Below are 71,312 nucleotides of genomic sequence, written 5' to 3'. Positions count from 1 at the left end.
TTGACTTGTTAGCCCATTTAACAATTTTATAGAAGTTTATATTTTTTTATTTTAGATACAATATAAGATGTTTTAAATTTTAAACTTAAATACTTAGTTTGTAAAATTTTCATATATCAATTAACTTTTAAAAGTAACACTAATTTATTTTTACACTACTTTTATCTGTTTTTTACTTCTAATAATTTCATTTTATTAGTTTTAAATGTTTATTATCTGGTTATTTCATTCATTTGTTATTATCTTGAACTAAATATGTGAACATAAGTTTATTAATTGAGAATAAGAGGTACATATATAAAAAAAATTACATTTATCACAAATTATTAACAAGTTTTATATGAATAAGAGTAATTAATTGTTTAATTTATTACTAAGTCAATAGATATTACTCATATTCGTATATGAAAGTAATATGGGTTGACTCAAAACACAACCCGAACACGACACAAATTTAAATGGGTCAACACGACCCGACACGAATAAAAATATGGGTTGGGTTAGGGTTGAAGAATCTCAACATGCTTACTCGCTAACCCGACACATTTGACACCCCAAGTTAAAAACTTAAAACATCAAATCAATAAAACACTAGCATTTAGTTAAGACTAATTGTCTATAAAATCATCGCAGCTTTATAACATTCAACACCATTTTGGTTTCTAGACACCCGTTATACTATTAAAGTATTTGAAACACTTTAAAATCAATGTTGTGCAAGGTGTTTAATCAACTAAAACATGAGTCAATTTGACTTAATGATTTATCATTTTTTTCAAACTTAACAGCTAAGCAATTTCACAAATTGGATTATCATGCAAATATTCTTTTAAGATGATGTAATCAACTCTAGTTATTTATTTGAGGTTTAAAGTCAGGTTTCAATTATCACACACTCACACATCATATGTCAATTTTGATCATTTGTGACAAAATAACTACATGGATAAATCCTTTCTTGTTATTAAATTAAGTAGCGACTCCCAAAGTTTAACCTTTTACACAACATGTATGAGTTATTGTCAGCTTAGATCACCATTATGCAACAACGAATATAAGGTGATTCCACCTAAAATTGGGTCTCATGAGGATTTCTCGTTAGAACATATATTCAAAAGGTTGACCATTTAACCCCTTCACTAGGCACATGACTCGTAAATGGGTGAATTTGGGTAATAAGAAAGTTACATTTGGATTCATTTAGATCTATCTACTTCAATTATACAAGAGGCAAATTTTGGTTAACTCAAATTAGATGCCAATTTAACTTGGATCACTCACAAAAATTGCTAGCTTAAAATGGGTTTAAATTGGTAAAACCCATAACAATTGTTTGTTTCTGTCACCTATTGGCCATTTCCCGTGTGACATAGTGGTATTAAGGTTTGCAAGAATTAGAAAATGTGCCCCTCCCAAGTCCCATAGCGAATAATTATATAGATTTAGAAGTAACGAATGTGTTAGTTGTCAAGCAAAAGCCTATCGGCCATCGCCTCAACCACCATTGTCAATGCCGCCCCGTCAAAATTGAAGGCTTTTTCGGACGCCACCGTTGCGATCATCACCATAAAAATAAATATAGCGCCACCACCTTAACACCAATACCCGTCATCACTGGTCAAGATAAAAAATAATTATAGTAAGCAAACTCATTATGAGTGTTTATTCCTAAATTTGCTCATTCCAAACAAACTAATTTCAGAACAAGTCAATTTTTATCCAAATCATTATAAAAATAACCTGTCTTAACCCGAACTTATTTTTTTATTACTTGTATTTCGATACAAGAGAGCACTTTAATAAATTTGAATAATTTTTTTATTTAACGGTTATTTGGATCACTTACGCGATAGGTCTAATTAATTTCCTCTTTCGCTTTTGTTCACTGGATGGGATAAGGAGAGGAGAAGAGCCGTGTTTAAGGAGGATACTAAACCCTAGTCAAGATTCCTTGACACGTCATCCATATAAGCCAACCTCACCGCCACTTGCTTATTCACTTCGTTAAGTAACAAACTCACACACACACACACACACACACATAGCCGGAGTCAACCGGCACACGGCGGAGTCAAAGGAGTTGACGGCAGAGTCGTCTTCTCTTAAGGTAACCTTCATCGATCACGGCCACCGTGTACCTACACTCACACTCGCTAAAAACCTAGGTTTTGACTCGGTCAACCTAGGTTTTCTGTGTGTTCGTGTGTAATTACGTATCCGATCGTCAGTTAATTGAGTAGTGTTATAGAAATTAATGGTGATTTGTGAGTGTTCATACGTGGATTTGATGTTATTGACTGGTTGTATGATTAAATTGCCATTTTAGGGTTTTATTTGTAGGTAATTTGATACGGTTGATTGATATATATGGAAAATTGGATGGATACCGGTACTACCTTTAAAGTACATAATCTAATGGCTTTAAATTATTAAGATTTTGTTGTCTTTCTTTTTTTAAACTTGAATGTGGTGAAAAGACATATTTTTTTTTGAAAATTTGGTGAAAGGACATATGATGTATGTTCTTATTGTTCTTGAATTAGTGATAATTTGGCAAATTGATGATGAATTTTATATTTTATCATTAAGTTGATAGTATAGTTAAACATTTGTGTTAAACTGTAATTAATATCTTTGAGTTTAAATACAAATCATAGCAGTTGAATATTTTTTCATAATTATATCTAGTTTTCTAGGGTTTGGATCAAATACAAATGAAACTAACGTGCTAAACGTGGGAATCAAGTAGAGTCATTATATATACAAGTAGAGTAATTATGTAACAACGTTTAGCACGTTAATTTCATTTGTATATGAACTTTCCCCTAGTTTTGTATATGTGTTTTATGTTTTATATTTCTTTGTTGGTTTGTTGGGCTATAATTTTGGATTTAGTTGTTCAACTTTAATGGTAATGTAAATATATTAAATGATGCAATTAATATGATAGAGATCTTGTCAATGAATCTAACACCTCAATTTCTATGCAGAAATATTCACTTTATTTAACCTTCTCCCAGACAAGTCCAATTAGCCATGTGTCCTCCAGCATCTGATCCTTCTGCGGTTGAACTCGATCAGTACTCAACAGATGAAACCATCTGTAAGTTATTGATGCAGTTACAAAATGGAAAGACCCCGCCTCAAAATGTACTTTCTGATTTAGATCCCTACCAATACCCACCCTCAAATCTCCCTGGTTTGTATTATGTTATATCTTCTAATACATGTACTATATGTATGGCAAAGTGTTTATTTCTTAAGATTGGTAATTGTCTTGCTGCTGACATGTGGTACTTCTTGTCTGGGTCGAAAACGGATGCTACTCACGGGTTCTGGAGGTCAACAGGGGAGGCTTGTGAGATATACTCAACTTCTTTGACTGTTTGTTTGAGAAAAACTCTTCAATTCTATGAAGGTCCAACTGATAATGGGCAAAAGACTAATTGGATGATGCAAGAGTACACGACTACTGAGATTTACACTAGCAAACTGGTACGCATATTATCCTTAAAAGATATTACTCTGATTACATTTGCTTTGTTATTAATATCTTCAATCCGGCCTGCTATTCAATTGAAAGTTTGGTTGGATAACATGCAGGATCATGGAGCATTATGCAGGGTGTTTTTGGTAGATGACAGTAGTAGTGGCGCTAAAAGTGAACTTGTGAAGAATGTTGATGATGTGGCAGGGCCGTCTGACGCGGCTAATAAATCTTTAAATCAGTTTCTTGATGATTGTGTTTCACAGGGTGATTACTTGGCAATGGATGATCTGGATATCCCCTTATCACGTACTACTAATGTTGATGGCGTGGCCAGACTGTCTGATGTGGCTAGTCAATCTTCAAATCAGCTTCGTGATGATTATGTTTTACAGGGTGATTACCTGGCGATGGATGATCTGGATATCCCCTTATCACGTACCACCAGTTCTGGTGATTCAAGTGGTATAACAAGGAGTATGACATCAGAAGAGTTGTTTGATGCAGATGACCTGATGCGTGAACTAGGTGATGACACTGTTGATCAAGAGATTCCAGATTCAAAAATCAAGTTGAATTTTTCTGCACCTGCAAAGCTAACACAAGTGGTCATGAAACCCACCACTTCAGGATCTCTTGACATTGTCAAGGAGTCCAAACCTTGTACAGGACAAACCTCCAAAACAAATCCCACTTCTGAAGTCAAGAGCACTTCAAATGAGGTTAACACGTCAGCAGCATCCCCACCGTCATCATCATCAAACAGTTCAGAAGGTTCCTCAAAAGAGGAAAAGAAGAAGGATAATGCTAATCGAGCCAAGAAGCGCAAGTTGATGAAGTTTCTCTGTTTCTTGGCATTTTAAATCAACAAGTAAGCTGTTTATTACGTTTGCATGCTAATCAGTTGGAGGCCTAGATAAGTTATTGATTTCTGAGATGGAACATAGGATCATGTGTAGAGAGTTGCATATTGTAACGTGTATATTATATTATTATAGACCGAAATATTGGAGACTGATGGTCTTAGATGTCTATCATCATCATATATATATATGTACATAGAAAGTTAAGTTGATGAGGTAGACCTTCATAATTTGTGTGCTACATTAGATTGAATTGGGGGTTTTCTTTTGCTCTTCTGTCAGTCTTTGTGCTACTTTTGTTAGACCATGTGTAGTCGTAAAGCTCCACTACCAGGCATTATGCGCCACGTGGCGCCCTGTCAGAGTTATGATTTTTTACAAAAACAGGCTGTAGTCATAACGCTCCACCCCCAGGCGTTATGCGTCACGTGGCGTTCAGTCACTTTTATTTTTTTTATTTTTATTACTTCACAATCAATATTTTTATAATATTTACAATGGATATTTGATATAAGTATCATATTGGTAAAATGGTAGATAGAATGGATATTTGATATAAATATAATATTGATTTAAGTATGGTTATGTACCCATCTCTATCTTCTTCTTCTTCCTTCTTCTCTGTAACTCACCCACCCAACCACCACCACCACCACCACCATAACTCACCCACCACCACCACCATAACTCACCCACCACCACCACCGATCATAAAAATAGCCGAACTGTAACTCCTTCTCCGATCTATACCTCCAATCCACTCACCAAATCATCCGGTACCTTCAGCGGAGACAGCCAACTATGTAGAAAACGGTCAGATTTGTTAATATGCGTGCCATTCTTGCGTTTTGTAGAAAACGCCGGGGAAAAATAAAATTACATAACGGGGGGGGGGGGGGGGGGGGGGTGCCCCAGCGTTTTCCTTCATAGCGTGGGTGACAAAGCTGCCACTATGGGTGGTCTTAATGGTGAGTGCTTGTTTTGTTTTGCTTATTTGTTTATCACCATACATTTGTTTCCAACACATACAAAGAATAACTTAGTTGACATTTAATTATGACCACATGCTACTTAGTAGTTTAAATTTGTTCTAGATTTAGGTTTTAATCACTCATGTTTCAATAATATATTAATATTTTAATGTTAAAACACCCATAGTGTAGAATGGATGACACAATATACATATCACACCCCCATGTATGCGAACACGTGGAAGATTGTATACAAAGTTATAGAATATAGAGGGTGGTTGCACTAGGGCTGTTCATGAACCGAACCGAACGCAGACATGTTTATACTTGGTTTGGTTTGAAAGCGTCGAACCGATCGGATTGACTTTAAAGAAACGAGCGATATCTTTATGCTTGAACTTGGTTTGGTTTTGAAACCGAGCGGCTTGGTTCGGTTTGGTTTTGCTTGATTTCGTACAAAGTTTCCAGATTTAAATTTCTAAAACTTCAAAATATCATTAACTCAAGACTTTTAACTCTAAATTATCTAAACTTTCACCTTTAAAATGTATAAAACTCAAAGTTAACAACAAAACATATATAAAACGAGCGGCTATGATTTAAAGTTGAACTTTGAATTCAACACAAAATGGGGAAATTTTAAAAACTTTAAAAAAATAGTATACTTATATATATATACATAAAGTTTATATATAAAACTAACAAATAAAAAATAATTCGAGTAAAATGAACCGAACCAAACCGAGCAAGGCTTTGCTCGTGTTTGGATTGTTTTTAAATTGAACTGAGCCGAGCGGCTCACTTCCAAACCGAGCATAAATCGAACGAGCATTTTTAGAGCAATTTTCGAGCGAACGAGCGGCGAGCGACGAGCAGTTTGGACAGCCCTAGGTTGCACTGTATACTGACAGAGTGTAAAGAGTTGTATATAGGTGTATAAAGGGTGGTTACACATCTTTACATACATGTAGCAGGTGATATGCCAATGCAAGCATATAGAAGAGGGGGGGGGGGGGAGAGGTGCACAGAATACCCGGTTCCGGACCAGACCCGGTGTACCCAACCCACGGGTACAACTTGGTTTTCGGAATTAATTACGGATCAGCCTTTGCTCTAGCCTTCACTCAAGCCCGCTTATCTATACTCCTCTTTGTTCCATATCTCTTACGTGAGACAATCGTCGTTTCTTTAACTTTATTCTTCACATGCTCGTGGAAAGATCATATACTTAATTAGATTTTAAGTTCTCTATCAAATTCCACATAAAGGGTATTATGTTGTTAGAATAAAAAGAAGCTAGTAGATCTTAATGTTTATAAATCTTATATACAACACTTAATCACCTTAACTTAATAATACAAGTTGGGACAAATACTATATATATTTTAACTAATCATGTATTATATTAGTTTCAATCATACACATATCTCCGGTCCTACCAGACCATCATCCAATTTTATCTTTGTCAGGATCATTTTAATATTATGACCCTACCCAATTGTCTTTATCCATACACAAATCTTTAATTCTCTATATAATATTATATAACAGTTGACTTCATATATCGGTTGATTGCATGATAGTATTTTACAATTTATAATAAAGCAGTTGATTCGTACAAAATAATTATATGATTAAAGGTAAAGAGAAACCAATTATATATCTTGATATCTTTTTAACAAACTCTCTTTTATATTCTTTACTTTCTTACTAAATTTAGTTTATTTACTTTAATCTTATAGTTACAATTACACATTAGATTTCAATCTAGTTTATAAATTCATTTCCATCATACAGCTTTTATAAGCACTATACATTTCCAAAATTGTATCAATACGAACAAAAAAACCCCTTAATCAAAGTATACTGTTATAAAACCTCATCCAAACATGTTTACACAAAAACTTAAGAATAAGGTTTTGCATGATTTTGTTCAACGAAATATGGGTAACATGTTTTTGTGAATGCATTCCTTCTAAGCTTTTATGAACCACGTTTTTGGACCTATATGATTAATTCATTTTGTTATAACAATTACAAATTGAGAGCATACACTACACTTGGCATCTATAAAGTGTAGATTACATCGATCCATGAATTTGAACCGTATAAATATGTAAACCAAAAGACGGTGGAATGCCTTATAGACAAAATCGTGTTGGCCAATATCGCCCAACTCCAGTTTGCTATGCATACGAATTTGGCTTTAATTCCCATTAAATTCAACAATAAGCTTGTTTTACACGCAACTTCATTAAAACAAAGCTGTATATTAGGGTTCGATATTATTTATACAAACAAGCAATTCGCTATTGTCACATCTTACTTTCACTTTGATAAACTTTTGCTATTTTGTCCCATTTATATAAATTCTTAATCTAGGATGCAACACTCCATAAAATCCACTTATGTTTATTTATCAATAGAAAAATCAGATATTTTCTAATATTACATACTATAAGTTAGCGTTAAACTTATAAAATAACAAATAAAATTGTAATCATTTACTGTCACAAAACCAAAAATCATTTTAAGCTTTTTGTTGAAAAAGACTAAACCTTCAAATGCTGCAATTCATTTAATACTATGATCGTAGTTCATTTACTTTTGTAAAATATTGGTGTTAAACTGCTAATGCATTAAATGTACACTTATACAATAGTATTAATATTAGCTTGGTTTGATTGTGACATATATGATTTAGATTTCCTTTTTTGTATGCATTCCTTTCAAAATTTAAGCACTAGGGGAGTGGAGCTGGGCCTGACGGGGTGGGAGGACATGTCTCATGTAGACTCACGGTGTCGAGTGAGATTACGCTCCACCCATTGCAATGTACCTAATTTAATCCCACCCGAGCTGTGTGCGCCGAGAATATTTTGTGAACTATTGGTAATGTATGATAATCCAATTCAATTACAACCTGAAAAGTTGAAATGTTTGAAGGATGAGAAAGATAAACATTCTATGGTTTGAATGATTAGAGATGGATTAAAAAAATAAACAATGTGCTAGAGAGAATGAATGGGAATGAATGGGGAAGGGATGAGAAAATATGACAAGTACACCTTTATGATCACCGGTGAATCCAGAATAATATTCACATGAATGAAAAGAGGGTGTGTTAATATTTTATAAGTGTCGGTCAAGATTTTAACATGTATATACCTCTAAAAAATATTTCAGATGGTCGCCAACCCCTGTACTTATAGTGAAGGTTTGCCATTGTTTATGATATTCATTTGTTTGTAAAGGAGTCAGGTTTTTACATAGAACAAGTATTTCCACATGCGTGTTGCGACATAACAAATTAAACGCATCACATGTTCAAAAGTAATCGTACGTTGCGGCAGGAAGACATTCGGTATCGATTCGATTCATTCTGGTAAATGTTTTGTCGAAAAAGTTTCATTATCAAAGTTGAGAGGCCAAAAAGTAAAGATATGAGTTGAAAGAGCAAAAGTTTTTATTACCAAAATTGATTGATCAAAAAGTAAATATGTGATACTAAAGTTGAGAGGCCAGAATACATCATAGATCGAACTGCCGAATTGAAAAAATTGGGTGCTATCATATAGCCTAGTATCGGTTAAGTTCACGAGTTGAAAATAAGCATACTCGAACCGCTAAAAGCATATATGTAAAACTTTTATGGCGAAAACCTAATAAATCAAAGTTTGTAATTAAAGTTCAGAGACAAACGGTAAATGCTTAATACTTTTGTGCCAAAACTTTAAAAACAGTAAACTATAATTATATAATTACATGTATAATTCTATTTTCATTAATTTAAAACCCTAATGTGACTTGAAGCCAAAATCTTCAAGTTAAAGGATTATCACTTTATCCGATATAAAATAAAGGTTATTGTTGAATCAAAGACTTTATAACTAATTTTGATATGATATGAAAAGACAACCAAGACTCTAAATAAAGGGGACCAAAACACAATCAACATACACGATTACACGTTGAGGCTAAAAAACACGTTAGCATCATATTATTAGTAAACCATTTTATCCATGAAGCCATTAATGTTTTTTTTTACCATATATGGTACTTTTAAATTCCTAAGAAAAAGACAATTCAATACCATTTGTTTGTTTATGAATTGATATACAATTAGATATTGTATGCTTATGTGAATAATATTGTTATAAAATTATAAAGTATAACGAGAAACCTGTATATTACCTGTCTAGGTTAGAAATTCTTGTGTTACATAGCAATAGCATTTCAGTTGGTACCATAGCACTCAACGGTTTGATATCGGTAATCTTCAGTTCATGATCAAACTTTCTAAAAAGGTAAACCCGGCCCAGCTCCGAGAAAGCAAAATAAATGTTGGGCTGAAGGCGAAATTTTTTTTGAACCTTAATTAGAAATGAGTATTTTGTTGGTTTAAATAATTAAATTTTTATATAGGTTTACTTGGTTATAATTTGGGTTGTATAAATTTTTTTTTTGTATAAAAACAGGATTAAACATGTCTTAAATGAGACTTGAACCCATAACTTTTGGGTTGAGAGTAATACCCCTTTGTCACTAGACCAAGCTAGCGGTCATGTAATTAGATTTAAACATTAAATATACATATTGTTTTTAATAAAAACAAATATAATTTTTTTAAAAAAAATTCGAGTCTAACGAATTGTCGGGCCTGTGGCCGTCGACCACCCTGCCACCCTTAAGGGCCGGCCCTGGGTAAACCATAATAGAAAATCAAATGAACATGAAATACAGCTATCATAAAAAATAATCTGAAAGCCTAAGCTTAATAATGAAAAATTTAATAAGTTAATATGCTACTTTCGATTTCTTCCTAATCCTTTTATATGTTAAAATTATTTTGCTAGACTTATATGGAAATTTGATACAAATAAAAATGAAATATGAACAAAAAGCATGAGGTTAAAAAGGTAATTAAAATAAACTTGAAGGATTTATATGCATTTCATGCAAATGTAAAGTACTGTTACGTCAATAGGGAAACAGTTGCACGCCGACAGGCGGACCCACGTTTGAAATACACTGTGGTGGTTCTGTATTCCCCAATGCCCCTATTTTTATAATTTACTACGAATATGCCATTTTGCTTTTTAAAGGCTAAATAACTATTTTTCATTATCTACAAAAATGGGAAACGCAATCGTATTTACTGGCTTAAATTTCACTTTGGCGATTTCTAGTTGGCGGCAAATATAGGGTGATGGAGGCGATAAGGGACGCGAACACCGTCCTCCTAAGCGACTTTTTGGGCGAAGAGTATTTCTCGCCTGATTGTTTTTTGTGTTTAATATTATTATATTAGTATATATGTGGGTGTTATAGATACATACATACATATACATACACACACACACATATATATATATATATTGGGCTACAACACCATTACACCCTTAAAACAAAAACCATCATTTGCTGACTGGACGCCACATGACGCAAAATGCCTCATTTTGTAGCCCTCCACTACACATAGCCTGAACGTTTTAAATATATATTTTTTTAGTAAGCTACAGCAAGACATTAAATACTTACGTAAGAAAGTTAATAGTTGTAGATTTTTAGTAATATATGAAGTTAGCAGCTTCTATAAATAGCCTGTGAATAATAATCGAAGTTTATTGAGAAGATGTTTGATAATTTTGTGTTGAATCGTTAAAAGTTTAACTGATTAAGGGGTGGTCTTTGAAAGTTTTAGTTTGTCTCTGAAACTTACTTATTAGACTATGTGTTATGAAGGGAGTTTATCGCCCTCTATGTCATAGAAAACGGAGATTTAAAAACTCCGTTGTGGTTTGAAACCCCTACCTATTGTGTGTGTGTGAGAGAGAGAGAGAGAAAGAGAAGCACATAGCCCCATCATCATTCCTTCCGCCCATCTACGAAATAGCCTACCCCCTTCTAAAAAAGAAAGAAGAAGCCCCAGCGTGGTGTACATGGGCTTTAAGGTCCTTAATGGCTCAGCGTTGTTTGGCAATCTAATGTCGCCCCCACCGCCCACAACATGGAGTTTTAAGAGGCTCCATTAGCTATGAATGAGGTATTTGGTAGTCTCTTAATGAAATTAAGAGGTAACATCTGAATCATTTAGATGTAGAGTGTGTTTGGTTACACAATCTTAACGGATTCTGGAGCCTCTTAATAGTTAAGTTCAGAGAAATTCCGAATAATTTAGATGTTACCTCTTTTATTATTCGAATCTCTTATTGATTCAACATTAGATTGCCAAACAACCCCTAATGAATAATTTCAATGAACTTGCATCTGATTCATAACTAGATTCTCACTAGCACATCACTAAAACTAAGTGTGTAATTTCAATGAAACCTGCACACGACTAAAAGCGCAAGGGATGAGTGTTTGTTTGATGACTAACTTATGAAATCCGCTTAGGACCCATGTATAAAAAACAACTCCTCATTCTTATACGAACATGGCACGTTGTAATAGATTAAGTGAAGTGAAAATGACCAACTAAGATCTATAATATCCAAGAACCAAAGAGAATATAAGGATATGCGTTATATTCCACTATTCGCCATTCTGGGCAATTCTCCACATCATCCTTTTTCAACCCCGTCATTTTAATCTATATTGTATTCTATTTATTATTATGATTCACGTACAAAAAGAAATCAATAATAAATGAGAAAAGAAAAGGAAAAATGAAATTATTGGATGTGGTCTCTGCGGCATAGCTCAGGGAGACCATGTTCGGCCCTTGGAGGAGGGCCCAATGTTTTAGTAAGACCATCTATGTCATGTTAGCACTACTACTGGTGTATACTCGATAGCTTAAGCATATGATAATTAGCAAGAGCTAGTTATCATGTCATGTCACTGTTATGTAGACAATGTAATATTAACTTGCTCATCTTTAATTTGTGCGTTGTGGGATAACTTGCTATAACTAATATTTAAAATAAAAGAAAAAATAAAAAGTAAATAAATGGATGTGTATTTGCTTATCATTGGCGAGTATAAAGTAGACCTCATCAAGCAAAAGGGACGGTGACGCCATGGAAATGGCACTGAAGGGTTAAACATCGATGGCGCCTGCAATGTGATGACATGGAGAATGACGCTACTTCAAGAAGCCACAACGAATAGCTCTTCTAAACATTGATGGTTATGGAATCGGTATTAATACATGGCCGATTAATGTTTGTGAAATGAATCATCCAATTGCAATAGAAGCAACGCAAAAGCAAAGGCTAAGTTGTTGAGGGACCTATCAACATGTTAAAAATAAACAATTGTTGGGACCATTCAACGACTAACGGGCACTTACTTCCAACTAGAAGAATAAGAAATGATCTTCCTTAGTATACATGAACCACACACAAGCTTTTTTCATTCTCTATTTTTTTATCTGTAAATTTCATTAAAGACCAACCAAACACCTTCTATCGAGGTGCAGGGGGCGGGAAAACAAACAACAATCCGACTTACAATATCAACCATCTCCATCTAGACCAATCTATATTCACACATTTTTATCTGGTTTTTATTCTAAAAACTTAACACTTTAATGCCTCGCGTGAGGAAAACGATATCAACTCCCATGTGAGACTACCCACCATCCACCTCGCGTGAGGTATAGCGGACAACCTAACTAGTAGTCCATCAAAATTCATGTGACTTAGATAGAGTTAAACCATGACCTTTAGCTTTAGTTTAAAAAAAAATAATTTTATTTATAGGATATTTGTTTTTTGTATTTTTAGTTGGTGCTATATTTTTATTTTAGTTTTTAACTTCAAATTTTAGAATTCAATCCAATCCTACAAAACTTTGATGCATTTTAAGTCTATTTTTATTATTTTAAATAATAAAAATAAAAAAATGTTTTCTTTTAATAAGTTTTAGTTATGAAACATAAATGTAAAAGTTCACGATAAAAACTTTGTGCAAACAAGCTAAGCTGCTTGCAAGCACCAGCTACTCGAGCTCCGATAGATGAACGCTCGAAACGAGACAAACTTTTTCGAGCTTTAGTCGAATCCGAGCCTCAAATAAAGCTTATTTAGTTATCGAGCTTGAGCTCGAGCCTTGTATGTGAAGCTTGTTTAGGCTTGTTGAACTTTTACGAACCTTGTGTATTTTTAGGTTTTACTTCTTTTAGACTACTATGTATTGAGTTAACACTATACAACCAAGCTCAGGCCAAGCTTTGGATGTATATAAAAATAACAATATGTATAAATTAATAAATAAATAATAAACGAGCTGAGTCCGAGCTTGAAAGAACAACTCACGTGTCGAACTCAAACTTTAGAAGAAAGAACTATAAATAAGCTGAGCACGAGCCCTCATAAGTCAAAATTATCCGAGCTATATCATGATTGAGCTCGGCACAACTCGTTTACACCCGAACTATAATGTGATAAATGTGAAGATCACCAACGCTGACAACGATCACGATTATGGTTCGCTTTTTATCAATGAGTGTACTCGGATGACCGGTGTTTGTTTTCGTTTAAAAAAGGTTTTGAAGGACATAAGATTGTAAAGAAAGTTATTAATTTAAAAAAATAAGTGAAAATACAATATTTCATTCAACTCATCACTCACCAATATCTTTTTAGATTTGGGTTGTAGACTCTCTCATTATCTCATGTATATAAACCCTACATACATTTATCACTCTTTTTCCGGAGGAAATAAATCCACCTAATATCTATATACGTTTCTTGTTTTTTGTCTCCTCATTGGAAGCATAATTGGGACTTCTCTTTCTATACCGTAGCCTAGTTGTTATTTTTTGTTTGTTTTTGAATTTATTTCATTCTAGAAAATAACATACTTACGCCACCAAAAAATAATATAAAATAAACAAATGTGTGTAAAATAAAAATGAGTAACGTGTTATTTTCGTCCTTAAGGTTTGGCAAATAATGTAAATTTAGTCCAAAAAATTTATTTTTGACCATCCACTTTCCCAGGTCTTGTCAATACATCAAAATCACTAACCACGTTAAAATTAATCGTTAAGTCAGGGATAAACATGTATTTTCACTCTTTCTTTATTATAATACTTATTTCAGCGAACTGCGGTTTTCGTCCTTGTGGTTTGGTCCAAATCTATTGTTTTAGTTCAGTAGTTTCAAATTTGCAATTTTCTTTTCTATGGTTTGGTCCAAATCTACTGTTTTAGTTCAGTAAACCCAAATTCACTAATCTTGTTAAGTCGGTTGTTAAACTCATCACTGTGCCCTTCATATTAACTCATGAAGGGCTGTTTTTGTTCCTTTTCCCCAAATACACCCAGCCCCTCACGTGAGGGGGCTTGCGAACTAGGATTGTAGTTTATTTGGGAAGAAAAATGACAAAACTGGTCACGTGAGAGGCACGCATATGAGATGTGTTAACGACTAGACATAACGAAGTTAATAATTTCGGGTTTAATTGTAAGTGAAATGAAACTATACGAAGGTAAATTGCAAACTTAAAACTATTGAACTAAAACTGCAGATTTAGATAAACCACAAGGACGACAAACAATTCACTGAAATAAGTATTATAAATAAATAATGAAAATACATGTCTATCTTTGACTTAACGATTAAAATTAAAAAGTTAGTAATTTTGATATAATATAATTGACAAGAAATAAAAAACATAGATGATCCATATAAAAGAAAAAATAAACTTTTTAGAAAAATTAACATTTTACTTATAAAAATCCTTTTCAAACTCTTCTAAAATACTATAAACGAGCATATAAAATTACAAAAATCAATTTCCAAAAAAAGTACATTTATTATTTCTCCAAAAGGGGTAGTATAGTAATTACACAGCAACCCCACTACATTGCCTTTATAGTGTATACCAACAGTAGTCAAAAGAGTCAAAAGCAAATACTACACACAAACCATGAAAACCGGTAACTGGTATTGCATTATTGCTCCACGCCACCGTAAAACCACCCATCTCGCCTCACACGTGTCACCTCCTCATTCGTCCATCCCACCTCGTCGGGATTCAGATGCAGAACAAAAAAGAAAACAAGAATTAATTCAACACACACTTATTTTACACACACTCTCTCTCATGTGTTTTCTCACTCTCTGAAACTCAAACCTCAAATTTTGTCATTATTATTATTATTAATTATTATTATTTCACTACAAATGCCACCAATTTCTGATCGGTAATTACTAATATTATTATTATTAGTATTAATATTAATTCCGATTGTGTGTACGGATAATGCTAATGGAGGGTTATGTTAATAATAATGTTGGTGGTGGGTTTTCTAATTCCGGTCAGTTTCCGAGCTGCGGTGGTGGTGGAGATAGTAGTGAGGAAGAGTTGTCCGTACTGCCACGTCACACTAAGGTTGTTGTGACCGGAAACAACCGTACGAAGTCGGTGCTTGTTGGGTTACAAGGTGTCGTCAAGAAAGCTGTCGGTCTAGGAGGATGGCATTGGCTGGTAATTAATTACTTTATTATTATTATTATTATTATTATTATTTTAATTAAAAATTTGATTTTTTTTATGAAAAAAAATGATTTTGAAAGTGGGTTTCAACTTTCAGCTTTCAAGTCAATGGATCTAAGGATTTTAAGTTTTTAACAAATTTTTAAGATTTGTGTTAATTAAATAATATTATGTTATTGACTTCTATAGTTCTATTGGCATTTTGGGTATCTTGCATGTGATCTGGAATTGGGGTTTTCTGGATTTATATCTATATATATAGTTATTTAATGTTGAAGATTAGGGTTATTTGTTCTTCATGATTATTTTTTTTCCGTACGTTTAATCCTAAAGTGGTTAGACAATTTTTCAATCTAGTGTTTATGAAACCAACATTAGTAATACATTAAAAATTGTTAAGATTATAACAATTGGCTGTAATTGCACAAAAAGTAATTAATATTCATACCTATTGTGCTTCAAGGCATGCATTTTAGTTTTTACACCTTTTGTGCTTTCAGACATACACTTTGGGTGCTATTTTTTTTGCTTTATTCCAGTAAATTTGTTATCTTTTTGGTTGAGTATAAAACTACAAAAGAAAGGTTTGATTTTGTACGCGGGTGTGTATCCGTAACATCCCTGAAATCTTGTAATTTTTGTTGTTTATACTTTATATAATGTTTTTTTTATTTAATTAAATGTTAGGTGCTCACTAATGGCATAGAGGTGAAGTTACAAAGGAACGCGTTAAGTGTACTTGAACCTCCTACTGGTAACGAAGATGATGACGATCTCGAGTTTGAAATTGGTCATGAACACGGTCACTGGTTCGCGCCTGATCTCGGTTAGTGACGTTTCAAAGTCTACTCGTAAAGAAGTTTCTGTTTGTATGATAAATTAGTAATAGTTTAATTGCAAAGTAAAGATATCATAAATTCCCAATGGCAAAAGTGTCTTTTTGTACATCATAAGTTTGATATTGATGAATCTTTGCATAATTTTAACATTGGATACCTTAGCCACATGGTAGTACTTGACCTTTTTTACTACTGCTAGAAACTCTATTATGCATTCCATTAAAGCGGACCCACCGTCTCCAGAAAATAATTGTGTTGTCCATGTTTTCAGCATCTGATGATACCCAAAGGCTGCATCGATCAAGGCACCGTTCCCATAAATCAACAACCGGGTCGTCCCATGACTGTTAGCCGGTCTCTATCGTGTGACTCGCAACCTAAGTCCTCTTTTACCAATTCTCGTGGGTCCGTGGTATGCAAACTTTATTCATTCCAAAAAGAAAAATTGTTATCTTTTTTATGCTTTTTTTTACATGTTTACGCGTAACGTGTTCATAGAAGGTTGATTTGAGCAAACTAGAGATGGCTGCTTTGCGAAGATATTGGCGTCACTTTAATCTTGTGAGTAGTATTATAATATTCAAAGTTATAGCATATATATATATATATTAATGTTTGTGTGATTTGTAGGCGGGTGCGATGCCTAACCCGTCAAAGGAGCAGCTTGTTGACATTGTTCAAAGGCATTTCATGTCACAGGTATAGCGGATATTATTGGGTTCCATTTAATTTCATGTATTAATATTATTGGTTATGTTAAGAAAAGGCTAATGGGATTTGTGTTGTTTGAAGACGATGGACGAGTTGCAGGTGATTGTGGGGTTTGCGCAAGCTGCGAAGAAGCTGAAGATGGTATGCAAATGATGGATGGATGCAGGAATGAAAAGGGATAGATATCTTTTGTTATTGACTTTGACTAGACTTTGACTAACAGATACTTGTTTAAGGTCATCTGTGTCCTTGTAAAAATAATGTTTAATCGTTGCGTCTGTCTGGCTCTTTGTTTCAAGGGTTTGGTTGTAGATATTTGTAGAGCCCATCTTAAAAACCTGCTACAACAACATTGCCATTTTTTGGCTTTTGAATGCAAGGAAGGCATTGCCATTGTTTTTCTGCTCTTCATTTATTATTTTACTCACTTTTAATGTTTACTAAATGACTGTCTGCAAATAGCACATGATCACTCTATTGGCTCAGCCAGTTTGGATGAGTTATTTATCAAACCGCCAACCGGACCGGTTTGGTTTTTTCGAATTTGTCAACTTTTTAAAAAAATTTGGTTTGTATAAAAAACCTAAAGATGGTTAAAATCTTTGACATGATGAACATTGCTGTCTTGCATGCAATTAGATTAAGGTGTGACCTGATGGTTTATCTTTGGCCCGTCAAGTCCTTTGGGCAGCGTTTGCGGCCCGTGAATAGTAGGCCCTTCGTCTCATCAATCCCAACGTGTGACCAACTGAAACCCAAAAATGCTACGGCATGCTCGCTGCTAGTGCCGAGTGCGTAATTGGTTAGCTGTGGCCTAATCATAATTAAAAAAAAAAAAACTCTTTTGAATGGTATGTGTATAAGCATTATGCATTTTCTACTCTCTCCATCAGACCATCTACAAGAATTAGACTACAACCACGCACATCTATAATCGTACATCGTATATTCTTAGGTTTGCTCGTACAACTGACACATAATGTCATGTCAGTTTTTTTAAATAATCTTTGTAGATTTCAACCATGTTTTAAAATCATCTTTCAGGTTATGTGTATGGTGTGTGTGGCCGTGAGGGGTACCCAACCACGTCGGACCCACGGCCATGGTACACTGTATCGGTGGTCCATGGGATGGCCATGAGTGGCGCAGGGTGAGCCACTTATAGTGTGTTTAGGCGTAAAATTGATATTCAATTTGATTATAATATGTTTTACAATTTTCTGGCCACGCAAATACTTCCATCGTTGCGTATGTATTGTTTTTAGTTATTATGCTATTTATTTATAGACTTATTATTTTTCTTAAATACCTCGTAAGTACTCGTTAGTAAAAAAAAGATATGGTTTTGTTTATTCTCTTTTCTCAAACATTTTAATATAAATTTAATGAAAACGAAATTATTTAAGAAAAAGAAAGTATTTATGGTCTCGTAAATGGTTTTCACACGTCATTGGGTTGATATTTCGGATGATATATAATTATGTACAAATACTTAATATTTTTTTTTTGAAAAATAAACTTCATTAAAACACCGAGCAAGACCTCAAATCAAGGACTGCTCCGAAAACAGATTACAATATATACAACGGGTATTTAACCCAATCATTCCACTCTATCCTTTTACAATTCGATCTATACTTCAGCCACAAAAAACGCCATAGACTTAACTGAAGCCACCACCTCAACAACCTTAGGATCAGACTTTTGAAAAATCGACTTATTTCTTTCCAACCAAATGGCCCAGCAAGCGACCATAATAATTCCTCTAAGAATCTTCTTACCCTTAGCTGAAACACTTGCCGAATCTTGCCAAGACAGAAGATCCTCAATCAAATTAAAGCGAGCAGGGACCAAGTTACACCACCTCCAAATATTGCTCCAAACACCATATACAAAACCACAAGAAACGAAAGTGTGGGTAACAGTCTCCTCATCAACACCACATAGAGCACATCTAGTATTAGGCAGATTAACCCTCCTTTTCACCAGTTCAATACAGGTAGGAATCCTTTCTTTTTCAATTCGCCAAACAAGAATGTTAACCTTTATCGGAATCCAATTCACCCACCTCATTCGCTGACCTAGCTGCCCATATGCGTTTTTTCTCAGCGCTTCTTTCACAATGGCAACTGAGAAACCATTGCCCGAGTTATTATCCCAATACCATCGATCCTGGCTACCATTTATCCGGACATTAGACAACATATAAAACAAATCTTGAACCTCCGAAATCCCCTCAACAGTCGATGCTCCCAGGTACCAATTATCGGTAATCAAAGTCTGCCCTCCTACTTGTTTTATACGATCACTAACTGTGCAGTTCTTGTCCCTATCCATAGAAAAAAGCACCGGCCATCTGACACTTAACGGCGTCGATCCAAACCACGTATCTTTCCAGAAGCTTATACATTTACCGTCCCCAAGCTGACAAGAAATCATCTTATCAATGCTCTTCCCATCAAACCGAATAGAACCTATCCCAGAAACTATAGCCTTCCATACACATGGGATCGCTTTTTTAACTGGAAGAAAATCCCATTTATTTCTTCCCCCATGAATACTAAGAATTGTCCTCCTCCACAGTCCGTCAAAATCGGTTTTAAATCTCCATACCCATTTCACAAGTAAGGCCGAGTTGACTTCCGAAAGCTTAGAAATACCCAATCCCCATACCATTTAGGTCTCGTAACGATCTCCCAAGAAACCCAATGGATCCCTTTACCTTCTTTACAACCCATCCAAAGGAATTTTCTCATAATCTCATCAAGATTTTCGATCACCTGACATGGCGCTTTGAACATAGAAAGATAATAAACTGGTAGGCTTGAAAGAACCGATTTGATCAAAGTAAGCCGAACCCCAATGGATAACATCTTGGCTTTCCAAGATTGTAACCTACTCCGGATAGTATCCACAACTGGTTCCAAATGGCTAACCCGGTTCATATTCGCTCCGACTTTGATACCAAGGTATTTAAATGGAAGCTCACCCTTGTTACATCCCAAAACCTCAGCCATAGTGCATACTTCCGAATCATCAATTCCCAAACCAAACAAATGAGACTTGTGGACATTAATCTTCATACCAGAGCATATGTGAAAAATACGAAGCAGCCTCATTAACTTCACAATATTGCTTCTATCCCATTTCCCCATAATTAACACGTCATCTGCGTATAACATATGAGAGATGGTTGGCCCAGCGTTCGGCAATTTAATACCCTCTATATCCCCCAATCGACCGGCTCTAGTAATCATGCAAGCCAAAGCTTCCATAACAATCAGAAACAAAAAAGGCGATAACAGATCTCCTTGCCTGAGCCCTTTCTGACACTCGAACTCATACGTAGGGGAGCCATTAACTAACACCGCGGACCGAGCAGACTGAATAATACCTCTACTCCATAAACACCATCTCAAAGGGAACCCCATCTGTTCCATAATTGAAATTAGGAAATCCCAGTTCACGTTGTCGTATGCCTTCTCGAAATCGATTTTAAACATAAACGCCTTCTCGCCACTCCTCTTAGCCCAACTAATAATCTCATTAAGCACAAGCGGGCCATCCAAAATATACCTGTCTTTAAGAAAAGCCGACTGAGAATTAGAGATCACATCACCCATGACTTCCTTGATTCTAGAAGCAATCTCTTTATTTATGACACCCACTAGATTTATAGGACGAAAGTCCTTTAAACCCATAGGCGTTTTGGTTTTAGCGATAAGGGTGATAAACGACAAGCTGCACTCCTTGCGAATATAACCCGAGCCATGGACTTCTTCAAATAATCTAACAAAACCGTCCTCCAAACAATCCCAAAAGTGCTTGATGAATCGGAAATCAAATCCGTCAGGCCCAGGCGCCTTATCAGAACCACACTCGACCACCGCTTCCTTTATTTCCTCCTTGGTGAAAGGAGCAATCAGGTCTTCCTTTTTATCCAAGGGCACTTGCTTCAAATCGTTACTAATAAAACCCAGTCTTCTGCCATTTTTCTCCTTAAACAAATCTCTGTAAAAACGAAGAATTTCTCTTTTGACTAAAGACGGTTGAGAAACCCACTCCCCATCTATCAAAACCCCCGGAATAAGATTCGCCGCTTTCCTCCCATTGATACACCGATGGAAAAACGCGGAATTCTCATCCCCCATAGTAGCCCAATTCACATGAGACTTTTGTTTCAGATCTTTATTTTTTAGGAGATTCAATCTATCCACTTCCTTTTTTCTTTCCTCCCAAACCCACTCCTCCTCTTCCTCTAAATCCCCTTCCTCGAGTTTTTTCTCAAGCCGCATAATATTATTTTTTAATGAAGCCAATTCCTCCCCTTCTTTCATCGATGTCTGCTTCCACCATTCTTTTAGAGCTGTCTTAGCAGCTCCCAACTTTTTATGCAAGGAAATATCCGGAGGACCATCACACGAAACATTTTCAAACGCTTTCTTAACCACTTCTTCACAACCTTCCTTATGTAACCAAGAATCAAACCATTTAAATGGTTTGGCACCATAATTCAGCTCATGAATAGACAATAAAAGTGGGCAATGATCGAAAAGTTCCCTTGGTAAAGCCCGTAAACAAGCCCCATGCCACCTGGTAAAAAACTCCTGACACACCAACAATCGATCTATCTTGCTCATCTTTGCCGAATTACCTATACCCGTCAGATATCTATACTTATTTCCCTGCATATAAAACTCTTGTAAATTGGCTTCATCTATAAGATTGTTAAAATCCGAGGCTGCCCTATTATTGAACTTCGAGTTTTTTCTCTCTTCAAACCACCTGACCGAATTAAAATCGCCTACAAAGACCCACATCCCCATTTTCCCCTGCATCAAATTCAGTAAACGATTCCAAAGAACTCTTTTTCCCCAACCTTTTGCGGCGCATAAACGTTAACCATGTTCACAACAGACCCATCTTCAACCAAACACCCCGAAATTAACAAAAAATTATTGTCCCTCTCTGAGCTAATCTTTTTGAATTTCCTCGGGTTCCACAAACTAATAAGCCCACCCGATTTTCCCCTAGCCTCAATCGCATCAAACTCATAACCACCGTTACCCCACAACAGCGCAAAATCAAAATTCTCATAATCCACCATCATCGACTTTTTATCTTTTTTGCGCTTATTAGTTTTCACAGGAAGAGATTGTGTCAAGGGATCTTCAGCATTAACTCCTCCTATCCCACCTTCCTTATTTCCAACCGAAAAATCCTCCTCCGTTATACCCCCATTCTTTCTCTTCCTCCTCCACCCATATCTTGAAAGTTTTCCCTCGCCATTTTAGGAACAGAACTTCTCGAATTCTAGCGCCTTGTCCGACAACCACCCCTATGTATTGGAAAGAAGCATCCAACTACAAACTATCCACCGCCGACTTCCGTACCACCATACCAAAAAAGCTGCCAATATTTTCAATCACCTGGTCGTCTAGAATACAAAGAGGGATACCAAGGACTTTTAACCATGCAACACGTTCAAAGTTAATGTCCTGTCCTTCCCAAATAACAGCCGAACTAAACACTTCCAGTCTTCCCAATATTTCGTCTTTAGCCATCAACGCATGTTCCTTAGTATTAAACGTGATCAGAACCGTTAAACCTCCCATACAGTTAATGACTCCCTCCCCAAGACCCATCTCCTTCAATATACCCTTAATCATCCTCAGCACATCCAAGGAGGTCACCCTTACTACAATCGACCTCCCATGCAAGTCTTCAAAAGCGCATACATTGTCATCCATTGTTAGAGTTTTACCTTTTGCAACCCCAGACCGTTGTTTGGATTGCCATTCTCAGTTCCACCCTGTGAGGTCTGAGCCTGCTGATTATTCGGAACATACGTCTTTCGAGCATCAACCTCACCTTCCTCCAAAACAAATCTAGCAACATTGACCTTAAGCTTGTACTCTCCCAATCGAATAGAGGATAGTACTCTCTCCATCTCTCTCCGATCTTTAACGTCAAACAATGAAATAAACCCGAATCGTCCTCCGTCCTTGTCTCTTTTTCTTGCGATATAGATATCAAAAATGGTTCCAAAATTCCTCACTTCCTTCGCTAAATCAGCGTCGCTGCTTCTTTCCGGTAGATTTGCTACGTAAAACTTGGTGATTCTTGACAAAACTCCACCGGAATAGGTTTCCGGTGGGTTCCCATGTTTCAAGAAGATTTTTTTACAAATACTTAATATTAAATTGTTAAAAAAATAATAGTAAAATATATTAAAAAGAAAGAAAGAAAGAAATACCACTAATCTTTCACCTTAAATCACTTGCCGTTATATGACGAGTGTAAAAGGAGACATGCTGTTATATGACGAGTGTTAGAGAGGGCACCCTTGCAGCTTAAGTGACACCTAAATAAAATATTTTCGTTGTCATTATCATAACAACGATTTGGAGGTTATGAAAAGGTAGGAATGATGAAGATTTAAACAAGAAGGTGCCTTCAAGTTACAAGATTATCATGACATCAAAGAGTTATATTTTGATTTAAAAAAATAGATCAAAATCACTTGTTTAGATTCATATAGGTGTAGAAATTTTAATATGTAGCTTTGTTGTTTTGTTTTTTTTTCTGGTTTTCCTAGCACCTTGCTAGGTAATTTCCGTGTCTTTAATAAATCGTTGCGGCAGGAAAAAATATGCCTGTATTACTTTGAACAACGTTTGAAACTACCTCAATGCCCGAGTAAACCTTTCTGAGATGGGATGTCACCTGTCCATATTGATTTTGACGCTCCAGGTCTGACCCCTTTTAGAATCACCATTAACGGTCATCAAGAGAGTAACTAATCGCTATGAGAAAACTATATTGAGTCAGATATCAAACATTAAATTATAAATTTCCTAAACTTTAACAATCACTCTTATACCATTAACTATTGAATTTGAAGACTATTTACACTAAATATTCTAATAAAAACTTTTGATTTTTAGAAACAATAATTTACAACAAAACTAGTTGAAATAAATTAGTAATCACCAATTAATATGCCTTCCATGAACATGGTAGACCTTGAACAGACTGCACAATAATTGTGGTAGATATGTGTGGGGTAGATTTGTTTTTCTAAGATTCATATCACAATTTAGTTTCATTTTAATATTAAAAATCTTATATCATTTATAATACAAATTAGTTGTTCAAAACAAAATTTATTATAACTGACATTGCTTATAATAGAGTTTATGAATAATAATAATAATAATAATAATAATAATAACTATCAATCTCAATTGTTTTTAATAACTTACCAGCACCCATAAACTTTAATATAATCTGTAATGATTTGATAGAAGTTTTTGAAAAATGCATATTTCTATAATAGTTACGAGACTGTAAACTCTGCTTAACACTTAGGTTGTGCCTTGTAGTTTAAATAGAAAAGGGTGAACGTTTTCAGTACTGGTATCGATTTTGTATCGAGTCGGTACCATGTTTTGAGTTTTAGTATCCGTACAGTAATGATGTTTCCCGAATTTTGCACAAATTACCAGTAAGGGTACCAATACCAAATATTTCCGATTTTTGGGATATTCGATACTGATACCATCCCGAGGACATTCTTATGTTAACTTGATCATCCTTAAATAGTGCGTGGTTTAACTTTGTTTAACTAACATTTATATAAAAAGAAAAAAATGTAAATAAATATGTGTTTGTGCGCGCACATTTGTATATAAAAATATTAATAGAGTAATAGTAATGTCACAACAAAATTTTATAACAGAAAGAAAAAGTCGGTACTGGTTGCAACAGTGGTACCATATTTTGGATATATTTCTTGGTGGATTTTGAAAGGCCACCTAAATGTCTTGATTATTTTTCTTTTTCTAATATTAAAGAAAACAAACAAAAAGATTTAATGAAAACTACCACAATGACTTTGTTCGATCAATGAAGACATTTGTACACATCCTCTCACAAACACATTGACACATGTCATATAAATCTTCCCAAGTGTCTTAGTCTTGTAGATCTACCATCCGCTGTTTAATGATATCCACCCAACAAAGAAAAGTGGTGTCTTTATAGTATCCGTTAATAATTTATAAATTTAAAAAACAAACACCGATTTATTAATTTATACATACAATCTTACAGATAATATCCTGTGGAAAGTAATACTATTAGAGTATTAGTACAGTTTGAGTTTGTAGAGGTAGGATGTGAGCAAATTTTAAATATATAGTTAGGGGTGTTTGGGATCCCTTATTTTATCTTCTTATCCTTTATTTAAAGCATAAGGTATAAGTTATAATGTTGTAACTTATGCCTTATACACTCACAAAATCCAACTTTCCCAAACAACTTATAACTCATAACCCATAAGTTATAAACTATAAGGAGCAAAACTAAGGAACGACCCCTTAGACTATACGCTATGGGGCGCCCATGGCTGAGGTGTCGGGCGCCGATGGGCGCCGAACACCGCCGTGGGGCGTGGACGGGGAGGGGCGACGAAGATCCGGTCGTTGCAATGGCCGGCGCGGTTGATTGAGTTTTGATGGGGCCCCTTTCTGCAGCTTTCTCCATCTCTCTCACACACATACATACATATGCATATATATATATATAATAGGGGCGCCAACCATAGCGGAGCATCTTTGGGGTGGGCTTCGAAGCCCTCTGTGCTTACGTGGCGCTGACGTGGCACGGTGGAGGGGCTTCGAAGCCCCCCACCATAGCGACCAGTCTTAGTGGATAGAAATGTCAAATGTTGTTTCTAACAAGACACTTGTCTTGAAAAATCATATAAAAATATATGCATGTATATGTGTGTGGTATAATATAAGAAAAATATAGAGTTCTACACTAGCAAATGGCGAATAAATAGAAAATAAATTATTGTTATTGATGACCAACTAATTTTTTTATAAAAACTTCATTTGTGGCCTAACGGTACGAGGCTTGGATTATTTAGTGAAAACCAAGTTCGATAATCATTTATATCACTTTTGGTGGGTTATGACAATGAAAGATTTGAGCGAGGTCTTGCGAGGTTGCCACTTCGAATCCCGAGCTCACCTGGATTTTCGTCACACCGTGTGTTACGCGAGAGAGTTCTGCTTCTGTGATGACACAATGACTGTCAAGTGGCAACCGGCGTTATCGTTTCTCGGGGAATGCCCAAGCCAAACTCTGAAAGTCAGTGTGAGTCCGTTTAAGACAACATAATCTGATTGAAGTAAGAAGTCGTTGTTTAGAAAAAAAAACTTATTTTTTTTGTTTAAGATTTCTTGGTATAATATATGTCATAAATAAACTTGTGTATGGTCTTCTTCGTTTATACCGTGCTCCATTTCTTTTAGTTATTTTAGTTATCATCACTCTTACCAATATCAAGTTAAAAAGATATGTGCAAAACCATTTTTAGGCTGCATGTTTACTTGTAAACTTTAGGTTGTACTTAACAAAATTCAATTATATATAATATTAATATTAATAAAAATATCTAATTGTAATAATTTGGAACAAAACCTCATCTGGCTTTGAAGATCTAATTAATTGGCGTTATTAGATAATTTGGATAGACGAATAAAAAAATCAAAGGAATTATATAAATATGCAAGTGGAGTTTGTGAATGATTTGCCACCCTTGCATTATCCCCAAAGATTTAAAAATATTCATAAACTTACGGCGTGCATAAAAAAATATGTGTTATGACATTATTTAAACTTTAATAGATATAATAATAAAATATTATTATTAAATAAGTCATAGATTTATTTGTCCTTCATAATATGTATATGCAGATTTAACTCATGTACTTAATAATAATTATCTTACACTTAAAGAAACAAATGTAGATCTTTTATCATTCATTATCTGTATTTCATGTTACAGGACAAATTAAACTTCAATTACAACTAAAGTTTTGAAGTATTAAGTATAATATGAATATCCTAAAAGGCTAAAATCAAGCATGTAATCAAACAAATTAATGAATCAAGTAAATAATTTAATGATTGTATTATTCAACACAATTAATACTTTAACAAATTAATAATCTATTCAATGTTTCATTATTTTTTAAGGAATAAATTTTATTAATGAAATATCTCTTCATACAATAAGGCCAATAAAGTTAATAAATCACTTTAATATCCCTCATGTCTCTGACCATAACTTTACGCTTGCCACCAACAATCTTCCCCGTTTTTTCCCTTTGTGACATTTTTTTCATACGCTATCTCGTCCTGCCGTATATGTGAAGGAAATGAAGAGAGAATGGCACGAACACGCCATATATTAGTTTTGGTTCATATACACACTCGTCCTTCTCTATTATTAAGATTATCCGCTTTTAAGTTCACAACTCACTATTACCATGGCCTCCGATCAACTTAGATATATATCAAATATACAAGATAACTCAGAGCTTATTATACGTAAATAAGAATTAATCTTTTATTATAATTAAACAAAGTGATACTAAATTACTTAAATCCTACACCAATGTCAATGAATCGATCTATAACTACTTTAGATGTGTTGATATTGCTAGACGAGAGACCGTTTCATTTGGTCTAAAATAGTATTATGATTGATGTTAAACATAGAGATATAGATGTAGTTATAAGGTTTTACCATAATTCAAAGATGTTTTATTTTACTGGACATTTGCTTAATCTGACCTCTTCTCAATTATTTTATTATATTGACCATTAAAGATGCAAATTCAATATATTTTATTTCTTCAAAAAGTAAAATTTGTTGAACTAAAAGAACATTGTTGAACTAAAAGAACACCCTATTTTCTTTTGAATTTTGGGAAAAAAAATATTCAAAAGAAAACCTGTTTTTACGACTTTCGTCTTAACTTTTAAACAAAACTTCTTAACATTTTTTTTTCAGACTGTGTTTGTATTAAAATTTAAGATTTCAGTTTGGAGTGTTAAAGTAAAAGAAGTGTATTTAAGGATTTTAGTTTAGAATTTGGATGCTAAACCCAAAGACATGAATTTCATGAAACCTGTAATTTGTAATCGTTTTATTTATTTTAAAATATAGTTAATAACAATTAATAGTTTAATCACAACTTAACAATCACGATTCTTACCTTTCATTTCTTCAAATATATGCACGGATATAGATACTCGTTCATGTAGGAAATTGATTTATTACGCGAATGTATATAACTAGGCGATGGGTATATGCATTCGTTTATTACACACCATGGTAACACAAGATATGTATATATTTATGTAACGTTATAGTCAACAACTCAACAAGTGAATAAATGTGTGACATGTGTATATAATTACGCAAACTTTATATACATACATGCTACACACCTATGCATATACAATTACATGACATTTATGTATAACAAAACAATGTTTTTGAAAGTTATTTTAAGAGAAAAATCTTAATACTATACCCAAATTAAAAGTAATAAATTGATCGATTTTTATAACTTAAAAAAAAGTATGGATATTAGTTTATTTAAAAAAAAAGGTAACGCAACAATATCTTTTGTTTAAAGAGTCTATTTATGGTTCTATCACATAGTCGCTTTAAACATTGAAGAATCTTGATAAAAAAGGAAGGGTTGTGGAAGAAGGTTATATTTGGTTATTCATCATTTGTCATGCTTATGAGTTATGATAGGTTATTCTAGCAAAGATTTATGTCCTGCGCCATTGAAAGCAGAGCATTAATATTTCAGGTGCTCTTGATAAGAAGATGAGTGTTAATTTAAATAACAATTAACTCTATATTTTGGTTAGATTAATGGATTGGAGAAAAGTCCCTAAACACAAGGTTTCCAATTTTGCACAATGACGGAGCGATTGGCAATAGTATCATGAGATATTTGCGGTAAGTAGGGATGGTCTGGATTCTGACAATTGATGTTGAAATATGTTGAGAAGCCTGCTAACTTTGTGCCAATAGGTAAATATGAAATTGGGTGTGGTTTGGAGCGTGTGAAGGTTAGATGTGGTTGGGCGTTCTTGGTTAAGAGTGTCTGATGAGCTGATCAAGATCAAGGTAAATGACGTTAGTCATGATTACATCTTCGCACAGCTGGACATGTTACCAACCTTGGTTTCTTTGCTAAGGAGCAATATCGTTGTGTAATCGGTATCATTTCTCTAGTGATATTGATAAAACTACCGAGCACATGTTTATTGCATGCAGTCTTTCTCAAGCAACTTGCCAGGTAACCTTCTAGGCTCCTAATGGTGTAAGACACCTAAATTCTCTTAAAAGAAGGCAAAGGTATTTCAAACGCTTTGTCATACTACATTTTGATATTTGTGAAAGGCAAGAAATGAAATTGTGTTCATAGACAAACCGACTCCGTTAGCCAACTTGATTAATAACATTAAAGTCCTTGGATTTCTTTGAATAAAACACAAGTAAAAAAATATAAACTTGTCTTGGAAACATTAAAGTTGCTTTAGTGGTGGTGTTTTTATTTTGGTGGATTTAATATTTGGCTTGATGAAGGACAACATCAATACACTTTTATACCAAAAGAAACCATTTCTATATTTTAATTTTACCCAAGTTGAATACATATATCCATCAAAAAAATAAAGTTGTATTTAATACACCCAATAATAAATATAACACATTGAAAAAGAAAACATATACATTAATATTCTTATTATTCTTGTTCATGTTTAGGCTTCTCTTCCCCAATTCACCATTCACCCAGTCTACGAATCACACTCAAAAACAAACATTAATTCTCTGAAAAAACAAAAACACCACCCAATTATTCAATTAATTCTGTATTTATTCTGTCTTTCAAGACGAAGAACAAGTCCACTCTCTACAACAACGGCATTCACCCTTTATTTTGTATTATTATTATTATTATTATTATTATTATCTGATTTCAATTCAATTCAATTACAACTGATTAATATTATTAATAATAACAGCTCACACCCACAAACCCAGTTCTTCAATTTCCTAATTAATGCCCACTAATTTTAATGGCGGTTTCTCCGATCTGGTCGCCGGAGATTTGATTATCCGATGAGTTTTCCGGCGTTTGTTCATGGAGTTCAAGATTTGTTCTTTTTGTTTTGTTATTATTAATTCCAGATGCATTGGTTTCTTTAGAAGGAAACTGTGACTGAGCTACTGATTATTCAGGTCAATTTATATCTTTTTATTTAGTTAATAATTTCATATTATTGGTAAAAATTGAATCTTTTTTGCATAGTCTTGAATTCAATTATTAAATAAGTGTTTGTGGGTTAATTTGGGTTTCTGGGGTTCTGATGTTTCACTTAATTTGACATAATATCAACATCAAACAATAGTAATATGTGTAGAACAAGATTAGGGTTAAAAAAACTTAATTTTGTAAAGTTTTATAAATATTTTAACTAAATGTCACATCATGAATTATAGGTGTCAATTTCACATCTTGATCCAAACATGACTTGTTTTCAGTAATTAGTAGTAATTATGATAATCTTGCTTTACAGGTGCTTTTAGTTAGTGTTGTTCGATACCAGTCACGCGAAATTTGGAGACAGGCCACGAAGAGCGGAAAACGGTGGTGAAGTTATTCAGTCGCATTCGTGCATTCATGATCAAATTATTGAACAAAGACGGAAAAGACCGGGAAACAAAGTGTTTTCGGTTACGCCACAGGTTTATCATAGCTCGGGTGGTCTTCACCGTAGGGGAAGAGAGTTATTACAAACTTCAAAATCAAGTTTTTTGAAGAATGCGAAGTTGCCCATAAGAATTTATTTGAATTATGATGCTGTCGGTCATTCGCCCGATAGAGATTGTAGGAATGTTGGAGATATAGTTAAGGTGAGTTTATAATAATAATAATAATAATAATAATAATAATGATAATAACAGTCTGATTCTTTTTTACTTGAATTGTATTATTGAATATGATTATTATTATTTTTTTTTGCAGCTAGGTGAACCTCTGGGAGGTTATGATTCAGGTGGTCCCACGTGTAACCCGCATAATGATCCTCCGGTATTTGGTGACTGCTGGTATAACTGCACGTTGGATGATATAACCGGTGATGACAAAAGGCATCGGCTTCACAAGGTTTTTATTAAACTTTTGATGATAAATTTTGTATTTTTGATATTTTTTAATATATTGTGGTGAACAGGCTTTAGGACAGACGGCTGAATGGTTTAAACGAGCTCTGGCAGTTGAACGTGTGAGAGGAAACCTAAGGTTAAGTGGTTACTCTGCTTGTGGACAAGATGGCGGTGTTCAGCTTCCACGTGAATACGTTGAAGGTAACTTGTTACTCTATGTATTGACTTTTTTCAGTCGGATCACTGTCTTTTGTTTCTTTGTGTTTCTCTAGAGGGCGTTGCGGATGCGGATTTGGTTCTGTTGGTGACTACGAGGCCCACAACAGGTAATACGTTGGCGTGGGCCGTAGCATGTGAACGTGATCAATGGGGTCGTGCGATTGCTGGTATTTAATTATTTTATTTCTTTTAAGTGTCTCAAAGATGGATGAAAGTATTGGTAAATGGTAATCTGTTACTTCTTTGTTTAAAGGACATGTGAATGTTGCGCCACGTCACTTGACAGCAGAAGCGGAAACATTACTTTCAGCTACCCTTATACATGAAGTGAGCATCTTTGCTATTTATTTAATAATTGACACAAATGTTGAAAGTATTTGAGCATTTTAAAATGTTTTATAGGTTATTCATGTTCTTGGATTTGACCCTCACGCCTTCACACATTTTAGAGATGAGAGAAAACGACGACGTAGTCAGGTTGGTCATCATGTTATTGATGCAACAATGTAAAAAATTAAGAAACTTTATCGCACTATGATGCGTTAAGTTTTAACCATTATTATTATTTTTTGTTTATATAGGTCACTAAAGAAGCCATGGATGAAAAACTTGGGAGGGTGGTGACTCGTGTAGTTCTTCCACGCGTTATCATGCATTCACGCCATCATTACGGGGTACGTATTACATTATTTTATTTAAACAACATTCTTTAAATACGAGTATTTTAAACATACATAAAAATACATAATATTTGAAAACTTCATGTTAGGCATTTTCTGAGAATTTCACGGGTCTAGAATTAGAAGACGGTGGAGGGCGTGGGACATCAGGTTCATTAAACTATCCGTTTCATTAAAAGGAAAATTTTAACAAAAAGAAATTTAGGTTCATTAGATTATTCCATAATTGAATAATATGCATCAGGATCTCACTGGGAGAAGAGACTGTTGATGAATGAAATAATGACGGGTTCGGTTGATACACGATCTGTAATTTCAAAAATGACATTAGCTTTATTAGAAGATAGTGGTTGGTATGAAGCTAATTACAGCATGGCAGACCGTCTTGATTGGGGTCTAAATCAAGGGACCGAATTTGTGACCAACCGTTGCAATTTATGGAAAGGTGCATATCATTGCAATACCACACAGTTTTCAGGGTGTACATATAATCGGGAGGCCGAGGGTTATTGTCCAATTGTAAATTATAGTGGAGACCTTCCTCAGTGGGCCCGTTATTTCCCTCAAGCTAACAAAGGTATAATCGTGTCATGTTATTAAATGACTGATATGGTCTAATCCTAAAAGTTGACTTTCTGATTCTTGGTCAATGCAGGCGGACAGTCGACATTGGCTGATTATTGCACCTATTTTGTAGCTTATTCTGATGGTTCATGTGTTGACACCAACAGTGCACGGATGCCCGATAGAATGTTAGGTGAAGTGCGTGGGAGTAACTCGAGGTAAAAACTGAAATTTAGTTTTCTTAGCAGGTATTATACAAATATACAATGAAGGTTGATATATTCAAACTTAATGGTGGTAACTTTGAATGATAATTATTTCAGGTGTATGGCCTCTTCATTAGTACGTAACGGGTTCGTTAGAGGTTCTATGGCCCAAGGAAACGGTTGTTACCAACATAGGTGCATCAACATGACTCCGCAGGTTGCTGTTGATGGCATTTGGAAAGCTTGCCCGGAAGCTGGTGGGCCTGTTCAATTTCCCGGGTTTAACGGTAATTTGTTGGAAAACGGTATTAAAGTTTTGCAGTTTTCCTTCTTCTGTTCTCAAGCTTTTGCGTTTGTGTAAAGGGTTTGCAACACAGGCGAGCTGATTTGCCCACCGTATCATGAACTTTGTGGTGTGAACCCGGTTCTCATATCCAATCAGTGCGCCAACTCATGCAATTTGAACGGGGCTTGTATTGATGGAAAGTGTGTTTGCTTTCTTGGGTTTGATGGCCATGATTGTAGCAAACGTAAGATCTTTTTGCGGTTTTGTATGCTATATATTCAGTATAATATCATTAAAGTTTCTTGACGGGTTTAATATTTTCAGGGTCATGCCCTAGCAACTGTAATGGACATGGAAAGTGCCTAAGGAACGGTGTTTGTGAATGTAAAAACGGGTTCACTGGGATTGACTGCTCAACTGGTGAGTTAGTGTTTAGACTTTAGCCTTGCAATCTCTTTATTTTCAAAATACCTAATTTAGCAACCACTTTTGGACGGTTTTTGCAGCGGTTTGTGATGAACAATGCAGCCTTCACGGTGGAGTGTGTGATAACGGGGCGTGTGAATTTAGGTGCTCTGACTACGCGTGGTATACTTGTCGAAACAGTTCATTGGTTCTTAATAACCTTTCAATTTGCAAAGATGTGTTAATTAATGACGGTAACGGGCAACATTGTGCACCGAGTGAATCAAGCATCTTGAGGCAGGTGGAGGATGTTGTGGTGATGCCTAATTATCACCGGTTGTATCCAAACGGTGCTAGAAAGATTCTTAATATGTTTATAGGTCGAAACTGTGATAAAGCAGCCAGACGACTAGCATGTTGGGTAAGATTCTATTCTATATTTCCATACCGGTTTCATTATTTTTATGCTTGTAAATCTGCATTTAATTATATAGCCCGTGTGCAATGAAACAGATATCGATACAAAAGTGTGAGAAAGATGGTAATAACAGATTAAGAGTATGTCATTCAGCATGCCAAGCGTATAATATTGCCTGCGGTGCATCACTAGATTGCTCGGATCAAACACTTTTTAGCGACACCGGTCTATGCACAGGTTCAGGTGACATGGAGTCATGGTTTTGAAGCTTCATAACTGTAAATTATAGAACAGCTTTTTGTCCTTGAGTTCAAGTTTTCATGGTGTAATCTTGTTTATTGTAAAGGATAAGCCATGCGATTTGTTGAAGAAAATTATTCAAAAAAAGAAAGAAATTTAGTGGGGTTTAATATTTTTAAACTTGCTTGTTATCTGATTTCTAACTCATCAATTCATCATCAATCTCAGTGATTTTGTAATCAAAATTTGGTAATTAAGTTTTTCAAATCCCAGTTGGACAGAATGTAATCAAGTAATCCGACCCGGAACAAGTGAACGTACTCGATGCATCATCATAAGCATAGCTGTAGGCACTCGGGCACGCTGCTTTAAACATAACCGAGAACTGAGTCGGTGCACACGTGGCTGGCATTGCATGATCCCCGGTGCAGCAGAACTCCGGTGCGTTAAACGCATCACACGCGCTTTTACAAGCCACCACCGCGCCATCGCCATCAACCACCCTCAGCTCCGGCGGACAGTTAATGTTTAGGTCTGCAATGCACCCTGCATACTGGCAGTCACCGTTCCCACCCGTCGGCTTTATGCCAATGCCGACATTGTACCCATCCACAAGGCTAACATCATAAAAGTCCTTATCGCTGTTACTGTTGCTATCGCCGCCAGCGATGGTGAACTCCGCTAGCGAAACCGGCGGGTCACCACCGCCATTGCACTTAAGAGTACTGCCACAATCGCCGGTCATGCACTTACCGTTTCCATATTCGTCAAACGTGCATCCGGTTCGAGCCCAGAACCGACCAGACCAGCCTGGCATGGCAATAAACTGAACAGAGGCACCAGGTGATAATGAGAATCCGCCCTCGCCTAATACAGGACCGGAGTTTCCACTAAGCGTTCCCGGCCAAACTGTATAGCTACAGCTATTTTGTAACGTAAACACAGTTGCTGATACTTCAACTCCTGCAGATCACGAATTATCTAGTAATTACATCACATGTCGGTGGGATTCGGTACAAATAAATTTAAACTACTAAACGTACAAATAAATAGAGTAAACACTAGAAACAAGTCAACAACTACTGCGGTTAAAACTTAAAACTGTATAATGTTAGCATAATTACTCTATTACTTGTACGCTTCTGACGTTAAAAGTTGTTCGTATTTGATCCAAACACTACATACATATCGGTTCAATTTTAAAGTAATAATAACTCTCATGGCAAAATCGATTTCGATTATAATCATAACAGGAAATACAGTAAATGACAGTAGAATCGGTAATCACACACATAATTAACGAATCTATGAATTAAATAACTGCAATGATGTTAAAAGACCTAATTACGACGACGAGAATCAGTTGAAATCATACATAAATTGAAGCGATAGCTATAATAAATATGATAAACGATCAGAATGTGCAAACTAGCAGATATAGGAAGTTGAAGCGATATGTATATAGTTATGATGCTGCAAGCAAACAGATAGACAGTTGCATTATTACATTTTAATGAGCAATAAATTGAAAGTGAGTGATTAATGTCACACCTGAAAAGAAGAAGAAGAAGAAGATAAGAGTGAAAGAGAAACAGGCACGCAGCATTATAATGTCCATCGGAGAAATGAATTCGCCGGCGATGGTGACGTCGATGATGTAGCACGCAAATGTTGTGTGAATGTGTAGACAGAGAAGAGGTTGTGGTTAGGTTCGTGAATGTGTTTTACTCTCAACTTACAAAACCCAAAACAAGTTTCCTCATTACTCATATTTATATCTTATTATTATTATTATTATTATTATTATTATTATTATTAAATAATTAATTTCTTGTTGACCTGTTTTTGTTTCAACCCAACTTTCATCAAAACATTTTTCAAGCTTTCGGGTTAAAAATTCAAAATCGGTTTGGGTTAAAACCGGTTAGGTTTAGTCAATAGAAGTCAAAACCGGTTTAAGATCGGTTTCAGTTCGGGTTAAAACTGGTTTCTGGACCATGTTACAATCACTTTCCGTTTGGGTTTTGATCGGTTTCGGTCGGTTTTGACCTGTTTTTGTCTGGTTTCAGTTCGGGTTTTGACCAATAGTATAATCTTTTAAGCAAGTCGACGCACTCGTGAACTACTCATACGTCTAGCTAGAAGCTAGAATCGAGACGTTTTAAATAAGCTTGAAGAAACACTAAGGGACCTCGATAGATTAAGGATAATCCTAGGGTTAAGTAGATGTTTCCCACGAGGGTTAGGTCTGGCAAAGATGGCTATTCTTCTCAACCTGCAAAACAGACACCGTAAGCTCGTCACTGAGAAGGGGGGGGGGGGTTCCTCCTTGTGACCACCCTCCAGCGTGAGAATCAGACTAGGTTGCTCTAAATATAGGTGTATATAGAGAGAAATAGCTAGAGAGAAGATGATAAAAATACCGTTCCAGTGTGTTGGAGTATTTATAGCCGAAGGTAGGTTTCCAAGCAGGTACGACCAGCTGTATATAATATTCCTTTTCCACCAACTATGGGCTACATTCGTGCCATGATGGGAGTTGGTGGGTAGGCAGCGGCTGATAGTGACATTTTGTACTGGAGCGTGCTCCTCCTCGTACTATTGTCAGTGAGCTGTCACCCTGTGATTGGTTCATGGGTTGCTTTTGTCAGATCTTGTCTATTTGTCCATACCTTGGTAGGTTTAGTACAAAAGATCTTTTAGAAGCGTACGGACTGGCTCTTTTGGGCGGGAATATTCCCGCCCTGCTCATTCCTTCTTCAGGTGACATTACTGAAGTATAAGAGTTAGTGCCTTATACGTGTAGCCTTACTGTTAGTGCGGGTAGCCTTCCTTCTTGGCTTGTACCCACAGCTGCGGGGACAGGCAGGGTACTGTACCAAGGGAGGCTTTCCTGCGGGGACAGCTGGCTTACTGCGTGTATGGTCTTCATCTCTCTGAGCATGGTGGGTCCTGCGGATCCAGTTGGTCTTTGCGTAGACGTACCTCTTCAAGGTGAGTCTTGTGGGTCCAACTGGGCTTTGCGGGAACCTACCTCTTCAAGTCCCCCCAGTCCATAGGTCTTCTCATGAATTGTTAATAAGTGAGGGGAACTTTTGGACTTTAAGCAAGGGGCTTCAAAAAGGAGTTTTCGTTTTTTAAGGTTCTCCGTGGGGATTCTCCCCGCAGTTTTCCTAATGTCACTTGCAGAAAATTCCCGACTTTTTCTGCCTGATCTTTGGGTATGATGCGGGTAGGTGTGTAAGCTCTTCGCAAGTCGGGAGCGTTGAGTTTCACTTGTGTAGATTCTCCACGAGGTTTTTGTAGTTTTAGACATAGTGATCAGTTATGTTAAACAACCAATTCCACCTTGAAGCTTCAAACAATCTAGTTCTCAACGTTCCCGCCATACGGGGGTGTTATTTCTCTTTCCGCAAGCATGGCCCATAAGATTGATCTTCTTGGCTTCAATTCCCTGCAAGTGCTAAGTATGTGAAGGGTTTCGCCTTGACACTGTACCCGCACTTGTCTTATGGTTTCTTTCTTTCCAAGGTAAGGGGGTATATTCCCTCTTATTTTTGAATCTTTTTGAATCTTTTTGAAATTCGGAGGGTTGGTGAAAAGATAAGGACAGTCCGAACGGTTGAAAGGACGTTGGCGTCTTCTGACGGTTTCAGGATGTGCAGGAAGTTATGACGACGTGATAACATGTGGTCAATCTCAACGCTTTTTCAGGTGCGTGGGCGCGAGTTTCATGGCACGCGCCATTCTGACATCTGTTGCCAGCTTGCTTTATCCACGTGTCGCCGTGTCATTGCTCCTACGCTTTCTCTCTCATCCGCATTAAATTCATCGCATTCATTGCGATGAGTATATAAGGTGGAGAGGGTGTATTTCGTCCATTATCTTCACTTCACTCTTCTTTTTCTTTTAAGCGATTTCCGGCGAATTCTCATCTTTTCCGGCGAGCATTCTCCTGAAACCGCTTTCTTTCATCCTTAACATTAAAAAATGTCTTCTTCTTCTCATGACCCAGAGGTTAACATCGAAGAGTCCGATAAGGACGATAAGAGTACTGATGGCGAGTGTCAGTGTGCTCTTTCTCTCGATGTATACAATTACATCGTCAAGAAATTCATGCTGGAGCCCTATGAGCCGGAGTTTCCGGAGGCCAACCAGACGGTATACGACGCCCCTAAGGGCAAGATAGGGGTTTACGCTTCGTTCTTCATATATGGGAATCTAAGATTCCCATTAACGAAGTTCGTATACCGTGTTTTGGAGAAACACGGTGTTCATTTGACAGAGGTGCACCCAATGGCAATTGCTAAAGTTTGCCATTTCGAATGGGTATGCCGTATTTTGGATATCGAGCCTCGAGTCGACCGCCTGATGACCTTCTATACTTGGAGGTGCGTCCAGGGTTGGTATACCCTTGTCACTCGGATCAAGGGTTTGAAGATCTGTACTACTGAGCGTAGTCTTCGCTCTTGGAAGCGTGAATTTTTCTATATTTCCGCTCGTGTTGTTCCCATTGCGATGACGTTCAAGAATGGGAAGGCACTTCCTAATCTTCCGGCTTCCAATTACCAGGAGACGGAGTGGTTCACCAAGATTTCCCAGATTCAGACTCCTGTTTATCGCTTCGCGGAATCTGGGATGGTCATGCTTGGGATGAGTCGCGTGTGGAAGGACGCCGGGTCTGGGACGCCGCAAATACCCATCGTTCTTGAATACGGTTTGAACTATATTCCTTATGGTATGCCCCATCTTTTGTGTTGGTTTAGGGTTGTCCTTCTAACATTGTTATCATTTTTATTTCAGAAGGGAACGACTTACAGTCGCTTTTGCACCCGCGGTAGACTGGTGGTCCGGCGCGGTTGGGTACTCGTGATCTTGATGAGAACGAGTTGCCCGTATTGGAGAAAACTGCGGATAGGTTCGTAGAGGTCTACCCGCCAGGCCATGAGATTTTAAGCGCCACTCGGCCAGGTAATAAGTTCTTTAATCCTCGTCCTCTTCATGCTCACACTTCTGCTGGAATTCCTCTGATCTTGTCATCTTCTGATGAGGGATCCGCAGATAGGCCTTTTGTTGTAAGGAAAAAGAAGGCGGCTAGCGTGAAGGGCAAAACGAAGGTTGCTACCTTCGTTAACTTGGGGGATCAGTCTGATTCCGAGACTGAGAGTGAGGAGGCGGCAAGGAACCTTGGTGGTGGTGACGAGACCATTGTCTCAGAGGTTGAGACAACGACTGTCACTTCCGAGCTGCTAAGCATTGCGAAGGTAACTGGCGTGAAAAGGCCATTTCCATCGGGTCCATCTCCACCTACCAGGACTTTCAAGATCAAGAAAACCAGTAAGTGTACTTTTTGTGTACCTTTTCCGCATCTCCTTCCGCCTTCGTTTTTGATATCTTAAGGTTTTTCTTTATGCAGAAGTAGACTTATCTGTTTTTGTGAGTGGTGCGGGAGGAGTTGGTTCAGGACCCACGACGATAGGTTTGGTCAACCTATCCGAGGCGATGACCCAGGCGGCTGCGTCTGTTTCTGGTACTGGTTCTGTTGCTTTTACTGTTGAAGCAACTGTTCCGGTTATGACGTCGTCTGTCATGGCTGCTGTGCCGAAGATGGCGTCCACTTTCGTTGCTACGTTGAGCAGTTCAACTTCGCCGCCAGCCGTCAGTGCCATATTTACCACGTCATTCACCGGACCGGCGGTGACTTTTTCCATGAGCTCATCTGCGATGAGCTCATCTGCAGCGACTGCAACGGTTATGAGTTCATCTCAAATGAGTTCATCTCCAATGGTCTCTACCTCTGTGACTTCTACGGTGTCACATTCGGCGTCAGCGACTACTTCGTCCTTGGCCCGTTCTTCAGGTATGTTTAGAGTTGGGACCTCTAGACTTACCTCTGTTGATGAGGGGGTCCGATCTTTGCCTCCTTCCCATCTCCTTGACCTCTTGGATGGATATCCTTTAGGTTCGGGTGATGGGTTTAGCGGCTATCGGCCTGTTATCGACCCTACAGGTACGTGGGGTTACTTTGGCCTGTTATCCATCCTTAGTCATTTTTTCCTAACTGTTTTCTGTTTTTACAGTTTCGGATTCCAGTGAGGTTTATGCTCCAAGGTGGAATATCCGCCGAGGAATAACTCTCAGGACGGCTGCAGACTGCGTCGATTGGACGCGCCATGCCGCTCCAAGTGGTGCATTGGGGGAGGCAATGGTTAGCTACCAGGAAGGCAGGTTGTCGACCGAGCTCCGAATTCTACTTGCCCGGATGCAGCCACGTGTCGAATTACTTTGTCGTGAAAACGATAAGTTAAGGACTGCGCGTAGCTTGGAGGGGTCTCAGGTGCGATCACTGAGGGAAGAGAACAAGAAGCTTGCCACCGCCGTTACTGAGAGAGAAAAGGCCTTCAAGGACCTTGAGGCCGAAATGCAAGCTAGGCATGAGGCCCGTTCCAAGGCTTCTCAAGCTATTAACGAACAGATTAGGTTGGCCAAGGAAACTGCGCGTAATGCGGCTGAAAGGGCCACAAAAGCTGAAGCTGTTGCTGAGCCTCTACGCACTGAGAATGAAGAACTGAAAGCTAAACTGGAGAAGCTCCAGCAGGCTCATGAGGCTTTGGCTTTGGAGGACGCCAAGAAACTACAAGAGCTCTTGGATCAGAGGGGTGTACTTGATCGCACTGAGCGCAAGCTTAAAGGCGTTGAGGAAGCTACTGCCAAGGAGGTGTTGCTTGCCAACCTTAATAAGAATGAGGCCGAACGCGCACGTGATCAAGCTCAAGCTACCCTTCAAGAGTCCTTATCCAATAATGATTGGCTTCTGCGAGAAGCGTTGCCGCATGTACGCATAGCTCAATTATTCTTTGCCTTTTGCTTTTTATACATAGAAAAGTTTTTTTTTTTTTGTAGGTTGTGCATCGGATTTTCGCGAACACATCCTATGATGATGCCATGAGCACAGCCCTCAACGCTTCTCATGAGGATGGAGAGAAAGTTGGTTTCTTACTTGGCCTAGGATTTGCAGAGAAAGGCATCTCGCCTTCCAGATTTCCTCTACACGATGTTGATACTGAGGCTGCCTATGACCAAGCTGTGAACCAATATGCTGCTTTCTCTCATCCGGTCGTGGAAAAGGTGAATGAAGTTGCTGTTGCTGATGACAGGCTAGCTGTTCTCAAAGCTTTCCTTGAACAGCCGCAGCCAACTGATGGTGCGGGTTCAAGTGGGTTTGGAGGGAGTGGTCCCGAAGCCTGAATCTTGAGATTCCTCCAAGCCGTTAGGATAGATTTTCACTTTTTGTAGGCGGGTAGATACCTAGCCATTTTGTAATATTTGAACAGCTTTTAGCGTGAATATAAATGTTTTGTTAATGCCTTACCTTATAAACATTATATGATTTGCTCATGCAATTTTCTAAATGTTTTGAATAAATTAACCTTTCGACGCGTGTTAGATAATAGGTTAATATTCTGTTTCCTCTATCATGATTGTGCGGGTAGGACCGTCACTTTCACTTAGTAGGATGACCAAACTTCATCTATATCTGACCTGCGTGAAGGTTTTCCTTATCTTTTCCTTATAAATTTTTACTGTTTATTTGTGTTTATGCGGGTTGTGCGGCTTTCCACACGCAACGACTTACTTCCTCCCTCACTTATTTATGCGGTGAATACCGGCATATCAGTGTGGTCAGATCATAAGTATAAAGGTAAGGCTATCAGCATCAATGTGATAATGAGAATTATTTCCATTAGAAGTGGCTCTAGGCCTGTTCGTTACAAGTTTGGAATTGATCTACATGTAGCATCTGCGTAATTGAGCTCCATTCCATGTTCTTGGGATGGGGGTGCCATCGAGCCTTTCGAGCCGGTATGCGCCCTTTCCCAGAACTTCTTTAATAATGTATGGCCCTTCCTAGACCGGGGCCAGCTTTCCTGGGCGCTCCTGGTTCGAAGCCTCGTTGTTACGCAGTATGTAGTCTCCGACATTGAAGTTGCAGAGTTTCACCCGCGTGTTGTAGTACTTTTGCATTTGTCGCTTGTAGTTCTCTTCACGCGCTGCGGCTAAGTCTCTGCGCTCTTCGGTCAGCATAAGGTCTAACCGTCTTTCCGCCTCATTGTCTTCTGGTTGAGTTATGACTCTTAGTGAGGGTAGACCAATCTCGATTGGAACCATGGCTTCAGTGCCATAGGTGAGGCTGAATGGGGTTTCGCCCGTGCTTGCTTTTTTCAGCGTTCTGTTTCCCAAAGGACATGTGGAACTTGGTCCACCCAGCCGGATCTATGATCCAAGAGTCTTTTCTTTATGCCATCGACGATGCTCTTGTTTGCTCTTTCCACCTCACCATTACCCTGTGGGTGTGCCACTGAGGTAAAGGTGTGGGTGATTTGAAGCTCTTTCAACCACTTTTGTAGCTTCTGGTCAGCAAAGTTGGTGCCGTTATCGCTCACCAAATTCTATGGAAGTCCAAAACGACAAATAATAAATTCCCAAATAATTTTTTTGATATGTTTTGCGGTTGTTTGGGCTAGGGGTTTTGGTTATATCCACTTGGTGAAGTAGTCGATGGCTACCACTAGGAACTGAACGTTCCCTGCTGCTGTGGGAAATGGGCCTGTAACATCGATGGCCCACTTCTGGAATGGCCATGAAGAAGTGACTGGAACAAGTTCATTCTTCGGGCGATGCGTGTCGGGTGCGGAGAGCTGGCAGGACCTACATTTTCTGATGTAGGCCAGCGCATCCGTGTGCATCCCCGGCCAAAAGTATCCCGCGTTGTTTAGCTTAGCTACAACTGCGCGTGGACCTGCGTGTACTCCACAGATGCCTTCGTGTACTTCCCTTAGGAGGTAGTCGGCATCTTGGTCGTCAACGCATCTGAGGAGTGGGCCAAGGAAATTACGCCTGTAAAGTATGTCATCAACAAGTTGATAGTTAAGTGATTTACAGCGTATCTTTCTTGCCTGTGTCTTTGACTCTGGTAGTACACCCGTCGCAAGGTAATTTATGATTGGCGTCATCCATGTTTCCGTGCCGGTTTGGATGACACAAATTTCCTTGTGCGGGACTGATGGTGCTCCAAGAAGTTCAACGCGGATGTCCTTTCCCAAGTGGGTGAAGGCTAACGATGCAAGCTTGCTTAGCGCATCCGCAGATTTGTTTTCGCTTCGCTTGATGTGCACAACTTTGCAATCGTTGAAATCGCGCATAAGGGTTTTTGCTTGTGCGAGGTACAGGGCCATTGTGTCGTTCACGGCCGTGTACGTTCCGTTTATCTGGTTGGCTACTAGCATGGAATCCATGTGGGCTTCCAAGTTTTTCACCCCCATCTTACGCGCAATTCTTAATCCGGCCAAGAATGCTTCGTACTCCGCTTCGTTATTCGTACTTGGGAAATCCAGCCGAATAGCGTAAGTGTATTCTTGGCCTGCTGGGTTAGTTAGTTTCAACCCTGCGCTTGAACCTTCGTTGTTGCCTGCTCCATCAGTATAGAGTCGCCAGACATCGTTAATGTCTTGTGCTGGAGAGGGTTGAGCCTCTTCCTGGCACTCTTTTTCCCGCGAAGCGGGGACTTCAGCCAAGACCTGGCCTTTTATGGCTGGTCTTGGCTTGTACTTTATCGCGTTTTCTCCCAACTTAATTGCCCATTTTGCTAGGCGCCCTGACAACTCGGGTTTGCCTAGAATGTTTGCAAGTTTGAAGTTGGTGAGAACGGTGATTGGGTGGCCTTGAAATATCGTCTTAGCTTGCGTGAAGCCTGTACGAGCGCTAAGACTAATTTTTCCATGGTAGAGTACCGGGTTTCCACGTCTGTTAAGACGTGGCTTACATAGTAGATGAGCATCTGAATGCCCTTTCGTTATACTAGTAATACTGCCCCAGTTGCTCTGTCTGTGGCGGAGAGGTAGAGAATTAATTCCTCCCCCACTTCTGGTGCGGTGAGTGTTGGGAGTTCGATCAAGCGTGACCGAATCTCTTGAAAGGCTGCTTCCGCTTCTGGTGTCCAGCGGAAGTGCGTTTTCTTCAAACAATTTCTCAATGTTGACACGAATGGGAACGACCTTTCCGCATGGTTTGCCAAAAAGCGGTTAAGTGCAACTAGTCGTCCATTCAGTGTCTGAGCCTGTTTGATGGTAGTAGGTGATTCCATTTTCATAATGGCTTCAACCTTTTCGGGGTTCGCTCTGAAGCCATCTTTGGTAACGATGACTCCTAAGAACTTCCCATCTTCCATCCCAAAGGAACACTTGCTCGGGTTGAGCTTCATGTTTATCTTTCTGAGCGTGTTGAAAGTTTCTTCGATGTCTTTCAACATCGCCTCTGGATCGAGGCTTTTGATGACCAAGTCATCCATGTAAACTTCCAAGTTCCTCCCGATTTGGGCATGAAACTCTTGTCCATCAGGCGTTGGTATGTGGATCCGGCATTCTTTAGTCCGAATGACATCATTTGGTAACAAAATGTGCCATCGGGCGTCCGAAATGCGGTTTTATCCTGATCGTCAACAGCCATGTGGATTTGATGGTACCCTTTATACACATCAAGGAAGCATTTAAGGCAAAACGGTGCTAATGAATCTACCTTAAGGTCAATTTCGGGTAACGGGTAACAATCCTTGGGGCATGCTTTGTTTAGGTCTTTAAAATCTATGCACATGCGCCATTGTTTGTTGGATTTTGGTACCATGACGGGATTTGCAACCCATGTTTGATATTTACTAACGCGTACGATGCCTGCGTCAAGGAGTTCCTTGACTTGGGTTCTACACGCGTTAGCCTGCTCAGCACCCATTACGTGACGCTTTTGTATGACCGGCGCAAACGCCGGGTCACACTTGAGCTTATGCTCAGCCTTACTTCGAGGTACACCAGTCATGTCAGCTAGTGTCCACGCGAAGACGTCGGCATTTTTTTGCAACAAGCGTTTGAGTAGGGTGCGTGTGGGATTAGTGATCGTTGGGCCAATGGTAACGGGCTGGTCAGGGTATTTGCCATTGAAGGCCCATTCTTCTGGCTCAGAGGTGGTTGGTTTAGCCATTTTTGGTTTGGGTTTAGATGAGACAGATGCGATGCATACCTGGGGAATGCCCGTGATCATAGCGACGCCCTCAGCTGTTGGCCATCCCATCATACGATGGACCGAAGACACCACAGCATTAAATCTTGCCATCCCATCTCTCCCGAAGAGAATGTCGTATGTGTGGTGTGGCTTCCTCATTACAACGAAGTCCACGTCTTCTGTGCGGGAGTACTTCCCGTCCGTGAGAGTGACGGGGAAAGATAGGATTCCCAAGGGGGTGTTTGTGCTGCCGTCGAACCCTTCCATCGAGGCGTAAACTGTTTCAAGGCGTTCTTTGTCTTCGTCGTCTAGCTTGTTGAAGAACTGCCTATACATGACGTTGATGAAGCGCTATTATCAGCAAGGGTGCGGGAGGTGATGTAGTGCCCCAGCTGGCTTTTGATGACTATGGGGCCTTCTTTGTTGGGCCCCCCTGGCACACGCGGGAAGCGCACTTCTGCTTCCTTCCACGCACTTGGCTCTGTTGTTCGTCGTTTTCTTTCTCTGATGTTGCCGTGAACCATGTGAATGCTGATGTCGACGGGCTTCCGTCCATTGCCCTTGTACCGATTGTCTTTTCTCCCTCCGTTCTTGATTGATGCCACGAGGTGTGTGAGTTTCCCATCTTTGACGAATGTTTCGACGACATCCTTCAAGGATGTGAATTCCTCCGTGGTGTGGCCTTTTGTCCCGTGGAAGTCACAGGATTTGCTCTGATCAGCGTTTTGACGCTGTCGAATTATTGGAGTCTTTGGCCATGGGAGCTTCTCGGTGGCAATTATCTCGGTGACGCTTTTGGTGAGTGGCGTCCATCTGGGATTCCGGTTCGACGACTGCATGTTGTCCCTTCCGCCTAAGAGAGGGCGAGAGCTGGATGAGGTGTCAAAGTTTACCCTTGACTGCCAAATACGTAGCTTCCTCTTTTTGTTTTGTCGGGCGGTACGGACGTTATTTTCTCTTGTTCTCTAGGTGTAAAGGTTTGTGCTCTGGGGAAGATTTCTACCCAGTTGCTTCTCCGTTTCGGCAAAGCGTTTAACTGCCGTCATGATGGCATCCCATGTGGGTGGCATGCCGTCTTTACCTGTCAACGTGCGGATGAGCTCTGGTACTCAGCGCCCTGGATGAAAGCGGCGCGAACAAGATCTTCGCTAATAGTGCCCAGACTTAGCTTCTTTGAGTTGAAGCGAGTGATGAAGTCTAGCAAAGATTCGTCTTCTTCTCGGATGCAGTTGAGGATCGTCCATTGCTCTTCAGTATATTTTCTTTGTTGACTGAAGTGCTGGCTGAATTTGTGCTGGAAGTCTGCCCAATCGTAGATGTGGTGGACCGGTAGACGATCGAACCACGCTCTGACTGCCCCGACGAGCGTCATTTGGAACATGTAACACCATGTGGGTTCCGTCCAATTACTGACAGTTGCCCCCGCTATAAATCTGTTCATGTGATCGTCCGGGTCAGATATGCCATCGTAAGTGCCTATGTTGGACATCTGTTTGGCACTCTTTGGAGCGATTGCTTCCGCAATGTCCCTTGCAAATTTGGACGTTCCCGCATTCGCAACAGTTGGTCTGAAAGTTTTGGAGAAGTCACGTGGGTTTCCCCTCGTGTTCATTGGTTTGAAAGTTTCTTCGAAATTTCTTCTCGAGTGGAAGTCTGCTTCTTTACGCTTCCCTTTCGCCTTATGACGTGGGTTTGCGTCACTGTCAGATTCTTCCCAATCTTCATCATCCACATACTCGCAATCATTGCTCATGTTGAGCTGTTGTCGAGTGCTTCCGAATTTGTCATTGGCCTGTTGGAGTGAACGTAAACGTTCGTCCAACTCGGCTTGGAATTCTTTCTGACGTGCTTCCGCCCAATCTTTAACTTGTTCTGGTGTTTGTCGGGGAAGTCTCGTCTGTTGTTTCCCCAACTGGGTATCAATGAATCCCAGGAGAGGATTGTTTACTGCACTTGCCCCGGCTTGGGTAACCGAGGTAGTGTTCGTAACAATCGTGTATTCACCGGTGTTCCCCCCAGTAGCTGGGGTTGTGGTTACCGGAGTTTCTTGGTTACCCGGTGGCTTTGGCATCGGAGTAACCTTAACCATCTTTCCAGAAGTTTGAAAAAACTGAAAGAAGAGTAAGTTCTAGCTTAATGCACGGATGGCGCCAATGAAGAAACACTAAGGGACCCCGATAGATTAAGGATAATCCTAGGGTTAAGTAGATGTTTCCCACGAGGGTTAGGTCCGGCAAAGATGGCTATTCTTCTCAACCTGCAAAACAGACACCGTAAGCTCGTCACTGAGAAGGGGGGGTTCCTCCTTGTGACCACCCTCCGGCGTGAGAATCAGACTAGGTTGCTCTAAATATAGGTGTATATAGAGAGAAATAGCTAGAGAGAAGATGATAAAAATACCGTTCCAGGGTGTTGGAGTATTTATAGCCGAATGTAGGTTTCCTAGCAGGTACGGCCAGCTGTATATAATATTCCTTTTCCACCAACTATGGGCTACATTCGTGCCATGATGGGAGTTGGTGGGTAGGCAGCGGCTGATAGTGACATTTTGTACTGGAGCGTGCTCCTCCTCGTACTATTGTCAGTGAGCTGTCACCATGTGATTGGTTCATGGGTTGCTTTTGTCAGATCTTGTCTATTTGTCCATACCTTGGTAGGTATAGTACAAAAGATCTTCTAGAAGCGTACGGACTGGCTCTTTTGGGCGGGAATATTCCCGTCCTGCTCATTCATTCTTCAGGTGACATTACTGAAGTATAAGAGTTAGTGCCTTATACGTGTAGCCTTACTGTTAGTGCGGGTAGCCTTCCTTCTTGGCTTGTACCCACAGCTGCGGGGACAGGCAGGGTACTGTACCAAGGGAGGCTTTCATGCGGGGACAGCTGGCTTACTGCGTGTAAGGTCTTCATCTCTCTGAGCATGGTGGGTCCTGCGGATCCAGTTGGTCTTTGCGTAGACGTACCTTTTCAAGGTGAGTCTTGTGGGTCCAACTGGGCTTTGCGGGAACCTACCTCTTCAAAGCTTGAGCCTAAACTCAAATTATTCTAATAAATGAGCACTTGTCCGAACTTCCTTGTGAGGCTATCATGAACTAGAAAGTGTTTAGATTGATTTCATGTTTGCTTGTGATCGAGCTAAACAAGCGTGACAAATGTAAAAACGAAAATGAAGGTGTCACGTGCATATATTACTAACTAGTATACACATGTTAAAATCTTGTATATTACACATGTTAAATAAATGCATTTTAAAATATATATTCTACATAACATATCATATCTTTCACAAAAATAATTTGGAACCGGAAAGCCCAGCCTCGTTATGGTGTAGTTGTGGATGAATTGATGTAATTATTGATGAAACTTTATTATTGTAGACTTAATGGGGAAGAGGATAAATGGAGATGGGTCATGGGTCGGGATGTTTTACGGTTGCTTCGATGAAAAAATTGTTGTATAGAGTCGATTTTTCACTAAGTAGGAGTATCTTGGATTGGAATAATTGGGTTCCATTAAAGGTTAATATCGTGGTTTGGAGAGCTCTTCTCAATCGCTTTCCAACAAAAGAAAATCTTATGAAAAGAAAGATTTTTTTGGGCCTAACATTTGTAATTGTTGCTTGGATGCAGGGGAAACAATTGATCATTTATTGACAAATTGTTATGTTGTTTAAGTGATTTGGAGTTACATCAGCAGGTGGTGCAATATCCCGCAATTTGATGCTGGTTCGGTTCAAGAAATTCTTAGTGTTCATAAGAAAGTTCCGATGATTGAGCACAAGAGGAGCATGGTGCGGTCTATAATAATGGTCTCCTGGTGTCTGAAGAAAAGCCCATAAGGATTGACAAAAGTGATTGGAGAAATTAAGGTGTTAAGTTATTTGTGGATAAAAAATAGATCGGTTATTTAGGTATAGATTGGGCTAAATGGAAATGCTTGTCTATGTAATGTTTTTGGACGTTTGTTTTCCCAGGCCTTGCTAGCTCCTCGGTAGGAGAGGTTGGGGTTTTCTTCTATTCAAATTTGCAGTTCATAAAAAATATATCTTTCACAAAAATGTTTTATAAAAAATTAAGAATTAGACTTATGGTGTAATCATATTATTTACCAAATTAAAGAAAATCATTATTATTCAATAAAAGAGGGGTGGGAAATCAAAATATTGACTTTACTAAAAGTAGACACGTGACATCCAATATTTTATACAAAAGAGGCGAGAAAACCAACTTTTAGTTGTTATTTTTATAATTAGATATAGAAGATTTTATCTCTGAATATTCCTGGAGCGACAACGGGTTCTTCTTTTAAAAAAATTGATTCCAAACTAGTGATTTTTTGCTGAATTCACTTACCGAAATAAACAGACAACAAAACCAGAAGTGTTAATAAACGATTCAACCAAAACCGACCGGTTATGGTATTTTGATGATCGTAGTGTTCAATTCGAGTCTTAAATCGATCAAACAGACACATTCACATTAAGAACAATACATAATCCTCCATGTCATCTTTGTTTTCTCTATTATTTCATAACAAGTTATAAAAAAAATCCAAGATATGTATATAGAGCAGAAAGAAATTATTGAATTGTAAGAGTTTATGTCCATCCATCACCGTTTACAATTACAAAAAAGAAAAAAAATGTACATTTACCACTTATACAAGAACTTATTCTTCAGCAAACCAAAAATCATCTTAAAACAGTTTTCTAGCAGCAGATAACAAAACTCTACCTGCTTCCCTATTTCCTAACAGGATTTCTTACCAGGTAACAACCCCTTCACATACTCATGAATCGGCGACGGCCAGAAATTAAAGGCCGTAGCACACGCAAGATATGCACACGACAATACAATGTACACTTTGAACCAAACCGATGAGAAAAACGCAAGGTATGTGAATACAGAAGTAATAGCTATTACTATTATGCAATTTACCAGACATTTAACTGTTGAAAGCTCGCCTTCGGTTCCTTCATTAGGAAAATAACCTTGAGCTATGAAATCCGAAAGCAGTTGATCTTTTAATTCGAATGTTTTTAGCAACCAAGTGTTGCACTCGGTTTCTGAAACCGGGATTTCTTCTAGAGATATTCGTCTCACATGAACATGTACTTCAGAAGGCTCCACACCAAAAACATTGTCCATGAATGTCGGGCATCGGTTCTTGTACGCAATTGTAACATCGTACACTGCAATAAGCAAAATGAATGTTATGTATTAGAGTTAATTACACCTTTTGTCCTTAAACCAAGTAAATAACATAAAATTAATGTTTACATTTTGTCACACTTTAAGTCATTTTCACTAACACGCGTTAATTTTTTCTGTTAAGCCTTTGCACATGATGGCATTTTCGTCATTTTTATTTTATGCGCATGATATAGTGTTAAAATTTTCTATTACGTCTTTGCGCATGATGGCATTTTCGTCTATGCGCCCGAAATATTATTTCTAGTTAATGCTGAAAGCCATATACTAACCTGCATCAAGAGAACCCCTTAATATTTCAACACAAGCATGAAAGCCTCTTGTTTTGGGCAGTAACACATTTTTTAAAATCGGTAACCCATTTTCAGCAGCATATTGTTGGCTTTTTATGCACTTTTGTTCTCTGCATATAAAAATCAAACAGGTTATAAAATGAGCTGAACAGTGTATAAAAATATAAAAGTTGAGAAATTACGTGAAATCAGTTCCTTCAGGAAAAACAGCAAGCCATAACGGGTCTGACGGGTTGGTGAAATTCGAGAGCCTTTTTCTCATAATAATTTCATCAACTTCCCATTTTCTTTCCACTGAAATAAACTCAAAAATATGAAATCCCCAACCGAATATTGGTAACTTCATCAAGCTGCTTTTGAGGACATACTTGATGCATCCTAAAGAACCTTTTCTGAGTGCAAGATCCCAAAGATACATCCAATCGACTTCGGTTCTGTGATTAGCAATAAGCATAACACGTTCCTTTTCAGGAACCGTTTCTCCAGAAAAGACCACTTTGGTTTTATTTATCTTTTCGAATAAAAACGGCCATAAAGCTAACCACATACCAAAAAGAAAAGATGAAGCTTTTCTGCTGTAATGTATGCTAAAAAACCGAAGAAAAACTGCAGCAACTGGACTGAAATAAACCATAAACATGAAAGCAGTTGACAGGTAAACCACTAAACATGCCAGACCCCTTAAGAGTCTTAACGGGGTCCAAGGATAGTGTTTTAATCCATTGTTTATGTCTGAGTTTAGGGTCTGGCAATCTTCCATCTTTACTGAGTTAACCGCGCTTAAAATCTCCCACTCGTTGCACTTGCAGCTTTTGATTGTGTAATGATCTTTAGAGTATAAAATGGTTTATATGTTCAGCAAACATCATAGTGAAATTAAACTCATGGGGCGTATGCATCGACTGAATACTGGAGCTTATTTCTGCCACAACAAAAGATATAACAAGTCTCGGTCAGACATAATGATTATTCATTAAATAGAAACTTTAAAAACAAGAAAAAGAAAAACGAAATCAGCAGAAGAATTAATATCCAAGCAAGCAGCTATCCTTAAATTGTTTGTACCATACATATGGGGTCCTCAACTTGATGCATGCCCATTATTTGCAACCACAAAAATAGTTGAGGCTAATTACTAAGAACAAGTAACAAGCCAATTAATATAAGACACGTGGCAGCGTTACACAGCTATATAGTACTAATGCACATTCATTTGTAGCACCACAAATTAGACCACCAAAAAAGCCTAATTGTTTGGTTGTCAATTGCAGTATTAGATATCTTAACTTATGAGTTATGGTCCCAATATGCTCAAATCTATCTATATTTACAAGTACAAAATACACTAATTCTGAAGAAAATTATATAATATGACCAGGGGTGGGATCCAGTACAAATGAAACCTACCAAACGTAAAAATAATTATTCATAGTAACTATTAGACCGAGTGTTGTGGTGATTGGGGGAAACTCAAAATGTATTAAAACAATTCGCAAACGGGGGGCCAGACTCAAAACTTCGAAAGAAAACGGCTAAATTTACACTACGTATAAAAAATTTCGGATGAAAACGGGTAAACTTACACTACTACGCAAAAAACAGGGGGGCCCGGGGCCTCTGCTTCCACATCATCACCATTTCCATAGCCACACAACACTACGCAGGCGCCAAACCTGCCTTCCTTCTCTCGCTATCCCCATAACGCCCAAGAGGGCTTAAATAGGTGGGGTCCACCCCATATCAGCCAAGCATTTTTTTTTTTTGTTTTTTTTTGGATTTTTTTAATATCTAGTTACCACAACACCCTTGTTAGTTAACGGGTTTGTTAGCTAAGCCCACTTCCTACGTAGCAGTGACGTTACACGTTTAACCAAACCACAACACAGTCTTATTACTCCACAGTTTAGAATTAGAATAATTACAGTCATTTTTTAAATAATCAAATCCAAAAACTGTAGAGTAATAATAATTACTTTAGTTATGTGTACGCTTCTCTCGTTAAGAGCGATTTTATTTAATCCTTAACACAGCCAAGATAGATAGGGTTGACTTTCTAAAAAACTCATCTCACAGTTGTAATTCCATCTAACAACCACAAACAATATTATAATCAACTCAACACATCAGTTATTTCACTACAACAACTAGCAGAATTAAACACATCCTTAAACAATATTAGATCTATAAAATTAAACTGCAATTGTATTAAAAAGTATTTAACACGTCAAGAAATGAACATAAATAAACCCTAAACTATAATATGTTAAAAACTAGGAACAGTAATAATAACATAAACGATAATTGAATGCGGAATTGAGAATTAGATCTGAAATTGTAAAGTAAAGAATTGGTTGAACAATAATAATAATAGGAAGAGAGATTAATTATAATTATTATGCGTACCGAATTGAATAGACGGTAGAGATGATGATAATGGATGAAAATGTTATTGTATGGAATGACGGATGAAGCGTTATTCGTTGAATCGAGAGGCAAAGCCAAATCTTGCTCTGTTTTATGAATTCGACTGATATATACATTTTCAGATTAAAGTAACTTTTTAAAACAAAACGTGTTAAGTTAGCAGTTAAAACTTAAAACTGATAGTGGTTATTGTTTATGAATAACTTATATTCGTGGGCAAAGTCTTTTAGCAGTAAATGTGTTATTGTTTATGATTGACCTGTAAGTAGTAACTCAGTTACTGTTGATAGTCAAGTTACTACTGATGCATACTTGTTAATAGTAGTTGTTGTTGCTCGTACTTGCTACTAATGCCTAGTTGCCATTGCCGTACGTCGATCTACTTGTTGATCATAGTTACTATTGTAACCACTTACCACTTATCCTTATCTACCATTGATGATCGGCTCCTACTATGATAAATTCTAATGCAACCTGCCATAAATCATACAAAGCCAAAGCAACTTCCATTTGGTTTTCAAACAAGCAGTAGCGGAAATTTTTGGCACTGAGTTTGTTGGCGGCTAGACTCATTAGTCTCGACTCTCGAACAAGTATGTACTACAACACATCTTCTAACTTTTATCGACGTATATTACAATTTCATTTTGGTATTAAATTTATCTAATTATCACAAATTGATGCTAATGACTCTTAAAACACCAACAGTAAATTATGTTTGAGCGACATGCTCACATGTCAATAAATGTACATCATTTTGTACACGATGAAACTTGAACCCTTGAGAGGGACCCCTTTATCAATATCTTGATATCATTAGGCTACAAGTCATTTGGTAGCAACAACAAATAAGTTGCAATAAACTTAGTAAATGTATTAAACACATAAGTATTTGTTATGTTCCTCTACTCTTATGATCAAAGAGATTCATTTTAACTACGTTGAGCTCTAACTTGATCATTAGGCAACTTTCTTTTTCACTTAACTGGACTTTACCAGCATTAATATTTATAATGTTTGTAAATATTATCTTAAAGCAATAATATCTTTCTAAAAGACTAAAACTAAAACACATAAGAGTTTATAACTATATAAACACACATATTTAGTTTGTTCTTAATCACTACGTTTAAGACCAAAACAGGAACTTATATGATAAAATGAGTAAAATCGCATTTTAAGAAAATAGTTTAGGGACTATTTTGTAAATTAGCATATCGGGCTTCCAAGGTGGAGAAAACAAACAAACCACGACCAGTACTAATAAATCTATTTTTCGGTTCGAATCAGAAAAAGGAAAATAAATCTGAACTGTCTTGAGTTATCATCATGTGTACTTGTCTTACACGATAACACTTGCCACTTGGAGGACCTTTCTTCACGAGGCCGCAATTATTTCAACTTTCAACTAGTAACCATTTTGCTTTTCTTACTCTTCCTTAAAAAGAACTCAAAACCGTTTCCACAAATAGTTGCATTTCCACATTATTAACAATATTTAAATTTATTATAAAGTTAAACATCAAACTTTCAAAGTTTATTGTTAAATGTAGGGATGTTAATTTTGATCCAAACCACTTAAAGTTTCGTTTTTGTTCGGTTTCAACTTTTTTAGTTTTGTTCTAATCGATTTTTCCGATTTCGATTGATTTGTTTCGATTTTGGCTTTTGTTTTATTTTCTTCGATTTTTTCGATTTCGGTTCGATTTCTCGACGAGGTTTGTCTTTATTTATTTATTTATTTATGTATGGAACGAGGACAACAGAGGAAACATTTTAGTTTTTTATTACAATTTTTTTTTCTTTTTTATTTAATTTTGATTTACTAACCTTTTATTTTTATTTATATTTTTTTGAGGGGTTTTTTCTCTTAATAAAAAACCCCTAAAAAAATTAAAAAAAATAATAATAAACAAATCATAACTCAAATTATATAAAAAATAAAAAATCTAAAAAAACTAAAATGTTTCCACCGTAATCCTCGTGCCAAAAAAATAAAAAAAATAACCATAGCCTGTTCCGACCCAAACCAAAACAACCTTTTTTTTAATTGACCTGTTCTGACCCTAACCCATTATGACACATAACGTTTTGACCCATGACTCATTTCAACTCATGATCTGTTCGACCCAATTCAACCCATTTGCCACCTCTAGTTACATGTATATCTGTTGTGGGTTAACGAGAATGATTTTGTTAAAACGGTTTACGTCACTGACTCACTGTCACTTATAGACTAATAGACAGTAGGCTTTAAGTAACACACTTTAACAAATATGTTGTGGGCTAAATAAGCTTAACTAGTTATGAAAAAAATATGTGAATGATTGTTAATGGAAACGGGACCCATCTCCGGAGCTCTTTGGGGTTAACGAGAAAGGGGAAGAGGGGTTGGCGCCCAACGCCCCCCATTGATTTGGCTGGCATGGTGTAGCAAGTGTTAAGTATGTGGCATACTGGCCTCTTTAACGCTCCACTTATTACTTTAAAACGTGTAGTCTAAAACCTTATTTGAAAGTATCTATATATTTATTTTCTCAAGTCACATTAATAACTGTATAATATAAAGATTAAAATATAAAATGAGACAAAAATGAGAAGTGTGAAAAAGATTTGGAGTTTTTTATCAAAATGGGTGAAGGGGAAAAAATATTTACCAATATAGGTTATTTTAAAATTATTTACCAAAATGGGGATTTTTCTATTCTCTCTCCTTTTTATTTAATTCTTTATCAATAGGGTTAAAAAATAAAAAAAGAAAAAACCATAAACCCACGTACGAAGAAACTGAACAGACTGATGAAGTTCTTCAATTGATAATCGATTTCCCTGCTCTCAATCGCGATTCTTCAATCGCCAATTCAAGGTTCGATATCATTCTTCAATCGCGATATCATTCATCTGTTGCTTTTTCAATTAATTTTCTACAGCTTAACGAAGATCAATATTGTTGAGGTTGTCTGTTTAATCAACTTGAAAGAAAGTGAGTGGGACACATGTGGTGTGGGTTTGATTCTACAATCAACAAACAGTGTGGGTTTGATTATAATAGGTCAAATAGCATGATTCTAATAGATTATATATATTATTCTATGTTTTGTTGTCCCCTGTTGGTTTTTATTATTATAATATTTGTTTAGTTTTTGATTCTAATAGGTAAAATAGCATGTGTTGGTTGATTCTAATAGTTATTGTTCACTGTTGGTTCGATATTATAATGTTTGATTCTAGTATTAAACAAATAATTGTATTTTTTGATGCTTACCATGTAATTTTCTTCTTTAACAGAATGGATCAAATAACTGCAATATTAAAATTGATGCAGAATGAAGATTTTAACACAATGTCTCACTTTGCGGTTGTGAATAATGATGATGTGGATGATGTTTTAGAAGATGGAATTGAAGATGATGATGACGATGATGAAGATATTGATGATGTGTTAGAAGATGACGAAACTGGGGATGAGGCTCACAGAATTGCAGATGAAACATCACATGGTAATGTTCAAGTACCTTCAACTTATACCAATTTAGAGGAAACTAACTTGAATGTTGAAAGCAATTGGATGATTTCACATACTGTGAGTAAAAATTATTTCACTAGTGAGTTGGGAAAAGACTCTTTTGATGATAAGGAAGAATTTATTAGAGCTGTCAAACTCTATCATATCAAGTCACATAAACATTTTAAGGTTATAGAATCGAAACCAACCACTTGGTGTATAATATGTAAGTTACATGAACAAGGTTGCAAATGGCACGTTCGTGCAAGTAAACGTAAGCGTAGTGGATCTTTTGAAATCACACGGTATATAGGTCCACATACTTGTTTGCATTATAAGATTACCCAGGATCATCCAAACCTAGATGCAACTTTAATTGCTCAAGAAATCGAACACCTTATAAAAGAGCAACCTTCTATTAGTAATACCGCTTTAAGAGCCGAAATTATTGATAAGTTAGGCTATACTCCTTCATATAAGAAAGTTTGGGTAGGAAAGCAAAAGGCAATTGAACATGTTTTTGGGAATTGGGAACAATCTTATATTTTGTTACCTAAGTTTTTAAATGCATTACGAAAGTTTAATCCGAGGACTATCGTTGAATGGTGTGTTATGAGACCGACGAATGATCAGGTGGAATTTAGACGTGTGTTTTGGGCATTTGATCCATGTATAAAGGGATTTAAACATTGCCGGCCTGTGATTAGTATTGACGCCACACATTTGTATGGTAAGTATAAAGGCAAGATGATGATCGCAATGGGAGTTGACGGTAACAACCAGATATTGCCACTTGCATTTGCTATTGTTGAGAATGAATCTTACCCTAGTTGGAATTGGTTTCTTTCTCATGTCAAGAAACATGTTGTAAAAGATATTGAAGGGGTATGTTTAATATTTGATCGTCATGCTGGAATCTTAAAGGCGATTAATGAAGAAGGATCTCCTTGGTTAGAACCACGTGGTTTTCACAGGTATTGTTTATAAAAATTATATCATATTGGTTTTGTTGTTTTTTTATCTCAGTAACAGTTATCATTTTGTTTTTCAACAGGTATTGTTTAAGGCATTTTATCAACAATTTTAATGATAAGTTTCGCAACTCAAAATTGAAAAGATTAGCTTATCGTGCTGGAAGTCAAAATCAAATTCGAAAGTTCTACTCTATTATGGAAGAAATTGGACGATAAATTTGCAAGCTCTTCAATGGCTCGAGGACCATGCACTTGATAAATGGACACTTGCACATGATGGTGGAAAGCGATATGGGCTGCTCACTACAAATTTATCTGAGATATTTAATAGTGTACTTAAAGGTGCTCGTTTCTTACCAATCACATCATGTGTTCAACTTACATTTTATAGATTGGTTAACTATTTTGAGGTGAGACGTCCTATGGGATCTAGTGCTCAAGCTAATGGAGATGTGTATACTCCTCATGTCGCGGCGAAACAAGCTGCTCTAATGTCAAAAGCAGGTGAGCATTCTTTGAAAATTTTTAATCGACAGAAGGGAATTGTTGAGGTCATAACTCAAAAGGAAAAAAATGTCCAAGTAGTTAATTTGGAACAAAGAACTTGCTCGTGTGGTAAATGGGAGATATTTAAGTATCCGTGTTCTCATGTTTTGAGTGTATACGCCAAACTTTCTTTGAACAATTGGCAATACATTAACAAGTGTTACTCAATTGTGGATTATTGTGCTACTTGGTCATCCGAGTTTTTCCCGATTCCTCATGAAGCTTATTGGCCGCAATCACCATCTATTAGATTACTTCCAAATTTGGATCTAAAGCGAGACAAAAAGGGTCGCCCTCGCTCTACAAGGCTACGGAATGGAATGGACATTAAAGAAGGAAAAAGTGGTAACCGTTGTGGAATTTGTGGAGAACGTGGTCATAATCGGTCAACATGTCCCTTCAAGCCTAGAAGAATTGACGTCTAAGTGGATGAAGTTGTTTTGACATTTTTATTTTAATCTCTACTTAATATTATCAAGTTGACTTTATTTGACGTTCTTATTTTGTTTGTCTTTGATATTGAGACCGTTTAGTTTGAAACTCTTGTTTAGTATGTTTTTTTATCTTATTTTGAAGTTTATTTAGATGATTGCTAAGTTGTAGCTAACATGGCTTGATTAAAGAAAAAATAAAAAGAAAATAATTCTAATTAGTTAATTAAAAAACAGAAATTAAAACTCCATTTGGTTCCTACAAAACTTGCTATAGATGTAAGCGGATGAACTTCCTAAAAAACGTGCTGTAGAAATTAAAACTCCAGCAGTTTATGGTTTTTTCTTTTTTATTTTTTAACCCTATTGATAAAGAATTAAATAAAAAGGAGAGAGAATAGAAAAATCCCCATTTTGGTAAATAGTTTTAAAATAACCTATATTGGTAAATACTTTTTCCCCTCCACCCATTTTGGTAAAAAAACTCGAAAGATTTGTAGCATTGAAAAAACCCCACAAAAAATTCAAGAAAAATGATAAAAAGAAATCATAACTAAAAATATAAATCAAAAATGAAAAAAGTAAAAAAAAGAAAAACTAAAATGTTTCACATGTCTTTCTCTTTAAGAAAACGAAAAAAATACAATGTCGAGAAAAAAAATACAATGACAAAAATAAACAAAAAATACAACGATAAATAAAAAAAAACAATAGATCGCTAAATAAATAAATATTATTATAGTTTCTCTCCTTAGTCAGAATCAGTTTCAACAAATATGGACAAACAAACTATCCCAAAATTTATAAAAAATTACTAAATTTTCGCTCTACTCTACTCACAACCTCATCCTATAAATTTGCAAAATCCCCTCATTAAAATTAATGAGTTAGGTTGAGAATGCTCTTAGAACATCACCAAAAGAAAAATTTTTAGATTGTGTTTTTGGGTGCTTACATGGCATTTGGTTAGGGATGACAAAATAACCTGAGACCGACGGGTATACCCGAAACCCAATACCCAATACCTGTAACACCCCGGCTTTAAGCGGAATACGCCCGGATGTAACGTACAGATCATTCATAGCTCGTAACACTATTTAAAGTGGCAATAATTATATCATTTCATTTCGTAACGTAACAAGTACACAATTATTCATAATTAAAAAAAACATTTCATCAAAACAATAAATAAGTTCTTTATTAAAATATCCTAAGGTATACTAATGATCTTCATCCTTAACATGCCATTGATTCAACCTGTAGCACGTTGAAAATAATATATTTTTCAATAATTAAATTGGTGAGTTTTCATAAATTATTGAGTATACATATATATAAAAACCACGATTCAACATTCGTAATGTAATAAATATCCAAGCGTAAAGTAAATGAAATCAATTAATGTCGTCCTCCCATTCCTTTAGCCGAGGCCGTAGTAATAGGGGAAATGAGAACCACCTTACGAACAACCGAAGTTGTAACGTTAGACGGCGCGGGTACGTCCCGTCGGATCCTCCCACTATGTGTATGCGTTTGCGTAACTTCCACCATAAGAATAATAAACACGTTGCAAGCAAGTTCACGTATAATCATAAACAATATGCAAGAATAATATTAACATGTACGCTAATTGTGAATCGGTTTATAAATAAGCACATAACTAACGAATAAAACTTGTGACATGCTACACCCCAAAAATGTTAAAAGCATTAAAACAGGGTTATGAAGAACTCACTTGGAATATAGAATACGGTAACGAGGAGATGGTAACGATTTAAAGCAACTAGGTGGTTTCACGAGAAGTCCCGATAATTCGTCCTAGTTATAAGGTATAAACAACATAAATATCTAAAGTGGAAAGAATGAACTAAACATGAATACAAAACAAAATAGGTTTATAATAGATTTGGGGATCGTTAGTTTGTTATGTATATTTAAAACGGGTTTTCAAAAGTGTAATTAAAACTTTTATTAGTTTATTTATTCTTATAAATCGTGTTGGATTATTAAACGAAACTATAAGTTTAACCATTTAAAATATATGTTCCGAATTATATATCTATATATATATATAAGAACGTTAAATAAACTCTATTTTAAAGGTTCAATAGGGTTCAGTTTAGTTAAACGAGTGTAAACAATATTTATATTAATATAGTAAAGTGTTTAATAATTAAAAAAGGTTTAAAAATAATTAATATAAAAAAATCAACAAAAACCGGGCCTGGGGGAATCGAACCCGCGCCCCAGGGCCGGTTCAAGGATTAACGAAATGCCACTGACCATCCAGGCCAGTGTATAACATGCTTAGAACACTGAAAGAAATATATTTATATATCAGATTCGTTATCCCCAAACCCACCATGAACCCTAATTTGTTTAATCTGTTTATTTCGTTTGAGTTAATAACAAATTGACTTAGGGTTCCTGTTAAACACAAAATTCCGATTCAAATGCATGTAACAATTACCTGATTTGAACAAGAATTGATGGAGGACGAGAGATTAGGGTTTCGGCCAGATGGCGAGTTCAAACGAGATCAGAAACGGCTTGTTAGATGCAATTGACTTAGGGGTTTGCTTCGTGAAGGTGAGATGATGGTGTGGAGCCATTTAATTGAGTTTTGGACATGTATTTATAGGCTAACGAGGTCAAGTTCAGTCCGCGGCTAGAGTTAAGTAATTTGATACGATTTGATATAAATTAGCTGTCATTTACGCGTTATACCATAACGAGATGAAGCGTGTATGTTAAGGCTCCAACTAATTGATCTAATTCCGCGATTTATGGGTTTAACTGATCAAAAATATATATGGAAAGGGGGGGCTGATGGTGCGACGGGAGAAGGAGGGAAGAGGAGGGAAACAAAAATATTTTTGTTTAAACTGATATCTAGTCCCCATAGTTTGGTTTGGTGATCAATTGTTGTAAAATTGCACATATTATATACATTAAACGATTAGGATACGAGCGTACGAGCCACCACGCGTAAATACAATAAAGATAAAACCGAAAACATAATTAATAATTCAACACTTTTTATTAAATAGAAAGATCCGATTACAAACGGGTCATAAAACGAGTACAAATACTAAATCGATTTTGACGAATGTCACAATACCCGCGAGTATACCCAATACCAGACACATACCCGGGTAACGGGCCAGTCATGATATTGAATTTTACGATTGATGTTATTTTTTATTGTCATTTATAATGAATCATTTTATCATCTTTTGTTAGAATTCACTATTTCATTAAAAAATATAATTACAACTTATAAAATCACTAGGTGCATCTTTTTGGTAATAGTGAAGAAATTGCGTGAAAATGCACAACGTATTCGTATGAATATTCTGTTAGAAAATATAATATGAACTTATTAAATTATTTAATTTGACAAAATATAGGGTTTTTTTATTTAATTATTTAATTTCTATAATTTAATTGCATTTCTTTTAATACAATTATAATGAATCATCTTATCATCTTTTTTCACTGATATATGTTTATAAATTGATTTAATAAAAAAAAGGTAGATATGATTTCATTATTATACTGACATAAATACACATATATTTTTAATCTATATAACTTAAATAATTAGTTATTTGATTAAATGATGGATTGGTATAAATAAGTTTCTATTAAAAATATAAAAGTAGTTTGAACAGAAAATTTTGGCTAAGAATAAATTTCTAAGTGACATGTCCCTAGTTAATTTTCTTTAATATAATAGGTAGAGGTAGATAGATTAATCATTATAGCTCATTATATTTGGGATAATATACTATCTACACTATATATAATACATGAGACATGAACAAATTAAGACACATCATTTTTAAGTAATTTACAACTTTTAATGCTTAAAGTACAACTTGTATAGCATGTAAGATATAGACAAACTTATCCATTAAAAATATGTCTTGAAATAGTTACAACATTGTCCCCTCAACTTTTGTAAATTTAAAAAATAGTTACTACTTTAGACATTTATCTTTACTCATATATTTCTTTTAATATTAATTGTAAATAACTTCCCACCAACGATTTTTCAATGGCCATAACTTTTTTATACGTTTATACATTTTATAAATAATTGCACCATAAAAAAATAATTTTATTGTCTTTAATTTGTGTATGATATTGCTATAATTTTTCAAATAAAAAAATTAACATATTACGTATTGGTGTTCACAATTCGGTTTTAACGGATCCTAAGTTGTACCATGAGCCAAACAGTTGGTTCGATTTTTTGTTATTGAGACCCGAAACTGAACCGTTGAAACTTTAAACCGAGTCGTTACCAATGGTTTGGTTAAACGCATTGAGCTTCATTAATAAGTTTAACGCCCGGTCCGGTTTTATATGGCTAATTTCTATATAAACCATAAACCTAACCGTTTGCTATGGTTTGAACATTCGGAAACCGGTTGACCAGTGATGATTGGTTCAAACGTTTTCAAAGTTTCAAATGATCCTTAAACATCCACAATTGTTATATGATTACTATGATTTTGTTTCCCGCTGCATCGCGCAGGCACCCGTTTAGTATTAAACAAATAAACCAAGTAGTTTTAGTTATACCGGTGATTTTATAACCAGTTAACATGTAAATACAAGTACCTAAAATTCACCGATAAGTATCATGAACCAAACAAACAAATATGATAACTGACCATACACGCACTTAAGACATGCCATTTCAACTCAGATGACGAAGAGATCAAGAGGAAGAACGAGTCGAAAAAAAAACTTACAACATGAAGTGGAAAATGAAGAAAAAGAGACGACACCAGTCCAAATGACAACGTACAATATCTAAATTCTAACACGTACGACTAAGTAGAAAGACTTGGATGGACGTTGAGACGTAGCCTAATTCAAGACTTGCGCAAATAAAAGAGTAGAAAAATAAAAAACAACTCAGTTTGTCAGTGTTATATTCTAAACAAAAGAATTCAACCCAAACTCAAAAGACAAGACTAATATGATAGATGAGAAAGCAAGACAAGTCTCATATCTTAAGGTCAAAACCTCGAACATTGTAGTGATTCGTTTTGGCATCAGATCCTCTCCACATGACCTTAAGGCTGAGGGGTGTGGGGCCTCAAAGGGGGCGCTAGAGCCCCTCCGCTCGCGCCCCCAGGCGCTAACACCACACCACCGGGGCTCTAACGGGTCGCTAGCGCGAAAAAACATGCAGGCGTGAGCCTGTTAGCGGGAGAAGAGAGAGTAAAGTGTTCTTGGTTTTATACAAAGAGCCGTTGGGCTCTTATTTAATTAAAAAAAAATTTTTTTTTCCTATATAATTATACCCCATTAAAGCCCCCACACCAGGGCCAGGGGCTCCAACACCCCCCTTATCCAGTTTCTCTCTCTGCCACACGTCATAATATTATTGGTTGGAGCCCCCAATAAAGCCCCCATTAAAGCCCCCCACACCCCTCAGCCTAAGATAAGTAGTGTTGACAAAATAATCATTACAAGGTGTTAATATATAAAACGGCGGCGTCAGTGAATAACTGACGTCATGCTGAGTTGCCAACTATCACACCCTACAATTCTGAATTGCCATAAATATTCTCTTCAATCTTCCCTATAAAGGCAATAACAATAATAATAATAAAACTATTTACAATTTACAAAACATAACAATGGCGACTAGTACCACTCTTACCAAAGGAACCACCGTAGAAGTACGCATTAACGAACCCGGATTCGACGGTGCATGGTACACCGCCACCTTCGTAGCCAAAGTCAAATCTTCCAACAAGAAAACCAAAGCCGGGTACTTGGTCAAGTACAAGACATTGTTAAACGATGATAACTTGTTTGAGACGTTGACCGAGGTCGTTGACCCTTTGTTTGTACGGCCTTCGCCTCCTAATAATATTAATGTGAAGGGCTTTGAGGGTGGTGATGTGGTGGATGCGTACCAAAGAGATGGGTGGTGGGTTGGTGTTGTCAAGAGTGTGATTGTTGAGGGTGGGTTTAAGAAGTTTGTTGTTGAGTTTGAAAACCCTCATGAGGAGTTTGTGTTTGATGGGTCAAAGCTGAGACTTCACGTTGACTGGATTGATGGCTGTTGGATTGTGCCACCTAAAAAGGTATATTTAGCATATGATTGCATAAGTAGTTTAGGGTTTTGAATCTTTTGATGTTTAAGTGTTTATGAATTATAAGTACCCATGTTAGATTATGGTTTTTGATGCAAATGTTGTGTGATTTTGGGTGTTTTGATACCATGTTATGTTGTTCAAGATTGTAATGGTTGACTTTTAAAGTCAAAAGGATAGTATTATTCTATATTTGAGTAATGTTCCTTTTTTTTATTGTTACACTAAGTGTGTAGTGAGGTAGTGGTTTAAGTGTTTAACTAAACATTGCAAAAGTGACTTTTCCCTAAAACACACACTGCTTCAAGCCTCAAATAAAGCTCATTTAGTTATTGAGCCTGAGCTCGAGCCTTGTATGGGAAGCTTGTTTAGGCATGTTTTAGGCATGTTGAGCCTTAACGAGGCTTATGTATTTTTAAGTTTGGCCTCTTTTGGACTTCTATGTATTATTTTAACACTTCACAACCTCGGTCTGGCTCGTTTAAGGTACTAAACGAGCTCTAGTCAAGCTTAGGCTAGTTTAAGGTTTTTCTTCAAATATTTAAAAATAATAATAAAAAAAGTTTATAAATTACATAACAAATAATAAACGATCCGAGCCCAAGCTTGGAAAAACAACCCATGAGCCAAGCTTGAGCTTTAAAATAAAAGCCCGAAACGAGCACAACTCCAATTTACACGCATTGTTTAACTAAAGGCGCAATTATTTCATGATATTTTTTTAGTAAATTTTTTGAGTTGAATGGCGATGGGTTAGAAAATAGGCTGGTCCCACACCCAAACCGAACCCCTCACGCCCGCCATCCCTGTGGCGCTCCTTCTTCTTGAGCCCGGAATGGTGTTCAACGCCTGGTTTTGCTGAGGTGGAGTGGGCGTGAGCCCACTACACTTGGTCTTAATGCAAACAAAGCCAGAATTATGTGATAGAACGCGTGGAAATTTGTTTGATTAAAATGTCAAAAGCTAATGTAATTATGTATTTGTTTGTTAATGCTAATGCAGACAGCAGAGCAGGATGCTGGTTCAGGCTTCACTACACCATCACGTGGGGAAAGGTTCCAATCTTCAGCAAGTGCGGGAAACACACAACATGACAGCCCGGGTGAGCCATTGCGCCATATGAGCTTGGGTTGGTTGGGTTTGGAACACCTTTTGTCCTTCTTTAGTTATAAGTTATAACTAATGTGTCATATGAATGATTACTAAGTACACTTTTGACTCGATAAAATTTATTTGATGGTACCCGTTAGATAAAGACACAACTCCGTGTAAATGGTTAAAAAACCAACTGCTTTACCAGAAGGTACTGATTTACATTTTGATAAGTTAAGGTTTTTAGTCTTTTTTGCAATTTTATTTTTACATTATGGTTTAACCAAAATAGGCGTGTTTTCACATGAATAAGTTAAAGAGCTTGTCATCTTTTTAACAATTTTCTTTTACGATTAACCCAAATTGACTGTTTTAGCATAAATGAGTTTTGTCATAGTTTTAGCAATTTTATTTTTGTTTTACTGTTAACCCAAACTGACTTGTTTTTACCCAAATGAGTTAAGTTTGTCAATTTAGCAATTTTATTTTTATTCTATGCATAAAACAAAATGACCCGTTTTCACATAAATGAATTGATTTTGTTCATCTTTTTTGCATTTTTATTTTTATTTTACGTTAAACTCTAGTTGATCCGTTTTCTCTTGAACAAGTTGATTTAGGCATCTCTTTACCAATTTTATCTTACGGTTAAACCCATATTAACCCATTTTCTTATAAATGAGCTGAATTTGTCATCTTTTTAGAAGATTTATTTTCTAGTTACGGACTTATGGAGTTACGGTTAACCCAAGTTGATCTATTTTCTCATAGATGAATTTATTTTGTCATTTTTTAAGCGTATTTGTTTTATTTTACAGTTAACTTAAACTAATCTGTTTTCACATAGTAAGTTGAAATCGTCATCTTTAATCAAATTATTATTCACATTCACTCAACTAAATCAGTTCTCATCTGCTGGTGTATATAGGAAGTTCCTGTTCTAGTCCTCCTAATGAAATTAATGATCACCTTGGCAACGCAACCAATGCCGGAACCACCACCACCGACTACCAACACGATTGGCCTTTTATCAAGCGGTCTCCACTCTGGGCTGCCATGGAATCTAGTGAGTTATACTTAACACCGCCCCAAAAGCCACACTTTTCACCACTCAAGGAACTGAAACATGATTGCCGCGAGGGCTTTGCCATTGCTCGCATGGTCACATATGCAAATTTGGTTGCAAGTCTTTCAGACTTGCAACCAAATGATACAGTTGACACAATCAACGCCATTTTGGAAACATTATCCGATCTGGAGACTCACGGGTTTGACGTTGGCTTAATCAGAGAGCGTGTTAACAACTGCCTCTTCTTAAAACTAAAAGCGTGTCGGGATACGCGTAAAGAACTTGAAATTGAACTTGAAAAGTGTGATCATGAAAAAAGTATGGTGGAGAAAGAAGTGGATGAGTTAAAAGTAAAGATGGAAGAGTTAACCGAGAAGATGCGAGTCTTGGAACCAAAATTGGTGCAGCTTGCGGCTAAGGTCAAAACAAAGGAGGAAAAACTTATGTGGGTGAAGTCAGATTTGGAGGTGGTGGTTAACATGTTTGCAGCCAACCCTTAGTAAGAAAGTTCTTTTACTTGCATGTGATATATAATGTAATAACTATAACCACTAGCTTATAAACTTATTGTATGTATGACTAGCTTATTTTTGTCTTTGAACTTGAATAACCTAAGGCTAAAATAAAGGATCAACTTGTATCATTTAATATAAGAACTCCAGCTGATTGCATAATGGCCTAAATTTGATATTTAACAATTCTAAGATGCACCCGAAAAAGCAAATTTGTTGGTCAAAATGTTAATGCTATATATTGACTCTCTATTTTATTTGATAGGTTAGAGATCTATTAAAAGTTAAAACAATTAACTAATCACGTGGTATAGATATTGAGTGTTAGGTCGTGGCGCTATTAACTTCACATAAGCCCTACATTACTCGTTATTCTCTCTTTCACTTCAACTCACTCAAATGAAATGGTTTAATCCATTTAACCAATGTTTTCAGACCCGGCCTGGGCGTCGACCCGGACGTCTTACCGGGTCAAAGGTCGGACCGACCCGGGAGGGCGGACCGGTGTTTGACCCGGATGACGTCATAAATAATTTAAATATATATATATATATTTATATATATAATTCATATACATATAAAAATTAATAATAACAAAAAATAATAATAATAACAAACTTTAATGTTTATTTATGTTTCATACATTGTTTTTTGAATATATATGATATATATTTGATCAATAAAGACATCAATGAAGCTTGATTGGTTGGCTTATGTGTAATTACTAAAGCTTCTATCTAGGAAATGACCTAAGTTCGAATCCCACCATACACATTTCATTTCAGATTTAATAGAAAATGGGTTTTACCAGTCAACCCGCCGGGTCATCGGGTCCGTGCCGACCGCCACCCGCCAAACCCGGCCTGGTTTTTCGAAAACGGGTAAAATGTCTCATCCGACCCGGTTCTGAGACTGGGTCCCGGTCGGACTGGTCGGACCGGCCTGGCCGGGCCGGCTTTCAAAACAGTGAAGCTATCTCACTTTTCTATTAATTGTTGATTTAATATATTGTTTTTTGCTTTTTAACCCGTGAAAAACATAATCCATATGACATTTTTTTTAACAAATTTAACATAAGTGGAGAGTGGTTTAATACATCTTTCAAGTGTCATGTCATTTTAATTTATGTTGGACGTTAAAGTATACCAATAAGCCTTATATTAGTTGGTTCATTGAATCGTGTAATTAGAACTTTTATACCAAAGGGTCTTGTGCATTGCTGAAGAGGTAGGTCTCAGCAGAGCTCAGTTGGACCCGCAAGACTCACCTTAAAGAGGGACGTCTGCGCAAAGACCAACTGGATCCGCAGGACCCACCATGCTCAGAGAGATGAAGACCTTACGCGCAGTACGCCAGCTGTTCCCGCAGGAAAAGCCTCCTAATGGTAAAGTACCCCGCCTGTTCCCGCAGCTGCGGATACAAGCCATCAGGGAAGGCTACCCGCACTAATAGTAAGGCTACACGCACAAGGCACTAACTCAATTATTCAGTAACCTGAAGAAGGAATGAGCAAGGCGGGAATACTCCAGTCCAAATGAGCCAGTCCGTAAGCTTCTGGAAGATCTTTTGTACTATACCTGCCAAGGTATGGACAAAATAGACAAGATCTGACCAAAGCAGCCCATGAACCAATCACAGGGTGACAGCTCACCGACAACAGTACGAGGAGGAGCACGCTCTAGTACAAAATGTCACTATCAGCCGCTGCCTACCCACCAACCCTCATCGTGGCACGTACATAGCCTGTAGTTGGTGGAAAAGGAATAGTACACATCCGGCCATTTCACTATCAGCCGCTGCCTACCCAACAACCAGCATGGCACGTACGTAGCCCACAGTTGGTGGAAAAGGAATATTATACAGCTGGCTGTACCTGCTGGGAAACCTACCTTCGGCTATAAATACTCCAACACCTTGGAACGGTATGGGGATCACATCTTATCATATATCATCTGATATTATCTTATCGTCTCTAGTTATTTCTCTTAATATACACTTATATTCAGAGCAATCTAGTCTGATTCTCACGCCGGAGGGTGGTCACAAGGAGGAACCCCCCCCCCTTCTCAGTGACGAGCTCACGGTGTCTGTTTTGCAGGTTGAGAAGAATAATCATCTTTGCCGGACCTAACCCTCGTGGGGAACATCTACTTAACCCTGAGATTATCCTTAATCTGCCGTGATCACTTAGTGTTTCTTCATTGGCGCCATCCGTGCATAAAAGCTAGAACTAATTCTTTTTCAGTTTTTTTAAAACCTCTGGAAAGATGGTTAAGGTTACTCCGATGCCAAGGCCAACGAGTGACCAAGAAACTCCGGTAACCACAACCCCAGCTACTGGGGGGAACACCGGCGAGTACACAATTTTTACGAACACTACCCCGGTTACCCAAGCCGGGGCAAGTGCAGTAAACAATCCTTCACTGGGGTTCGCCGATACCCAGTTGGGGAGACAACAGACGAGGCTCCCCCGCCAAACACTTGATCAAGTTAAAGCGTGGGCGGAAGCACGTCAGAAGGAATTCCAAGCTGAGTTGGATGAACACTTACGTTCACTCCAACAGGCTGACGAATTCGGAAGCACTCGACAACAGCTCAACATGAGCAATGAGTGCGAGTACTTGGACGATGATTGGGAGGAGTCCGACAGTGACGCAAACCCTCGTCATAGGGCGAAAGGGAAGCGCAAGGAAACGAACTTCCAACCAAGAAGGAATTTTGGAGAAACCTTCAAACCAAGGAACGCGGGGGGAAACCCACGTGACTTCTCCAAAACCTTTAGACCAACTGTTGCAAATGCGGGAACGTCCAAGTTTGCAAGGGACATTGCGGAAGCAATCGCCCCGAAGAGTGCCAAACAGATGTCCAACATCGGCACTTATGATGGTATATCCGACCCAGACGATCACTTGAACAATTTCATAGCGGGGGCAACCGTCAGCAACTGGACGGAACCCACGTGGTGTTATATGTTCCAGATGACGCTGGTTGGAGCGGCCAGGGCGTGGTTTGATCGTTTACCGGTCCACCACATCTTTGATTGGGCGGATTTCCAACACAAGTTCAGCCAGCACTTCAGTCAACAGAGGAAATATACTGAAGAGCAGTGGACGATCCTCAACTGCGTTAGAGAGGAGGATGAATCTTTACTAGACTTCATCACTCGCTTCAACTCGAAGAAGCTGAGTCTGGGCACCATAAGCGAAGATCTTGTTCGCAGCCGCTTTCATCCAGGGCGCCGAATACCCAGAGCTTATCCGCACATTGACGGGTAAAGACGGCATGCCATCCACATGGGATGCTCATGACGGCGGCCAAGCGCTTTGCCGAAACGGAGAAGCAACTGGGTAGGAATCTTCCCCAGAGTACAAACCTCTACACGCAGAGGACTAGAGAAAACAACGTCCGGACCGCCCGGCAAAACAAAAGGAGGAAGCTAGGTATTTGGCAGTCAAGGGTAAACTTTGACATCTCATCCAGCTCTCGCCCTCTAGTAGGCGGAAGGGATAACACGCACCCATCAAGCCGAAAACCCCGGTGGAAGCCACTCACCAAAAGCGTCACGGAGATATTTGTCACCGAAAAACTCCCATGGCCAAAAGCTCCAATGATCCGGCAGCGACATAACGCGGATCAAAGCAAATCCTGTGACTTCCACGGGACAAAGGGTCACACCACTGAGGAGTGTA

The 71,312-nt window shown here is 37.3% G+C and overlaps 8 protein-coding genes and 1 pseudogene across 9 annotated transcripts; 6 read left to right on the top strand and 3 right to left on the bottom strand.

The window, feature by feature from the left end:
• Positions 1-1,998: 1,998 nt before the first annotated feature.
• On the top strand, positions 1,999-4,606 carry LOC143593361 (uncharacterized). The gene is made up of 4 exons (XM_077073019.1): positions 1,999-2,107; positions 2,991-3,199; positions 3,284-3,495; positions 3,604-4,606. Exons 2-4 carry the CDS (start codon positions 3,037-3,039, stop codon positions 4,348-4,350), a joined length of 1,122 nt encoding a protein of 373 aa, XP_076929134.1. The 5' UTR covers positions 1,999-2,107; positions 2,991-3,036; the 3' UTR covers positions 4,351-4,606.
• Positions 4,607-15,545: 10,939 nt separating this feature from the next.
• Positions 15,546-17,722, top strand: LOC143593356 (uncharacterized; annotated as a pseudogene). Its single transcript, XR_013146089.1, has 6 exons — positions 15,546-15,764; positions 16,461-16,599; positions 16,884-17,024; positions 17,111-17,173; positions 17,243-17,311; positions 17,405-17,722. The product of XR_013146089.1 is annotated as an uncharacterized LOC143593356 (transcript).
• A 1,233-nt stretch (positions 17,723-18,955) lies between these two features.
• LOC143593355 (uncharacterized) lies at positions 18,956-19,660 on the bottom strand. Its single transcript, XM_077073011.1, has one exon. It carries the CDS (start codon positions 19,658-19,660, stop codon positions 18,956-18,958), a length of 705 nt encoding a protein of 234 aa, XP_076929126.1.
• A 9,531-nt stretch (positions 19,661-29,191) lies between these two features.
• Positions 29,192-34,546, top strand: LOC143593353 (uncharacterized). Its single transcript, XM_077073010.1, has 16 exons — positions 29,192-29,272; positions 30,798-31,124; positions 31,237-31,377; positions 31,445-31,577; positions 31,649-31,762; positions 31,849-31,922; positions 31,998-32,072; positions 32,177-32,269; positions 32,365-32,425; positions 32,520-32,852; positions 32,931-33,057; positions 33,163-33,332; positions 33,423-33,575; positions 33,656-33,751; positions 33,838-34,157; positions 34,250-34,546. Exons 1-16 carry the CDS (start codon positions 29,192-29,194, stop codon positions 34,418-34,420), a joined length of 2,469 nt encoding a protein of 822 aa, XP_076929125.1. The 3' UTR covers positions 34,421-34,546.
• A 3-nt stretch (positions 34,547-34,549) lies between these two features.
• Positions 34,550-35,387, bottom strand: LOC143593360 (pathogenesis-related protein 5-like). The gene has a single exon (XM_077073018.1). The coding sequence runs from the start codon at positions 35,209-35,211 to the stop codon at positions 34,657-34,659; it is 555 nt and encodes a 184-aa protein (XP_076929133.1). The 5' UTR covers positions 35,212-35,387; the 3' UTR covers positions 34,550-34,656.
• A 14,667-nt stretch (positions 35,388-50,054) lies between these two features.
• Positions 50,055-52,370, bottom strand: LOC143593359 (putative 1-acyl-sn-glycerol-3-phosphate acyltransferase 5). The gene is made up of 3 exons (XM_077073017.1): positions 51,131-52,370; positions 50,928-51,058; positions 50,055-50,636 (listed from the first exon to the last, which is right to left on the bottom strand). The coding sequence occupies exons 1-3, from the start codon at positions 51,706-51,708 to the stop codon at positions 50,194-50,196; spliced, it is 1,152 nt and encodes a 383-aa protein (XP_076929132.1). The 5' UTR covers positions 51,709-52,370; the 3' UTR covers positions 50,055-50,193.
• A 4,291-nt stretch (positions 52,371-56,661) lies between these two features.
• Positions 56,662-58,822, top strand: LOC143593352 (uncharacterized). Its single transcript, XM_077073009.1, has 3 exons — positions 56,662-57,851; positions 57,904-57,931; positions 57,995-58,822. Exons 1-3 carry the CDS (start codon positions 56,662-56,664, stop codon positions 58,820-58,822), a joined length of 2,046 nt encoding a protein of 681 aa, XP_076929124.1.
• A 5,488-nt stretch (positions 58,823-64,310) lies between these two features.
• On the top strand, positions 64,311-66,129 carry LOC143593351 (protein AGENET DOMAIN (AGD)-CONTAINING P1-like). The gene is made up of 2 exons (XM_077073008.1): positions 64,311-64,941; positions 65,953-66,129. Exons 1-2 carry the CDS (start codon positions 64,489-64,491, stop codon positions 66,127-66,129), a joined length of 630 nt encoding a protein of 209 aa, XP_076929123.1. The 5' UTR covers positions 64,311-64,488.
• A 93-nt stretch (positions 66,130-66,222) lies between these two features.
• LOC143593350 (DUF724 domain-containing protein 1-like) lies at positions 66,223-67,611 on the top strand. The gene is made up of 2 exons (XM_077073007.1): positions 66,223-66,253; positions 66,971-67,611. Exons 1-2 carry the CDS (start codon positions 66,223-66,225, stop codon positions 67,609-67,611), a joined length of 672 nt encoding a protein of 223 aa, XP_076929122.1.
• The last annotated feature ends 3,701 nt before the right edge of the window (positions 67,612-71,312 follow it).

Source organism: Bidens hawaiensis, unplaced genomic scaffold, assembly GCF_021521415.1.
Source record: "Bidens hawaiensis isolate Kalapana, Puna unplaced genomic scaffold, B.hawaiensis_p1.1 tig00041958_1, whole genome shotgun sequence".
NCBI lineage: Eukaryota > Viridiplantae > Streptophyta > Magnoliopsida > Asterales > Asteraceae > Bidens > Bidens hawaiensis.
Note: the sequence above shows the minus strand (reverse complement) of the source record. Positions and strands in the feature narration are given on the sequence as shown.

Coding starts and splice junctions, on each gene's coding strand:
- LOC143593360 (XM_077073018.1), bottom strand. CDS start 35,211: ATGCCAGGCTGGTCTGGTCGGTTCTGGGCTCGAACCGGATGCACGTTT.
- LOC143593351 (XM_077073008.1), top strand. CDS start 64,489: ATGGCGACTAGTACCACTCTTACCAAAGGAACCACCGTAGAAGTACGC. Junction 64,942..65,952: donor GGATTGTGCCACCTAAAAAG/GTATATTTAGCA, acceptor ATGCTAATGCAG/ACAGCAGAGCAGGATGCTGG.
- LOC143593361 (XM_077073019.1), top strand. CDS start 3,037: ATGTGTCCTCCAGCATCTGATCCTTCTGCGGTTGAACTCGATCAGTAC. Junction 3,200..3,283: donor CCCACCCTCAAATCTCCCTG/GTTTGTATTATG, acceptor ATTGTCTTGCTG/CTGACATGTGGTACTTCTTG. Junction 3,496..3,603: donor AGATTTACACTAGCAAACTG/GTACGCATATTA, acceptor GATAACATGCAG/GATCATGGAGCATTATGCAG.
- LOC143593350 (XM_077073007.1), top strand. CDS start 66,223: ATGGTTAAAAAACCAACTGCTTTACCAGAAG. Junction 66,254..66,970: donor ACCAACTGCTTTACCAGAAG/GTACTGATTTAC, acceptor TGGTGTATATAG/GAAGTTCCTGTTCTAGTCCT.
- LOC143593352 (XM_077073009.1), top strand. CDS start 56,662: ATGGATCAAATAACTGCAATATTAAAATTGATGCAGAATGAAGATTTT. Junction 57,852..57,903: donor GAACCACGTGGTTTTCACAG/GTATTGTTTATA, acceptor TTTTTATCTCAG/TAACAGTTATCATTTTGTTT. Junction 57,932..57,994: donor ATCATTTTGTTTTTCAACAG/GTATTGTTTAAG, acceptor AAAATTGAAAAG/ATTAGCTTATCGTGCTGGAA.
- LOC143593353 (XM_077073010.1), top strand. CDS start 29,192: ATGTTGAAATATGTTGAGAAGCCTGCTAACTTTGTGCCAATAGGTAAA. Junction 31,763..31,848: donor ATGGGGTCGTGCGATTGCTG/GTATTTAATTAT, acceptor CTTTGTTTAAAG/GACATGTGAATGTTGCGCCA. Junction 32,853..32,930: donor TTTCCCTCAAGCTAACAAAG/GTATAATCGTGT, acceptor TGGTCAATGCAG/GCGGACAGTCGACATTGGCT.
- LOC143593359 (XM_077073017.1), bottom strand. CDS start 51,708: ATGGAAGATTGCCAGACCCTAAACTCAGACATAAACAATGGATTAAAA. Junction 51,059..51,130: donor CCTGAAGGAACTGATTTCAC/GTAATTTCTCAA, acceptor TTTTATATGCAG/AGAACAAAAGTGCATAAAAA. Junction 50,637..50,927: donor AAGGGGTTCTCTTGATGCAG/GTTAGTATATGG, acceptor TGCTTATTGCAG/TGTACGATGTTACAATTGCG.
- LOC143593355 (XM_077073011.1), bottom strand. CDS start 19,660: ATGGATAGGGACAAGAACTGCACAGTTAGTGATCGTATAAAACAAGTA.